The 72,089-nt window shown below is 38.0% G+C and overlaps 2 protein-coding genes across 8 annotated transcripts in view; one reads left to right on the top strand and one right to left on the bottom strand.

Annotated features, from left to right (window-relative positions):
* LOC131430646 (CCR4-NOT transcription complex subunit 3) overlaps positions 1 to 5,975 on the top strand; it is a 9,240-nt gene extending 3,265 nt beyond the window's left edge. For 2 of the 3 annotated variants that reach the window (XM_058595772.1, XM_058595771.1), the window contains exons 7-12: positions 1 to 88; positions 154 to 215; positions 288 to 853; positions 937 to 1,047; positions 3,987 to 4,196; positions 4,268 to 5,974. The exon at positions 1 to 88 is cut by the window's left edge and continues 390 nt beyond it. In XM_058595772.1, coding sequence (XP_058451755.1) covers positions 1 to 88; positions 154 to 215; positions 288 to 853; positions 937 to 1,047; positions 3,987 to 4,196; positions 4,268 to 4,366 — 1,136 coding nt within the window. In that variant the 3' untranslated portion in view covers positions 4,367 to 5,974. Of the gene's footprint in view, positions 89 to 153; positions 854 to 936; positions 1,048 to 3,986; positions 4,197 to 4,267 lie in introns of all 3 variants that reach the window. The other variant, XM_058595770.1, reaches the window with a different exon arrangement.
* Positions 5,976 to 21,057: 15,082 nt separating this feature from the next.
* On the bottom strand, positions 21,058 to 66,287 carry LOC131430645 (protein real-time). 5 transcript variants are annotated; one of them, XM_058595765.1, is made up of 9 exons: positions 65,724 to 66,287; positions 38,054 to 38,529; positions 37,484 to 37,964; positions 36,879 to 37,137; positions 36,692 to 36,813; positions 36,380 to 36,457; positions 23,286 to 23,544; positions 23,120 to 23,235; positions 21,058 to 23,047 (listed from the first exon to the last, which is right to left on the bottom strand). In XM_058595765.1, the coding sequence occupies exons 1-9, from the start codon at positions 65,784 to 65,786 to the stop codon at positions 22,871 to 22,873; spliced, it is 2,031 nt and encodes a 676-aa protein (XP_058451748.1). In that variant the 5' UTR covers positions 65,787 to 66,287; the 3' UTR covers positions 21,058 to 22,870. The 5 variants fall into 5 exon arrangements, with proteins under 5 accessions (XP_058451748.1, XP_058451750.1, XP_058451749.1 ...); XM_058595767.1 differs by having other exon boundaries at positions 23,120 to 23,220; XM_058595766.1 differs by having other exon boundaries at positions 36,380 to 36,454.
* Positions 66,288 to 72,089: the final 5,802 nt, after the last annotated feature.

Here is a 72,089-nt window from a genome sequence, read left to right as displayed (position 1 = left end):
CGACGTCATCCGCGTCAACGATTAGTAGTAGTGGAGCGAATATCGTCAACAATTGTGTATCTCCTAGTAATTCAGCGGTCAGCAGCAGGTATTTGACTGAAACGTTCAAATCACTTTCAGCTACTGATGATTTCATAATCACCTTTTCCCTAGAGCATCTCCCAGCCTAATGTCCCCGCCGCAGCAGCCAATGCTGAACGGTCCTACAACACTCGGTAAGATTGACAACACTGCCGTACCTATGCATATTGCACGCACTCATCCGATGTCTACATTGAAAACCATAGCCCAGGAAGTGATAAACCGAACCAGCGGAAGCTTGGAAGCTGGCCAATCACCTGCCGTCGGTGGTACCCTGGTACAGCAGCAACCCTCGCAAACTGGTGGACCACAGCAGTCTCCAGCGGTACAGCAGCAACAGCAGCAGCAGCAGCAACAACAACAACCACAGCCGCAGCCTGAAACAAGACAACCGAGCGGTCAGCCTGGTCAACCCGGTCAGCAACCGCCACCTGGAAGTCAACAGCAACCACAGCCACAACAACAGCAGCCACCCCAGCAACAACAGCAACCGCAGCAGCAACAGCAGCAGCAGCAGCAACAGCCTTTCTCCCTCGTGGATCCGACAAACAGTGCAAACTCTCTGATACCAACATCGTCATCTACTGCCATCAGCAATGGACCGAACACGATTATTAATACTAGCACTAGCATCGTGACGAACTCTGCGAATCCAAGCGTCACCAGTGTTGTTGGTCTGAAGGCGAGCGGTACGAACGAAGCACACATACCACCGCTATTGGGTGTCGCTCCGTTGGGACCTTCGCCGCTGCAGAAAGAACACCAGATACAAGTAATATCACATCGTACGATTGTCTTCGTATTGAGACTGGCTCACTCAGTCGGTTTTCTTTTGTCCTATTTCGTTTATTCTAGTTCCAAATGATGGAGGCTGCCTACTACCACTTGCCAACACCAAGTGATTCGGAACGGCTGAGAACATACCTTCAGAGGCAGCCCGTGCAAACACCACAACACTACCCGCAGGTATGTAGCTGGTGTTTTAAGAGTAGTCGTGTACGAATTGTTTGATGAATGCGTACGATTGTTTTATAAACCCAACGTCAAACCTGGGAACATTTTCATAATTATTTCTGAACTAAGGCGGGAATATATTTTAGCGCGCGTCGGTCATAAATAATGTTCCAGCAACAAAACGGAGCATAAAAATAGTCCACAATGGAGCTCTGTATATTTCAATAGTCATCATTATTTGTTCAAAACGAAGTTCTGTAACATTTAACAATCTAAAATTCTGCATTCCATTAGTATCTGGGAAATTCTAGATTTTGGCAACAACCTGTATTAAGTTTTGTTGACGCTACTCAAATTTTCGGTTTGGTCGGTAGAAAATGCAATTTGAAAACCTGAGAGCTTTCTGGAAGCATGTTAATAAGCAAAGAAAAGAGTTTGGTTTGTCATCGCAAATGCAATTCGGAGATTGTATTGATTCGTTTACTCCGGAAATTTACCAACTGTTCTCAGAATGGTGTTTTCTGCTGCGATGTTCTGTCCCCGCAGGAAACAGAACGCGCGACGATGAATATTGTTGTATCTAATCGATACACACGGCTATAGTTGGTATGAAGACTTCCATTTCTGCTTAAACACATATGGTACAGTGTGCTAGTATTAGAGTTTTCATGAAGCACAGAAGCCGTGAAAATAGTTTTCTCTCTCGTGGTCTGAACGTTGTCCCTCTCACAAAATATTTCACAACAAGCAACTATCTTCACGAGGCGGGATAGTGCTGAAGATTATATATTCAGTTTTCATCAACAGACTGATGACTGGCTCTTAAATGTTGAATGTTTCTACGAGCTCCGAACGCCCTCCCATGGTTGGTGGGTTTGACGGTATTGCAAACATCATCACATACAATCAGCGTTACAATTTGATAAAGATATGCGTTACAGCTTATAGCTTCATAATTGAATTAAATGAATAAGATGGAACGACTTGAACAAGATGTTGATTGCATTACGCTCCAACATCCGAGGTTGGAGAGGTCGGTATGTTTCATTTTCATACTACCGGGCCTTATTACCAGTGTGAAGTGGAAATTAAGTGGAGTGAACGTATCCCAATTTGGTGTCCCACGATGACAACAAATTAACGGTAAATCGAGTCCATCTTTGACGTTTATTGGTGGTTTGTGTACCATGGAATACTGTGGAATGAGATAGAATATTGTAGAATAGAATAAAATAATAATGACTGAACCAATGAGCAATCCACTGATAGCTGTCAAACGATGTACATCCAGTTTATATTGTGAGGATGTGTCGTTTGGGGGCCTGATGGGTGAGATGATGTGTGAGTGAAATGTAAGAGTAACTGCATTCAAGAACGGTAATAAAGGCCACCGTTTCAACTCAGGACTAACGATCGACCAACAGAAGAGATAGAAATTAGGTAACGGTACCCCCATTCATCTCAAATCCATTTGTCATTTTATATACGAAAACCATTCGTTAGAGTGAGGTCTGTTATCTCTGTTTGATAGATTAAATTTGAATTTAATCTATCAAACAGAGATAACAGACCTCACTCTAACGAATGGTTTTCGTATATAAAATGACAAATGGACGTTTGAGTAACATGAAACTTGTGACTCTACTAATGAGATAACCATTGTAACACTAATTTAAGTTAGAATCTATTAGAATAGAAATAGTAATTCAATGTTATGATGCTTGCTTGTGGAATACATGTAGATATGTATGCATGTGTATATGTAAGTGTGCCTGTGTCTATGTATGTATGTGTTTTTGTGTGTACAGTACAGGGCATTCCACGCAAAATCAGCCACCCAAAATGTTTTTTTCATCTAACTTTTTTTTTTTCGGTAATGAACTCGAAAATATTCGACACGTATTTCTTTATTTTAATATGGTACGTGAAATTTTCAAGATATGATTTTTTGAAATTTCGCGTTTTCAAAAAGAGCCTTATTTCAACAGCCTATACTGTAAAATCTAATAAAGATACAAAAATTCGCCCAAGACATGAAATGTGCGTATTTTCCGTAGCTTTCTAATAAGCGATTCCATAAAACAACCTTTAAAGTTAATATAATGAAAAAAGTTAATAATTAATAAACAAATAAAAAATTTCAAGCTTATGCTCACGACTAGTTTGTTTTCAGTAATGTCTTTTTAAAGCAAATCAATAACTGATTATGCATTCCAGTTTTGTTTTCGTTATTTGATAATAACTTCAAATTGAGTACAAGTTTTGCTATCAACAAGAAAAAAATGTATATCTTATTTAGATTTCAGTTTGCTTTCGCTGTTAGCAAAAATAGTTTTCTGTTTGATATCATCGGAATATTTTTTTGCTTTCGATTTTGATTTTTTGCCACTTAAAACGACCAAAACAACAGCAAATTGAGTAATCAATAAATGCGAACATCACAACATCAAAATGAGTTTTCTATTTGATCTCACACTCTGCTCGGGGACAGCGCATTGTTGAGTCTTCGGTAAAAAACTGTTCAAATTATAGTGGATGGGAAATCCTGCTTCATCAGCTTTATACTCCAGAACTGGCAACATCCGACTATTACAAGTTTCGATCTATGCAGAACTCATTTATCAGAATACGCTTCACTTCAGTCGTTGTAATCAAAAATGGGTTAAAACTGCCAGAAAGATGAGAGAAAAGGGCTATTGAATTAAAAATTATAAAAAAACTGTAAAATTTGTTCTGTTGTTCTATTTAAACTCGACATTGCTTCGAAATTGAACATTATCATACAGCCTTTTATTTAAAATTAAATTCAATTTTGTTTTCGTTTAGCGTGGTGTGTATTTTAACTTATATGAAACATATTACAAATTACTTCCAAATAAAAAAGTTAACTTCAAACCCAAATAACGATAGTCTTGTAGAATCTAAAGTGTTTCCTTTTTTTTCTTCCACAGCAACAACTTCCACATTCTGACACGGTAGAGTTTTTCCAGCGCCTCTCGCCGGAAACGTTGTTCTTTGTGTTTTACTACATGGAGGGCACCAAGGCGCAGTACCTGGCGGCAAAGGCTCTGAAGAAGCAGAGCTGGCGATTTCATACCAAGTACATGATGTGGTTCCAGCGCCATGAAGAGCCGAAAATCATCAACGAAGAATTTGAACAGGTAAGGCATATGAAATGGATAGTTTCACGAGTACGATTTCTTACCTGATTGTTCCGTTCTTCGCTCTCCAGGGAACCTACATCTACTTTGACTATGAGAAGTGGGGCCAGCGGAAAAAGGAAGGATTCACGTTTGAATACAAGTACTTAGAAGACAGGGACCTGAATTGATCTAGGATGATTATGGAACTCCTTTTTTAAAAAAACTATTATAAAAAATGGAAAACCGATCAATAAAAATCGCAAAATATACTGAAAGCATATTGAAAAAACAAGTTTAGCAAGTCGAACACGTACTATGAAAGTGTACCACCAGCGTTCTGTACAAGAAACTAACATTCACGAAAAAACATTCTGCGTGGTTGTGTTTGCCCTGCGCTCTCGGTGAGTTCAAAGAATTCCAAGTGCAAAGCAAGTACTGAAATGTTGCGTTTTCTGTATCAGAGAATCCTTGTGAGTGAGAGATGTCAACGAATTGCTTTCAGAGTCGTCATTTATGGTAGAAGGTCCCAATTGAAGAAAATGAATAAAATCGAAGAAAATATTAACCACTTTCATCCGAAGTTTGATGAAAGGAAATTGCTCAGAACATCGCCCAAATCGGAAAATTTTCAACCAAAATCACACAAACACAGAACACTCATTTATCCATTCGTGTTGTGAATGTGAGTTGAATTGCATGTAAAATACGCGTTTTGGTTTTGTCTGGCTATGAAAACTCATGTGCTTTATAATTTTATCGCATCTTTATACTGCCATCCATGAGATCGATGTTAGTGTCGCTAGTATTGTTTCCTTGACAAGATTGTTTTAGATATTTGATTTGTGATTCCATTGCCTGTTACTCAAAACGAATGCGCTCATTTTGTGTTGAATTTAAATTCAATAGTTGACTGTTGTTGATAGTATTATTAAACGTTTATTTCGACATTTAGAGAAACATTTCGAGCGATAAAATATATTCAACTCATTGACCAGAACCAGCATATAAGTCGAATACTTCACGCCAACAGAATCGAAAAATATGATTAACAGTTTTTCCCCATGGTAAATCAGCAGAAACTCTTAGAATGTAAAGTGTGGCATCTAGTTTTGCTTAGGATAATTCTAAAAAAACACAACAACATTGTGACAAAGGAAAGAAAACAAAGAAAATCACAAAAAGTAATCTGTTTTTTCATCCGCCAATCTATCAATTCATCTCCATTGAATAAACGTAACGCATTATCGAGAACAAATTACTCCAGAATGTGGGGGCATTCACTCAGTAAATACACTATACACTTACAGTTAAAAGCGAAAAATGAAACAACACAGAAGTAGTATCTATCGAAATAGTAAAAGTTTTGAACAATACAATAGTGATTGCAGCGTTGTTCTTTTTTATTCAGAGAAAAAAAACATTGCTACTTTCGATTCAGCAAGTAACAGGCATTCCGTAACCGAGTGTTACGTGGACAAAAGGAAAAGAATAACACATCTTAAATCGCATCTAATTAAATGAAAGTGGTTAAAACGTTGTTCTATTGAAATGAGGAGAACATTTGCCCAACCAGAAGAACAAACACGTTAAACAAGAATTAAGAAAAAAAAAAGAAACTGCATTGAAATGTGATTTATAAGTATAGATAAAATAAAACAAAATACACTTATATATTAAAAAAATCAACAACACATACTTGTTAATATTTCCGTGACCGTAACTTAAGCAGTAACGAAGAGAAACGAAAACTGAAGTCTAGTAAACGAGTAAGAGTTTTAATAAAAACGAATCATTACTACAAAAAAATACACTTAACATTATGTGGTGGACTCTGTTTTGTTCCTTTGCGCGAGTTGATCTATTGGTCATTGGTAAGTATGTTTTGTGAATTACAGGAAATCAATGATTCCTTGGAACTATAGCATGGGAGCATTTTGAGTATAATAGGACGATTTTCTGGGCAGTTTTTCATCAATATTCTACTGACCTGAAGCTCGCCAAATTATTTTCAAATCAGCGTTTTGTCTTCGATAGATCAGTATAGAAAAAATTATTTGGTCATGCGCCCTTAGCACAAAAATGAATATCATTATGGCCCTTTTTACCCTTCTCACTTCCACTTTCACATTCACTTCACTTACATGTCACTTCACTTGATTTTACCTATTACCAGTATCACGCATATTGAAGTGGTCACTGTGGTGGAAAAAACTAATTTTTTCAACAAAATTTGGTGATTTGATGTTCGTAATAACAACAAGCTCATCTAAGTTATTACTTTTTTCTCTGAAGCGACTTTCGTGAGCTAGACCTACATTCACTTCACTCGGTTTTCACCGTGTAGTGATATCCGTAATAAGGACCTTATTATAGGTATCACTTCACGGTGGAAATCGAGTGAAGTGAATTTAGGTCCTTATTACGGAAGCCGCTTCAGAGACAAAGGTAATTACTTGGATGAACTTGATGTCATTATGAACATCACGCCACCAACATTTTGTCGAAAAAATAGTTTTTTCCACTACACTGATCACTTCACTATGCGTGTTACTGGTAATAGGTAAAATCAAGTGAAGTGACATGTAAGTGTAGTGAATGTGAAAGTGGAAGTGAGAACGGTAATAAGGGCCATTATTTCACCTGTCATAAACCTAAGATCTAACACTACACGAACGATTTATGAGCCTCATACAATTTTAAAGGGTTTCATACTTAATAACCGTTAGCATGAATATCCTCCAACGTTCCAGATTCCTCGATCACAAATGAGAACAAACAGCGACTAATGTGATTAATCGGAATGATTCTCTACAGTTTCATCGGCAACAGTACATCCTCTACACCGACACCAAATAATCGATCTTTAACAGCCATCAATCACCATGAAACCACAGAAAACAGATATGGGCCCTTATTACGGGTATCACGGTGAAAACTAAGTGAAGTGAATGTAGGTCTTTGTCACGAAAGTCACTTCAGAGAAAAAAGTAATAACTTAGATGAGCTTGTTGTTATTACGAACATCAAATCACCAAAATTTTGTTGGAAAAAATGATTTTTTTTCACTAGTGATTATTTGACCGTGACACTGGTAATAGGTAAAATCAAGTGAAGTGACATGTGAGTGGAGTGAAAGTGGAAGTGGAAGTGAGAACGGTAATAAGGGCCATGAACTGTACATACAATTTAAAAAAAGCAGTGTGGGGAATACTTGCAGATGTCATCGCGATCAACACTAGTTTTTGTGGTAATTTTCACTTCATCAATATTCATATCAATCATCACTATTTTGGCTTGTTTAAAATCAGTTTATTGTTGTTTTATTCCTATTGAATTCACGCGTGTTTTAAACGGTATAGAAGCAACTTTTGTTGTTACTTTTGGGGACATCGTGTTATGTGCTCAAATCACGCGTTTTTTTTTTAAACGGTCAATAAGCCATCCATCAACATTCACTTTGAAGTGTAATTTCGAATGACTCGGCACTAGCTGAGAGTAAATCATAATAGTAAACGGCAGAGAAAAGTTTTCTCTTTCGTCTGGTGTAAAATTTAATACACTATCTTTCATAGCTCGCTTGCAATTTCTTTCAAAACTGGAAGTTGACAGGTGGCTTATTGGCCGTTCCCAAAAAATACGCGTGAAATTGTTATAACGGATGTTTTTGGGAGGTTTGTTTTTACAATAGGGTTTACTCTATTGTCTGAAAGATGTTTTGACAGTGTAACATGACGTCCCTACTCAGTATTCACCCCTATTCTGTACGTCGTTCGATTCGAAATATTCCGATCGAATGTACAATTTCCATTCTGCAGTCCGTTCGAGTTGGGTATGAACTCGAATATCATTCGTTCGATTTGTTCAATTTTCGAACACTACTCTATCGACTTGCATACGTATTACTTCTGTTCGGTTCAGAATCGTTCTAATTTGTTTATACTAGTGTGATGGTTTCGTTTACTAAGAAATTAAATATAAATAATATAGAACTTGTAAGTAGTGTTGACAGCTTTGATGGATAGTGAAGAATGCAAAATTTGAACTCGAACGAAAGTGTAGATTCGTTCGTATCAAAAATCCATCGGATTGCAGAATCGGGGTGATTGTTTGGAAAATTTTATTTTTAAAATCTATTCAAGTAAAACTGTTTATCACTTCCGGTGAAACCCTCAACGAGTGAACACGTCGTATCGTGTTAGTGCGGTGAAAATTTGAGTATTTCGCGAGAAAGAAAGGATTTTCATCCGTACTTCAGTGACTTTACATTGTCACATAGCGAGGGTTTCACTTGTAGTCCAGTGAAAAGAAAGTCCATTAGACTATAAACGAAAACTAACTGGCAATATAGCTAAATCGCTGTGCCATCAATCGTCGTCATCTCAAGTGAGGTGACGCCACCAGAAGTGAAGAAGAAGAAAACTGTTTATAGAGCACTTCGTTAATTTTATGGTGCACATAATCGTCTGTCTGCGACTACCAAATCCCAGGTTGGCGGTTCAATGCATAGGACGCTGGTCTTACAAGCCAGTTGTCGTATGTTCGAGCCCCGACCTGGAAGGATTCTTAGTGTCAGTAGGATCCATAGTACTAGCCATGCAATGATTTTGTACACTAAGAATCGGCTGCGAAGTCTGTTGAAACAGAAAGGCCAAATTCCACAAAAAGGAATGTAATGCCAAGACTTTGCTTTGCGACTACCAAATAGAATGTAATCACCACATTTGGGTCTACATTCGCTCTTTTGGATGCCAAGCCATCAAGAATTACCGATTCATCCCGATAAATGTACTGTTTGGTGTGGTCAGTAGCGACCCTTATATGATCAGCAAAAGTGTCATTAGTGGAAGGTAACGTCATTTTTAATGAACGTGTAAGGGCAGTAATGATGTATTCTCCATACAAATTTGGAATGTCATTACTTAGTAATTATTAAAAATGAGAGTAATAATTCTCGTGTAAGAGCCGCTTATGTGCTTCATCGGTTCTTATTTCTTTAAAAACAAGGAAGGACGACGCCGTCGATACCAGAAGCAATGAATTTTGGTTGCCAAATCTTCAAGATATGGATATAGACGAAATGTGGTTTAAACAGTTCGGTACTACTTGTCATAATGCGGCCAAAACAATCGACTTATTCAACGACAACTTTATTTCGAGAAATTGATCGATGAATTGGCCTTCGCGTTGGTGTGATTTGACGCCACTCGATTATTTTGTAGGGATACGGGAAGTGATTGGTTTATGTGGATAAACCAGCAACGATTGATGCTTTGGAAACCAATAGTCAACGTTGCTGAAATACGCCCTCAGGGAACTAAATTTTAGATCAAATTCAAGAGCTGTATTTTGAAACTGAACCTGGATTCTAGTTCACCTGAGTTCTGAATTTAATTTCAGGTTTAGAATTCAGTTTCAGATTACAGGTTCAGAATTAAAAACTATGACTCTGGAACTGAATCCTAATTCTGAATTCTGGAACTGGATTTTAGAATTGAATTTAGTTCCGTAAATTTATGTTTGCGGTTCGAATTCAAAATTTTTATTTGGGATTCCAGCTTCAGAATTCAAGAACAAAACCGAACCTGGGTTTTAGAACTGACTTCTGAACCAGAATTTAATCCCTAAATTCAGTTCCAGAATTTAAATCCGAAATTCAGTTTCAGAATTCATTTCCAGAATTAAGAATTCAGAAAAAGGAACTAGATTTTAGAACTGAATTCAATTCCATTCTTAACGTTTACTGTCATGACATTTCAGTCGCATATGTCTAAGACCTTCAAATTGTCTATTTCTAAAGCACTAAAAACCCCAAGACGTGGTAAACGGAATATATGTTCTAAATTTGTAGATCATATTAGCTGATGACTATACAAACTTACATTGACTATACAGGTTTCGGCATCTGGTTCCGGAAGTAGTTGTCTAAAATTTCAAAACGAAACTCACATCGATTTCTCAGAGATGACTTTAGGTTCGGGAACAGATGATAGCTCGAGGAGACCAACTCAGGTGAACAAGGTGGATGGACAAGTAATTGGAACACTAAACCGTTGATATTAATCATGGTTGCGATGCTCATGTGCTTCATGCAAGGCCTTTTAACAGTGATTCCGGTATTTAATCGCTCCATTAATGCACGCTAATACTTGCATTGAGGTAGTTTTTTAAAAGTATACTAATACAATCCCAGAAAACCGGCACCATGATCTTTCCGACCCATTGAGCCATCCTTCCAGGTGCCGTTTCGAAGCAAAATTTCAGTCCATTGTCGAGTAATCTCTCCATTCTTTTCTTGCGTATAATAAAGGATCCAGCCAAACATGTACTCGAAGTGCACTTGCGTTCGTCATTTTATCCCTAAATAAGTATGTGCGGGCTCCATCGGCAGGATCACTTTCTCATCAGCAGAATCTTGCCCAACTATGGTAAGCTCGCGCACTTTCTCTTTCTAATCATCCAGTACACTCTATTGTCTTTTTATTATTGTCGTTTATTTTGCCCCGGATGTAACAATTTTATTTAGTTTTGACACGCTCAGTATCAAAAGATGTCAAGACAAAAATTCTACGTCACTGAATTCAGCTTGGCTGTACTTGAAATTGTATGTGAGGAACATTGCAGGAATTAAATAATTGATACTGTATTAATGTACCTTTTCTCTGTCAGTTTCGACAGATTTTTTTCTAGTAGCATTATGCATTCTGGTCGTAATTTAGAAACCGGAGGATTGTCACTCACTTATACCACACAACCTATTGGGAATTTGGTTTTAATGCTCTACGCTATGCACATTATTGTTTCCAGGATAATATTTAGTCTAGTGAGTGTTGAGCAGCTATCTGTTCCAATCGCGCCTTCGTCCATGGATTCATTCATCATTCAAATTATGATAAAAAACGATATTTTATTCAAACTAAAAATTTATCCTATATTGTACGAGGTTAAACTTGAGCATAATGAAAACCGGATGAAATTTAAGTTTTCCGCAAGCCAACAGAGAGCCGACGCTAAATCCGGCCAAAACACTGGAGGAGTACTATGCTTCTTATATAAAGGCACCAATCTCTTCTAGAGAGACACTCAGATCGATAGATTTCTGCAGTTATAGTTCTGGTAGTGTAAAAAATGGTTGACTTCAAACCACATGAACAGTACCTGTCGACCGAATTTCTCCACTTGAATCGACCTGTCCGCATCGCTCACATCTTCCCCAACGACGACAGTAAAGTACTGTGGACCTGGAAGGGGCATCGTCCATCAAAACGCATGCGTCCGGACAAAAAGACGCGAATGCAATTTTTGGCTCGCTTCTTCTGTTCTACACTTCGTTTCGAGACTTTCTGCTTCTTGTAGGTCTTCAGGTTGTTTCGCCTCTTGATACGCTGGATCATTCCGACACTCGTTCCTGCTTTTTCGGCCAAATCACGTATTGACATTGATTTGTTCTTCATAATTAGAGATACCACTTTCTGGTCCAGTTTCGGGTTGGAAGAACCGAGTTTTCTACCTCTTCCTGGTAGCTACAAAGAATAGTGTTCCCCGAGCTTATTAATTATGGTTTTAACACTGCCATGATGAAGTAAATCCGCTTCGCCAATTTTCGCATAATAATACCCTTCTCACTTAGACATGTGTCCAGAACCTTAATTTTCACTTCCTTTTCAATACGCGCGACATTTTGAAAACGCATAATTTCAACCGCACAAACAAGTAAATCACATTGCTGAACGCCGCCTACAAGGTACTCTCCCAAATCCTTTGTCGTCGTCTATCACCAATAGCTAAGGAATTCGTAGGGCCGCACCAAGCGGAATTTACTGGAGCCCGCGCCATTACGGATCACATATTCGCGATCAGACAAGTACTCCAGAAGTGTCGTGAATACAACGCACCCACGCATCACCTATTTATTGATTTCAAAGCGGCATACGACACAATCGATCGAGAACAGCTATGGCAGATAATGCACGAATACGGTTTCTCGGATAAACTGACGCGATTGGTCAAAGCAACGATGAATAGAGTGATGTGCTATGTCCGAGTATCTGGGACGCTCCCGAGTCCCTTCGAATCTCGGAGAGGGCTAGTCAAGGTGATGGACTTTCTTGTATCTTGTTCAATATTGCCCTGGAAGGTGTGATTCGAGTGGCACGATCTTTGGACTCAGAAAAACCCTTCGATCGAGAAAAGTACGCCAACGCACGAAATTTTTTTTTTTTTTTCATAAATACGTTTATTTCATAGGCAATATACATAAGTTTTTCTTCGCCGTGGCATCCACAATACATAGTAGTTTAAACCTAATACATTTCGAATATCATATTAGTATGTTGGTACTCATTAGTTAATCTAAACACTGTTTTTATCAAGCGAGTTGCTATTTTAAATTACATTAAATAAAATACATTTATTTTGTACATGATCTTATAACTATTTCAGGATTGTTTGTATCAGTTCACCACTTATATTCAATATCCTATAGTTGGCTATTGGTTGAACTCATGGAAGAGAAAACAGTTTAACATAAAATAAAATTTAAATTGGAACTCCAATGGATTTAATGAAATGATAAAGAAGTTTCATGTATGGAAGGTCACGACAAGCAAGAATGTCGCGAACTGGGACATTGGATAGTCTACCTTGGGTACGCAAGGAATTTATTAGTTGAGATCTGACATCACGAAACTCCACGCATGTCCAAACAACATGGTCAATATCGCGGTAACCTTCGCCGCAAGCACAATGATTAGTCTCGGAAAGTCCAATTCGAAGGAGATGTGCATCTAACGTGTAGTGATTGGACATGAGTCTGGACATCACACGAATGAAATCTCTACTCACATCCAGTCCCCTGAACCATGCCTTTGTCGATATTTTAGGAATAATTGAGTGCATCCACCGACCCAGATCATCTTTATCCCAAGAAGCTTGCCAGCTGGCAAGTGTTCTTTGGCGAGACGCGCTATAGAATTCGTTGAAAGCAATCGGTCTCTCATAAATTTCACCCTCAATAGCACCACGTTTGGCTAAAATATCGGCTCTTTCATTGCCTGGAATGGAGCAATGAGCCGGAACCCAAACTATTGTGATTAGATAATTATTATTCAATATGTCGTTCAGACACTGTTTTATTTTACCCAAGAAAAACGGTTCATTTTTGCCAGCAGCGTTTGAGCGAATGGCTTCAATTGCACTCAGACTATCTGTGAAGAGGAAATAATGGTTTGGAGATAATGTGACGATTACATTCAAGCTATAATGAACTGCTGTTAACTCTGCTATATAAACAGATGCAGGTTCTTGAAGCTTGAATGAGGCCGAAACATTATTGTTGAACATACCAAACCCTGTCGCTTCTTCCATTCGCGATCCGTCCGTGTAAAACATTTTCTCAGAGTTAATATGCCTGAACTTACTTGAAAATATTTTTGGGATTTCCATAGAGCGTAGGTGGTCCGGGATTCCACGCACTTCGCGCTGCATGGATGTGTCGAAAAATAAAGTTGAGTCAGGTACATTTAGGAGGCTGACACGGATAGGAATATATCTTGAAAGGTTGATTTCCTGTGACATATGGTTAAAATATACTGTCATGAATTTTGTTTGAGATCGAAGCTCGACTAGTCGTTCGAAATTATTAATTACCATGGGATTCAGCACATCACATCTTATTAGCAGGCGTGATGAAAGCTCCCAAAATCGATCTTTTAATGGAAGAACTCCCGCCAGAACTTCAAGACTCATTGTATGTGTCGAATGCATGCAGCCTAAAGCAATTCGCAAACAACGGTACTGAATTCGCTCAAGTTTGATAATATGAGAATTTGCAGCGGAACGAAAACAAACGCATCCATATTCCATCACTGAAAGTATCGTTGTCTGATACAATTTTATTAGATCTTGCGGATGAGCACCCCACCAAGACCCTGTTATTGTTCGAAGAAAATTTACTCTTTGTTGGCATTTCGTTATCAGATACCTAATGTGTCCTCCCCACGTGCATTTGGAATCAAACCACACCCCGAGGTATTTGAAAGTCAAAACCTGTTCGATTATTCTTCCCATCATATGAAGCTGAAGTTGCGCGGGATCATGCTTTTTTGAAAAGACGACCAGCTCTGTTTTCTCCGCAGAGAATTCGATACCAAGATGAACAGCCCAAACGGACAATTTATCTAAGGTATCTTGCAATGGTTTTTGCAGATCAATAGCTTTGGATCCAGTAACTGAAACCACGCCATCATCTGCCAATTGTCTTAGTGTACATGGGGTTACTAGACAGCTGTCAATGTCATTCACGTAAAAATTATAGAGGAGCGGACTGAGGCATGAGCCTTGCGGGAGACCCATGTAGCTAATTCTGATTGTTGCCAAATCGCCATGTGAAAAATGCATGCGTTTCTCTGACAAAAGGTTGTGCAAATAATTATTTATAACCGCTGGGAGTCCATGTTGGTGGAGCTTGTCTGAAAGAACATCAATGGAAACTGAATCAAATGCTCCTTTAATGTCTAAAAATACAGATGCCATTTGTTGCTTTTGAGCGAAGGCAATTTGGATGTCAGACGAAAGTAATGCAAGGCAATCATTCGTCCCTTTATTTCTACGGAAGCCAAACTGAGTATCTGACAACAAACCGTTCGTCTCGACCCAAGTGTCGAGACGTCGTAGAATAATTTTTTCGAACAATTTTCTGATGCAGGACAACATCGCAATGGGTCTATATGAGTTGTGATTGGAAGCTGGTTTCCCCGGCTTTTGAATGGCGATAACTTTCACTTGTCTCCAGTCAGGTGGAACAATATTTTGCTCAAGAAACTTGTTGAACAATTCCAACAAACGTCTTTTTGCGAGGTCGGGCAGATTCTTCACCAAGTTGAATTTAATTCTGTCCAATCCAGGAGCGTTATTGTTACAAGACATGAGTGCTATGGAAAATTCCATCATTGAAAAGGGGCTATCAATGGAATCATCATTTGAAGAAGACTCCCTAACAATGCTATGCGTAGGAACGGAATCTGGACAAACTTTCCTCGCAAAATCAAATATCCATCGATTCGAGTACTCCTCACTCTCATTTCCTACGTTACGATTCCTCATTCGTCTGGCCGTATTCCAAAGAGTGCTCATTGAGGTTTCTCTTGACAAACCTTCCACAAAATGTCTCCAATAGCTGCATTTCTTAACCCGAAGTATGTTCTTGTACTTGGTTTCTAAAACCAAGAATTTTTCAAAATTCTGAGGAGTTCCTCCTCCTCGTTTTAAAAACGTCTTGAAAGCATTTTGTTTCGCGTGTTTAGCATCTGAGCACTCTTTGTCCCACCAAGGATTTGGAGGTCTTCTGTTAGACGATGGACCAAGAAATCGTTTGGTTTGGGCTTGTTCTGCGGCCTCCAGAATCGAACAAACGAGGAAGTCATATTCTTCAAGTGGGGGAAGCTCTTCCATTGAAGTTAAGACACTTGAAATATTACTTTGGTATTTAATCCAGTCAATATTTTTTGTCAAATCATATGGAATATTAACTGAATTAGCAATGCCTTTGTTACTGCTAATTGAGATGATGATTGGTAAATGATCGCTACCATGTAAATCAGGAAATACTTTCCAGGTGCAATCTAGTCGAATTGAAGTCGAACAAAGAGATAAATCTAATGCACTTGGACGTGCAGGAGGTCTTGGGATCCGTGTCATGCTACCCATATTTAGTACCGTCATGCTAAAATTGTCGCAAATATTATATATTAGAGATGATCTGCTATCATTGTAAACGGAACCCCACATCATTCCGTGCGAATTGAAATCTCCTAAAATCAAACGTGGAGCAGGAAGGGCTTCGACAATTTCATTAAGCTGTCGTTGTCCAACTTGAGCTCTTGGAGGAATATATACCGAAGCAATGCAAATGTCCTTTCCTTTAATGTTTATTTGACAAGCAACAACTTCTATACTAGAAGTCGAAGGAATGTTTAATCTATAAAAGGAATAACATTTCTTAATTCCTAAAAGCACTCCACCATACGGGGAGTCTCTGTCGAGACGTATAATGTTAAAGTCATTAAAATTTAAGGCTATGTTTGATGTAAGCCATGTTTCGCACAAAGCAAATACATCACATTTTTGACTATGCAACAAAACTTTAAATGAATCAAGTTTTGGTATGATGCTTCGACAATTCCACTGCAGGACAGTGATTGAATCATTTGCGGAGGATGATAAATTATCCATCAAATGATACAAAACCTGTAAGAGCTGGCCATTGAGCTGATAACTGTTTCAAAAAAGTTCTAGCTATTGGAAGGAATGCTGTTATGATGGTCTTTAGAGGTTCAGAAATATTGAATGCAGCGAAAATCCATTCTACAATTTCCGAAAATTTCAGTAATCCTGTTGGTGAATGTGAAATGGAGCCCACTGGATTATTGTCTTTTCTTGAGCTAGTTCCTGGATTGGTTTGTGAATTTGACAAACCAGGAGGCACAGTTTTTGGTTTTAAATTTGGCTTTTTAGCTTTAACACGGGGATCTTTTTTTGAAGGTATAATTTTAGGTGTCTTTTTTGGTATTTTGTGGTTTGTTAATCTCCTCTTAACAGACCCTTGAGGAGTGACAAACGAGGTATCTTCACTATTTCCGTCAGAGTCAGATTCCTCTGGCTCCGCAAGATTTGAAAAACCGTTTTCGGTTTCCAAAGGGGAGACATGTATGACCGTTTTGAGCATTTCTGCATATGTGCGCTTAGACCGTGCTTTTAAAGAAAGCTTCATTTTGTCTTTACGCAGCTTAAATGCAGCGCACACTGAAAGATCATCATGAGGGCTTTCCCCACAATAAACACATTTTTCAACATCTTTATCGCAAAGATTATCCTTATGAGGCCCTTGACATTTGATACATTTGGACTTATTACTACAGTAAGTAGCTGTATGTCCGAATTTTTTACAGTTCGTGCAATTCATAACATGCGGTACGAAAAGCCGAACAGGAAGACGAATTTTATCGATATAGACATGGCTAGGCAATGCAGATCCGGCAAATGTTACGCGAAACGAATCTGAGGGACGATAAGACTTTTTTCCATCGACAATAGATGCTGAGTACAATTGTTTGCACTCGAGTATCTTAACTCCCTCAAGCATGGAGTTTTTAAAACGGCCAACTCCATTTTTAAGTAAATCATCTGCTGTCAGACTTGCTTCAGTCACAACACCGTCAATTTCTACCTCCTTCGATGGAATGTAAACTCGATATTCAATAGCAAATAATTTACAGGTTACAATATCGTTTGCCTGTTTCAAGTCGTTAACTACAACTCGAATTTTATCTCTATTAACCTTACAGATTTCTTTAACTTCAGAGAAATGTGATGTCAAATCCTTTGTAATTTGCATCAAGTTTAAAATCTTTTCTTTTTTTCGAAGATAGACTATCCATGGCCCAGTGGTACCCTGTGGATAATGTTTAGCCCTCGGAGTATTTAAACTTTTACTAGTATCCGGAATCGGATTCGGATGATCTTCCATGAGATCATCCATTACATTAAATTTTTTTTGTAAATTAATAATACCAAAATAAAAACTTATGTTTAGTAAAATTTCAGATATAAGAAATAAAAAATAAATTAAATTAAATCTACCTTGTAGCTGATGTCTCTGTTCCTTTATCGTGAAGAACGACGTGAAGCTCTTCCAACGATTTCCAATTGGCAGTCTTTTGCTGTTTCCAATTGGCAGTCTTCTGTCGTTTACTGCTATCTCAGTTGCTCTGCCGTCGTTGTGAACACCACTGCACTTGCTGTACCTGACCCCAGGTACAGTGCTTTTGCTCTTGGTGGCGATCAAATGCGATGCTTGCAGTGTAGCACCTCGCGATATATGCCGTCTCTTTTGATCCTACGCAGCGTACAAATTCTGGTACCTGGTAGATCAGCACTGGGTTGCTTTAGCACCTCTGTGCCTTTGCACCCCTTCGTCTTCGCACCTTTATGCGATGGCACCTCTGTGACTCGTCACTTCTATGCTCTCGCACCTCTGTGTCTCTACACCTCTGTGCGTAAGAACGGGATGGCCTTCGTTGCTAGCTTTCCAGTCGGGAAACGCCCCGAATATTGCGTTTGCTATGGGCAGTTTAACTACCTGAAGCTTAGAATTGTCTCGGTAGCAGCCGTTAACTCACGAGCCAGTACAATCGAAACACAACCTCTTCGCTTGAATGGTTTTTACTGAATCAACGCACGAAATTGACCATCCACAAAACGCTCATTAGACCGGTTGTTCTCTATGGCCACGAGACCTGGACTATGTTGGCAGAGGACCAACGCGCCCTCAGTGTTTTCGAAAGAAAGGTACTGAGGACCATCTATGGCGGAGTGTAGATGGAAGACGGAACGTGAAGACGGCGTATGAATCACGGTTTGCAACAGCTGCTAGGAGAACTACCTATCGTACGGACAGCTAAAATCCGACATCTACGATGGGCTGGGCATGTCATAAGGATGTCGGACGACAGCCCAGTGAAAATGGTTCTTGAATCTAATCCGACTGGTAAAAGAAGAAGAGGAGCGCAGCGATCAAGGTGGATCGATCAAGTGGAGGATGATCTCAGAAGCATCCGTGCCTTGAGTGGCTGGCGACGAGCAGCCATGGACCGAGTTATGTGGAGACGTATGCTTGATACAGCAAAGGACACCCTAGGCCTATAGCTGTTAGGTAGTAGGTAGTACAAACAAGTAAACAAACGAAAGCTGACTGCCAAACGCACAGCATGCTATAATCTGAGCATAAAAAACCATCACAAATACATGCGTACAACACAAATATATGTGGATAGCTTATTTTCGATACACTCCTTCCGCAGAACTTGAAAATCCACTAAAATATAATTTAAAAATCTGCATAAGTTTACCATATAAACACAATAAAAAAGTCCGCATACAACACGTCACTTCGAGAAACCCCAGAACAACGCTGTTTTTAATACTCCGTCTTTTTCGTGGTCCTTAGTTAATTTATACTTTCTGATGTATAGGAAATGTTAGAGTAAAAATAAAATTGCTAACAATTGTGGTTTTTTAAGAAGTTAAACAGATTTCAGCGAAGACAATTTTTTTGCTTCAACGTCTTCTTGCTCGGCAAGTTTTTCCTTCTCGGTACGATTTACTCTTTTTAATTTCATTTTCAACTAGGTATTTATCACCTCCTGATTAGCTTTTGTTTTCTGAGACAGCGCCTACTTCTGATGTCGGATTTTACTCTGAATGGCTTTCTTTTCCTCTTCATTTTCTATTCTTTTGTTTGGAGCAAGGGAAAGCCCACTGGAGTTGGTTAGCATATTAGAGAGTTGAGCGAACTAAAACGCAAAACAGAGCTTACAAGCAATGTACATCAGAGAATTTTTTTAGTAACGCGGAAAATAAATCTTAATAACTTAGAGGCTTTGGAGATAGTAAACTCCTTAAAATTTAATTTGGATTACAGAGCACCCAGGTCCTTAACAAACGCAGTTTGTGAAATATTATAGTCGAACATGAATACAGACTTTTTGCGACTAAAAGAGATGACGGAGCATTTAGTGGCATTTAAAACCGTTTTGTTGATGTTACACCAATTAGTTAATTGATCCAACTGTTCTTGTAGGAACTCTGAGTCAGTTGCAGATTTGATTATATGAAATATTTTTAAGTCATTGGCGAACGATAGTTTCATACACTTGATGGAAAAATTTGGATCGTTGAGATACAATAAAATTATGAACGGTCCAAGGTGACTTCCTTGAAGATCTCCAGAGGTAACAGCAAATGGTGAAGTTATATAGTCTCCTATTTTCACTATCATTTCATGACCAGTTAGATATGGTCGAACCCATATGGACATCGTTATGTGATGAATGATTTTGTCGAACGCAGCAGCGAAATCGGTGTATATAGAATCTATTTGTAGTCGTGCTTGTAAAGAAGGTATTGATGAAGTGTAGGTTACTACATTTGTGAAAGATGAACACTTTGGCATGAATCCATGCTGAGTCTCAGATATGTAGACCGAGCAACTATGTGTTATAAAATCCAGAACTATAATTTCAAACAGCTTCGATACAGCTCACCAAACAGCAATTCCACGGTAGTTGGATACTATATTCTTGTTCACATAGGATTTCTTCCATATTTCAGGAAATATTCCAGAACGCAAAGAACAATTAAAAATGTTGGATAGTGGAACTAACAAACCATTAGAACAATTTCTTATCACCACGGATGGAATCCCGTCGGGTCCAGCACTAGATGAAGGTTTAAACTTTTTCTTATTCATGTGTGACCATATTATTGAAGAATAACATTCCATTTATTACGTTCTTTGCATTATTGAATGAATTTTCACTGAGACGATATCTTCCATCAGACATCAATATCCTTGATTGCGAAAATCTTCTTTCGATTTCCGCATTAGAATGGGAAAACGCAATCACATATATCGAAAAGTTTGTGTAATTTCTGGTAACTGTTCTATTGAAATAATCAAAATATTGTCCACTGAAGACAACATTTGCTAGAACCGCCTTCTTGGCCAGCTCGACCAATTGCTGAAACGTTCGCCCATCCTTAACTTTTTGAGGTTTCATAAAACTCACAAGCTTCAAACATTTACAAAGAACTTTTTTTTCGAACGAATGATTCACAAATGTGATATGATGTTTCTTGAAATTCGCGCCATAGCATAAAAATCTGAGCAAAAACCGTGCTTAATCCGCGAAAATCACGAAATCCCCGCGACCGTAACAATCCTGCATCTATGGCGGAGTGTGGATGGAAGCCAGACAAATTTAGTGGCAATCGAACAAGAAAAAGAAGTGAACTGAATTGTCTTTCGTTATTCGGATTGAAACAATTATTTAGACAATAATACTTGATTTTATTTATTTCATCTTTTTTTTCACTAATTTTCACAACACCATTATCCAGTTAATTTTCCACGTGTTTGATGTGTACATTAACTTAAATAAATTACCTTTGTGATTCTATGCATTCGAATTGTTTTCTGTTTGTGTTTAATCTCAATAACTTAGCTTGAAACATTAGAAACCGAATCTGATACCTACCTAGATAGACCGAGCAGTAGAAAAACTTGCATTTATTTAGATGAAGATGTCGAAAGGGTTTCTTATAAATCAGCTTTCAGCAAGCCTGTTATTTTGGATATACACTCAGGGTTCAAGCTTACTTGCATTTTGTAGCCGTGTTTTTGCTTGTATAATTTTCATTCTATTTCAAGTATCAAAGTATATTAACATGCAGTTTTCAATAGCAACAGAGTATAGAATAAATTGAATCAATAGCTGTTAAGTAACTTTTTTGTTTAGCTCGATAAAACAGCAATCGATTCTTAATGTATAGAACAGTTTCATGGCTGTTGATTAACATTGATATATCTAATAATTTTGCAAGCACTATTTTTGTTAGTTTCGACTATGACCAAAATGTGTGAATGTCTCACTTTTGTTTGTAGGTAGGTATGCTTTTATCAAGAAATTTTAGATATTTTTTTTGCATCTGATAGTTGGAATCTGGTATTCACACGACTTTCGTGATATGGGGAGAATAAGCTCAGGACTACAACTAAAAAAAATTGAACTAAATAAAATAGTGGCTCTGTTGATGAAAATAAAAGGTCCGTATACCTCTGATATTTTGCTTTTTTGCTGTCGACTTTACGATTCTGTACTTGAACGAAAAACATTTTATCACAGGAATTTATTTACAAACATTACAATAGTACTATCCAACTACCCGTGACTAAAAGTACTCTAACAAAACGCAATATTCTATTTCTAGTTGTGTTTATTTTTCTCTTTATCAATGAAGATACAGCTGAATAAATTGCATTACCATAAAAAGAGATTCTGAAACGATTCGCAAACCTCGGAACATAGAAAACACGGTGAATAACGATTGCTAGCCTCATAGATGCTACTTGGCGGTGTGGTTTATTGGTGTGAGGTACCGTTTTTTTACTTCAGTTTCATGTTAAAAGTTGTACATCAAATAATTTGGATAGATTTTCTGCTCTGCTTTTGGTTCAAATATCTAAAAAATATGGTTTTCCATCAGCAACCTATACCATCTGTAGATTTTTTACTTTAATGTTTTTTTTTCTTGTAGACAATGATTTGTTCGGTTTATCTGTTGATTCTTTTATCTGAAACACATTATGTTATATATTGCGAAATCCATATTAGTGAGTTGTATAAAAATAATTCGCATGCGTTTTTCTATTCCAGTTATAAGCTATGTTCTTGATTTGCGTGTAGAGTCATTAAAGCGCATTTGGAAACAACACTGCTATAGTAAGGATTCGATATTGTCTTACATATCAGTTTGCAAGGACATACCATCTTATGAAATACTTTCGTCCTACAGTTTTCTAAATTCCCCTTACGATAATTGATTTGAATTTGTTTACCTTACATGACTACTGAGAAATCCCTTTCCCTTTGCTAAAAGATTCTTGAATTAGATTGTTTGCTTATTGTTGCGAATTTTCAATGTTTCAATGCACAACCTGCCGTTGCTTCATGCGCTTTCTCCAGATGCGATTGTTTCGTACGTTTAACCTAAAGAGTTTTCGTTTTCAGGGAATAGGGCTATGCTGCTCCATCCCCACCCGTTACAGGATGGTGGACATCAGTCTCTTGCGTTAACACTCATCGAGATTGCAGACTGTTGGAGGAGAATCCCGACTGCAGACTAGTCATAGAGCCCTTATAATTGGCCGAACTGAGGATTTCGTGAAAGTACATTAGCTGAGCGGGACCGTCGCAGGAGGGCGGACACATCCACTGTAGTACGTAGGTACCGGCCGTGGCCATTTCGTGGGAGCCCTAGAAAGAAAGGAATATTTTCAGGTTAGGAATCGCATTGGGAAAGCAAATATCATTTTCCAAAACACTTACTTGTACGCCCTCTTTTGGATTACATTTCACTTTGTCTTCCAGCTTGAAGTAGTTGACACCTTCTTTGAACTCTTTCGAATCAAACACGGACGAAAATGAATCTGAAACGGTTAAATCTATTGTTTATTCCATTTTATGGACAGCTATATAATGGCTAGTCAATCACCGTTGAAACCCTGTTCGATCCACGAATCGGTGCGGTATGATCCGAACAGCAGGTCATTCTTGAGTACATCAAAGTCCCACGTGAGCACCGATTTCGGGTCGGTATTTTTGATGATCAGTTCGAATATCTGGCCCGGTTTGAGATCAACTGATTTATACAGTCCGTGGTGGTCATGGCCGTGGGGCACTCCGTTGTTTTCTTCGGCCGAATCCGATTTGTACAAGTGCTTCGGTATCAGTCCACCCTCGTGGATGAGAGTCTGTAAAAAGACAGAGAACGCTTGAACGGGAGGCATCTTCGGAGACTCGCAATGAATAAAATGAGTAATGAGGTACTAGTTCAAATAGAATCGTACGAAACCTAGTGAAGTTGGTGTCTGAGTGATATTTGTAATAATAGTTAATGATTGAATTGCTCATGAACTATGATAGCAAAAGTTCATTGAATGATTGAGATTGATTACGGGTGGTGAAAATGCATTTGCAGAGTCCTAGCACGTATTAAAGAGTGAAATTCAGTCAGTTGCACATGTTGATACAAAATATGGGTGCAGAAATTTGACATTGCCTTTTTCACGAATATGTTGAAGTTCCATACTATTTGAAAATTGATGAAAGAAATAGCGAGTTAGTATGTGAGTTAGATGCTATTTTTCGACTAACGGCATGGACAAGCTGAATAAATGAAATAGCACTAATAAAGCCGGTTGCATAACTTTGAGAACATTCAGGAGTAAAGAATGGTGATCGTCATCTATTTAGAACATACGTTGGCTGTTGTTTAATCCTCTCTTTGCGATGAACAGAAATATTACGGTAATTTTCATTATGAAACACAATCTTTTAATCATTTAGGTATGTTATTTATATTATACGAAAGCAAAAATGTCAGAGTGGAAGCAAGAAATTATCTCTCTTCGACTCACTCTGAAATATCTTTCATTTGGCGAGAGTTTCTTATTTATCACTGGCTAATATCGGATTTCTGCTAGTCTAAGCTTCTTGTTTTTACTTTGGTAAAGTCCTGGCAGTTAATTCTTTTTTCATAAATTGGTTTTCTACACAAACTATAATCCTAATGACAGTCATTAATGTTTTCCATTAAGATTTTGAAGTTTTACAAATACCTGCAAATTGTTTTAGCTGTAACTTATTCATTTCTAAAAACGCACATTTAAAATTAACGCAAATATTAGTTTTGATTGTACATTTTAGAAAAAAAAATATTATTTTTAGAGTTCCCAATTAATGCCACTTCTTCTTGGATACAATTATTGTATAATTATCTGTTTCTGAGCCTCAACGATTTGAAGAGAGTTCATACAAAATACATTCACACTTGTGAACATATAATTTTTGGGCAAATTGGTCTCTCCATCTGCACAAAACAAACGGTTCGCTATGTTTAAGATGTATGCAAAGTTTCATCCTTATTGGAGCAAGCCATTCTTAATATTACCTACTTTTATGTTATTAATTTCAGGAATTGCTTTAAATTAGCATTAGTTGTTTTATATAAATAACACATGGATCGATAAGACCCGAGACTAAAGCAGAGATGGCGCTCGTAGTAAACCAGTAACCACGTCTTTCTAGAGTACTAACCTTTGCTTGAAACGGGTCAAAATTTTAAGTCGATCCGACCAGAAACAGCGGAATTATCGAGGTTGGAGTAAAGTCGTTTTGTAGTTTGTTTAAAAAATCGAAAAAACCGAGTTTCGTGTTTTGATAAAACATTGTTTTTTAATGGGTAAAAAAACCGTGCAAGCGAAACAATGGATTGAAAAATGTTATCCGGACTCTTGTCCATCAAAAGCAACGATTGGTCGGTGGTTCGCCGAGTTTAAACGTGGTCGTGCCGACACAAAAGACGCGGAACGCTCGGGTAGACCTGTGGAAGCCGTTACACCGGAAAATGTGAGTGAAGTGATAAAAATTATAATGAAAGATCGTAAAGTGAATCTCCGTGAGATTGCTGAGATGACACAGATATCATATGGAAGTGTATTTACTATCCTTCATGAAAAATTGAGCATGAAAAAGGTTTTTTCCAAGTGGGTGCCGCGATTGCTGCAATGCACCCTGCCACAAGTCGATGAAAACAATGGCGAAATTGAATGAATTGGGCTTTGATCTGCTTCCCCACCCCCCATACTCGCCAGATTTAGCCCCCAGTGACTACTGGCTCTTTGCTGATCTTAAAAAAATGCTCCAGAGAAAAAGATTTGGCTCAAATGAGGAGGTCATCGCTGAAACTGAAGCTTATTTTGAAGCGAAAGATAAATTTTTTTATAAACATGGTATTGAAAAATTGGAAAAACGTTGGAACCATTCTATCACCCTAAAAGGTGATTATGTTGATGAATAAAAAAAAAATTTGCAAAAAAAACGTTGTTTCCATTGTTAGTCTCGGGACTTATTGATCCATGTGTTATACCGAAAGTTTAGCTGTTATTTACACAGCGAAAAATTATTAAGTTTTCAGGTGACGAAAATCCACTTGTGATGAAATTCTTGAAAATGTATCCCGTTAAACGACGTTAAACGAATTGTTTTACAACAATGACATAAATCTGTTCCATTTTACAACACGAAAAATATAAAATAATGTACGAGCTATGCTTTGCATCGATTGTAAAATTAAGTTATATTTGACGCTCGAATACATCAGCCTGAGAAGACGTAATATTACACCAAATTACTGTGTAGTAAACGGGTTTCACTTTGAAACAATGTAATTAAAATGGTAATTTTTTGACAGTATTCGATCCAATCAGTATGAAAATAACATATTGTTGATAACAACGCCATCACGAGAAAGGGTTGGCTTCAGGAAGTACCATCGTCATCATCATCATTAGGTTTTCTACCGTCCCTGCTAACCTCAATTTATTTGACAGTTCAACAGTACTTTTTTTGTCGTGAATACGACTTACTTTACTATGGGGCGCCTTTTCAAAATTAGCCATATGGAAGAATGGGCAGAACTTAATCGCGAATATCTCGACTTGTATTAATGGTAGCAACATAATTCTTTCACCATTTCATCAAAAATATGATCAGGAATTCAGGATAATATTTTGAACAGTGTGCGATAACCACAAACAACTCAAAAATTAAGTTTTCTTAAAATTTGAAAACAACGCGGAAAACTTTTTACTTTCGCTTGGGTTTTTCGCGCAAGGACGACGTTTTTGAGATAGTCAGGCACATATCTTCAACTGAATGCGTATAAAAGGGGAACCGTGGTCGAAAATCGATCATTTCTTTTCGTGCGTTCGATGGAAGCAGACGTCGTGGGAGTGGAATCATCAACCAGCAGCGACAGAGAATGCACCTTCTGCGTGGTTAATAAAAACCTCAAACGCTCAGGTCGCATCTCTCATTCGCTTGCTGGCCATCGAAGCGCGAGGACCAGCCAGCAGCAGCAGCGGGAGTTAACCAGCAGCGAGAGAGAATGCACCTTCTGCGTGGTTAATAAAAACCTCAAACGCTCAGGTCGCATCTCTCATTCGCTTGCTGGCCATCGAGGCGAGAGGACCAGCCAGCAGCAGCAGCGGGAGTTAACCAGCAGCGAGAGAGAATGCACCTTCTGCGTGGTTAATAAAAACCTCAAACGCTCAGGTCGCATCTCTCATTCGCTTGCTGGCCATCGAAGCGCGTGGACCAGCCAGCAGCGAGAGAGAATGCACCTTCTGCGTGGTTAATAAAAACCTCAAACGCTCAGGTCGCATCTCTCATTCGCTTGCTGGCCACCAAGGCGAGAACCAGCAGCGACTGAAACAGGATTCTGAGTCTGTTATTGGATCTAAATTTAGGTCTTGAACTCAGGGTCCAGTTCTCTATTCCAGACTTCTATTCGGTTCTTCTTAAAACCATAATAATACTCCTAAAGAATTATGCGGAATTTACTTTACTGTACCTCTATACAACCCATTTTTGTCGTGAATACGACTTACTTTACTGTGGGGTGCCTTTTCAAAATTTACCCTCTGAGAGAGTGATAAGAATCAGAACGCGTTCTAAGGAAGAGAACAAAATATCTGCTGCTGTACAACAAATCGTCCGGGAAAAATGTTCCGAAAAGTGGTGAATATCGCAGTGAGTTCCTCAATTTGGTCCTTGTGAATGCTAGAAACGAGTCCCTTCAGCATATTGATAGTTTTTTTCAATAAAATATGCAAATCCGAAATGAAATAATCGACATTTAAATTCTGTATGCGGCTATTTTTATAGCCGTTAGGACCGCCCATTAGTGAAAAAGCTACAAACGAAATCAGGTAGAAACAAGCCTCTCAACAAAACTTGAATCAGTTTGGATTGTATCGCCACTGCGAGCAGATGTGTTTTGTGTCGTCTGCACGCTTTCGACAAGAGCGATTACGTCACAGCTGCCAGTCATTAGCATTGGGATAAAAACAACGGTGGAGAGCATTGCACAATATCAGCCGTTATAATGGCTCTAAAAATTTTCTAAAGAACTATTAGGATTTGTTGTTCGCAAATCGTAGGGAAATATCCTCAGTTTACTACAATTCAAGAACAGTTTGCTTAGATTTGTGCACTTTTCGCTGTGTGAAATTCACAGTAATCGAGATCAAGTGAAGCTTTCTTTGTTTTTGCGAAAAATGTGAAAAAGGGGAATGCGTGCATAATTCATACAATTGATATTCGGAAGTGTTAAGGAACATGTCAGTTGTTTTCGTATTCACGACATCCAGTTATGTCTCTGACATTACCCACCCGCCTTTTTTTCAATTATAGAGGCTTTAACATCCTAGGTCATTCGCCTCTTCGGACCAGAAAATCTTTCTGACCCTATGTGCGGGGTTGGGAATCGAACCCAGGCGGGCTGCGTGAAAGGCATCGACTATCCCATCACGCTATACCCGTCCCCTTTCAACAGTACTGTTTACATGCTGAATTAGTATTTAACCTTGCCAGTTCAGCAGTACTGTCACCATGAATTGTGATAACAGGCGGAGAAGGAAAATTGTATATACATAAAAAGAAAAACACTAAACTCTGTAGGCCAAAACAGTCGATTTTTTTACCTTCCCGGCTAACGACCAAAACATTTAGAACCGGGGTAAAATAAATGATATAAAGAAAATGAATTGTGATATATTAAAAAAAATCTATTTTTTTCTTGAGAAATAAAACATTTTAGAATTTCCTAGACCTTTACGTTTCATGAATTTTTAAGACATCAGGAAAAAAATCTTTACTGCTTAGTTTTGCGGTTTATTTCATGTCGAATTTTGAAAGTTATGCGGTTGTTTTTATGTGAATTTTTCAAAGTTCTAAAGTTTTCTAAGACTTAGAAAATCTCGTAAAAGGGGCAATGAAGAAAATTGTTTTCGAGATAACACCAGGTTTCGACGATTCGTGAATATCTAAGACAAAATAAGACGCATTACTTATGCGAATTTTTGGAATTATGAGTTATTTTTCAATGCAAATTTTTAAAGTTATTATTTTAAATGAAAGTTTCCGAAGTTCTGCATCTTTTATTGTGTTAGATATGCACGAAACGTCGAGATCTCATGTTACTCGAATTTTGTTTAAGTGTTTTTTTGTGATGGAATTATGTCTTTCTCATATAACTCATGTTTTCATTAATATTATTAAAGTATTCTTCAAAAAACTTTTCTTTGAATATTGTTCTCACTCAAACAAGTTTAAGCATACACTAGCATAACCCTTTCAATTGTTAACAGTTTTGACCCAAGTTAATAGAAATTCTTCGTTTGCTCTAAATGACGGTTTAAAATTTTAAACACATCTCACATTGCTCCAGAACTGGAAGTCAGATCCAAACAAAAGTTAAAAGCAGTCTATTTGTCTGAGAAAATAAAGAGAGTTCCGTTTTTGAGTTTTTGATCACTATTTTCGGTACTTCCGGAACCGGGAGCTAGGAAACGGTATAGTTGAAATCGAACTGAACAACGCCTGTGTGTGTATATGTGTCAAATAATCACATTAGGTTTTCTCGGAAATGCCTTAACCGATTTTGACAAACTAGGATTCAAATGAAAGGTCTAGCGGTCTCATACGAAATTCCTCAAAGGAATTTCGTGTGTTGATGAAACACTACTTTTTGATGAAAAAAAGTGCCGCCGATACCAAAAAATGGCTTGATGAGTGTTATCCAGACTCTGCACCGGGCGAAGCAACAATTCGTAAGTGGTTTGCACAATTTCGTACTGGTCATATGAGCACCGAAGACGATGAACGCAGTGGACGTCCAAAAGAGGCTGTTACCGATGAAAACGTGAAAAAATCCACAAAATGATTTTCAATGACCGTAAAGTGAAGTTAATCGAGATAGCTGACACCCTAAAGATATCAAAGGAACGTGTTGGACATATTATTAACGAATATTTGGATATGAGAAAGCATTGTGCAAAATGGGTGCCGCGTGAGCTCACAATCGATCAAAAACAACAACGAATTGATGATTCTGAGCAGTGTTTGGAGCTGTTATATCGAAATAAAACCGATTTTTTTCATCGATATATAACAATGGACGAAACATGGCTCCATCACTTCACTCCGGAGTCCAATCGACAGTCAGCTGAGTGGACTGCACGCGATGAACCGAACCCAAAGCGTGGAAAGACTCAAAAATCGGCCGGTAAGGTTATGGCGTCTGTATTTTGGGATTCGCATGGTATAATTTTCATCGACTACCTTGAAAAGGGAAAAACCATCAACAGTGACTATTATATAGCATTATTAGAGCGTTTGAAGGACGAAATTTCAAAAAACGGTCTCATATGAAGAAGAAAAAAGTTTTGTTTCATCAAGACAATGCACCGTGTCACAAGTCGATGAAAACCATGCAGAAATTGAACGAATTGGGCTTCGAATTGCTCCCTCATCCACCGTATTCTCCAGATTTGGCCCCCAGTGACTTTTCCTGTTCTCAGACCTCAAGAGAATGCTCGCTCGTAAAAAATTTAGAAGCAATGAAGAGGTAATCGCTGGAACTGAGGCCTATTTTAAGGCAAAGGAAAAATCGTACTACAAAAATGGTATCGAAAAGTTGGAAGATCGCTATAATCGCTGTATCGCCTCTGATGGCAATTATGTTGAATAATAAAAACGAATTTTGGCAAAAAAATGTGTGTTTCTAATAAACGATACGAACTTTTCAGCCGAACTGTTAGTTAATGCACAAATAATCCCTTGTTTTCGTGCAATAATCGAAGAGAAACATTTTGAATAAAATATCACAGTATTATAGATGAGAATATGATTGATATGAGAAAGGCATCATTACACCACTAGGTGGATTAAAACAGGCTTTTTGCATTATCGCTCTATATGATAGATTGCAATTTTGTGTGCCATGTATTTCCGGAACCGGAAGCCTACATTAACTTAAGGAAACTTAACTTTATAATACTTTTTATTTAAATTTGAGTTTGCGAAGATCGGTCTAGCCGTTTCTGAGAAATTGGAGTTCCCTTGGTGAAAGACCATGCGGTTAAAGTCGAGGTGAAATAAACTTACATCAATAATAAAAATAATCATAATAATAATAATAAATTGGAGTGATTTCCGGTTTGGAGCACACGCGCACTTGTCCCGTACTTCCGGAACCAAGAACGATCATTCGGAATACCCAATACCAACGTATTTGGTCATCAAATAACCAGACCAGTCCAACTAAGGTGTTATACGGCTGTTTGAATATATTTGGCTCGATTTTCCGTGTCATGTATAAAAACACGCTCCAGAAAATGAAATTTTGATACATCAGCCTGAAATTCCGGAACTAGAAATCGTTTCCAGATGAAATTCGGTAGGGTTATATGTGATCTTAAGACCTTTCATTTGTGAAATTTGGATGAGCGGTCTCTGAGAAAATCGAATGCTGACTTGAAACTCACTGCTGACTTGAAACCGTTATTTAGTTCATTTTGCACATTTTACTCCGTAAGTCTGGAACCGGAAATCAGATCCATACAAGTTGAAGAAAATCGGTTAAGCGTTAAATCGACGACACGACCAGGCACTCCGAAGAAAAATCAGCATTAAAACTGTTCGCTAACGATTCACCGACGACACGACCTGCCACTCGTCTATCAAAACTGTATCGTAAATTTAACTACCCCTCAGTAACTGGAAATGTCAAATCGAAAACGCTAGTGATTTTTTTTTAAACTGGCAGCACAAGTTGATATATTTATTGATTTTGAATAACAGTCACCATAACCTTGGTTACTGCATATCGAAGGCGAGATGAATGTAAACAAAATAAATTTCAGATCGGTTATTATATTACGGAGCATTTTATTGGATTTACCTGCCTCGAGCGTAATGTAAAAATTGAGGAGTATGAGTTATGTCTTTTATAAAGCCAAGTTCAAAATTCAGGTCTTAGGGATATTGGGATGCATAACTCACTGCTGACTTGAAACCGTTGTGTGATAACAGCTCAGCGCAAACCAGCGAGGAAGACATGTAAATGACCGACGAGCTGAGCGAGGCTAGTGCTCTGCGGTTCCTGCATAACGTACGGTAAAATTATTTCTTTGTGGAATTCCACTAGTAATCCTCGAATAGTGGCCAACAAGGTGAAATACTGTTTCCACTGCTGCGCAATCAATCGACACAAAACAATTTGGCACCGGCATATTACACCGAATCCTACTGCCCAGAAAAGCTAGCAGTTGAAGTGTACGGATGAATCGCTGGAAGCAGATCATTGTCCTCGTTCGTTGGCTTCATCCATAGTTTCGATTAAATTCCGAAAATCGAGTTCATTTAAATGCATTTCTACTTAATTTGGACAAAGTTTAACACTAATAGAACTATTCCACCGCTTTCAAAACATGTTTATTTGTTTTGGGGTTCCTTGGTAACTAGTCCATAGCAACTTAAACAGTGTTGCTCGAGAAGATTATTTTTTTTATCATTTACAAGGGGTCGCTAGATTTGTGGTAACTGGCGGTGAATCGTCGTCGGTTAAATCGACGACACGACTTACCACTCGTCTATTAAAACTGTATCGCAAATTTAACTACCCCTCAGTAACTGGTAATGTCAAAACGGAATCACTTAAAAATTTTTTGAAACTGGCAACAAATACCTTAAATTGTTGATTTCGAATAACAGTTACCAGAACCTTAGTTACCAATATTGTTATGTTGAAGCATAAAAATAGTCGTGCATACCGGAAAAGTTATCAATAGTGGAATAAAAGGATTTTTTTAAAAAAGGAATAGTTTCACAAGTACTTGAATCAGCCAGGAAATATACCAAACATTTTCGAGGCTTCGATTGATCTAAACAACTCATGCAGGAATATATCCCTCTAATCCTCCTAATCCTTCCAGTACGATGATGTTTATGAATAGTACTCCACCTGTATCTCGCAAACTCCAACGTATTATTGATGGCCAAAACAGCACCGTATAACAAATTAAAACCCTATGTCTTAAAAACTCGTCAGTCGTGATAACATTAAACATTTACATTTTATAACAAATCGAGGCATTTGAAGTGATTTTTCGTTTTTTTACGTTTTTTCGAGGCGTTTGTAGAGGCAAAATTGAGCCCTATATATTTCATCTAGTACACAATTTTGATCAATCCTTAATTCAATACTTTTCGAATTATTAACGCCTATACATTATGCTTCCTAAAAAGATTATTGCCTCTTTAACTCCCATCTTAATCATACAAAGAAATGTAATGCATATCTAGCATCTTTAAATCAATCAAATGAGGATTGATAGCGGTAAGGCATAGTTATATAAAATGCGTAAAAACATTTTATACAAATCATAATTTTTTAACTCAATAACAGATACAATTTTACTACTTATCGTATTTTAGAATCTTTTAAGTCATTTTCCAATACTTATACTATATATGTTTGTCTGGTTCGGATCGGGTACGGGTGAAGATTTTTCCTTTTTAACGGGCACTGGTTGGGTTCCGGTTCAAAAATTTGGTCGGATTTCGAATATTCGAACCCGAATGCTCGATATTTTCTGGTTCAGGTTTGGAAGAAAAGATCGTATTCTTCGGGACGCTACGGGTGAAAGCTTTTTACTTTCGATTGGAAACGGGTCGGGTTCGAGTTCAAGAAAGTGCTTACCCGACCATCTCTAATTTGCACCTGATAAGACGTCAATATACACTTATTGGTCAACAAGAATGCAATGCTACATTGCTTTTTTGGTCTGTTTTTAGTGCAGGTCACTGACGATATAATTAATCAACTCCGCAATTTGTTTGTTTATTTATATTGCCGCTCCTTAGCAACTAGTTCGTAGCAACTAAACAGTGTTGCTCGAACAATAATGTTTTCATCATTAGCGAGGGATCACTCAATTTGTGGTAACTGATGGTAAATCGCTAAACGACATTTTTCAAACCGATTTTCCTTCAGAGTGTCTGGTCGTGTCGTCGGTTAAATGTTTCTGAGAAAATCGAGTGCACTATTTTCATTTTTTAACACATTTTACTCCGTTACTCTCGTAACGGAAGTTTGATCCGGGTGAAATTCAATAGCAGGTTATGGGACCCAAAGACCTTTCATTTGAATCAAGGTTTGTGAAAATTGGTCCAGCCATCTCCGAGAAAATCGAGTGCACATTTTTGTTACTTACACACGCGGAGGCACTTTTTTGTGTACTCGACGAACCGAGTCGAATGGTATATGACACTCGGCCCTCCGAACTCCGGATAAAATGGTTTTCACAGTGATTGCATAGCCTTACTATATGAGAAAGGCGAATTTTTTTAGGACGTTTCATACATTTCTACGATATCTGGTATTTGAAACCGTTTCGATTTCTAAAAACTCAAAAACAATGCTCTGATGAGTCGAAGCAAAACGTAAAAACATGAAACAAGTCATGTGCACTTTGAACAAACTGGTTACCCCCGATGTACCAAACCCCCAAATGACTCAAAAACAATTTTCTCACACACTCGACTGATGTTAACTCTCAGAGATTTCTCAATTTTCGTTCGAAACATTTTTTTGATTTTTTAGATCCTTAGTTATGCGCTTTTTCTGCGATTCGTATACCCCGCATAACAAAATACTTGAGTGTGTTAGTTTCCGAGTGCCGAAACAGGGAAACACAACCCAGGCACAGATTCCATTGGATCGTATTCGGATATAAAGAGCCGTTTACTGCATGCGTACGAAGCCAGTATTGGGAAAAAATCAAAATTCGCCACTGCAATTTTTCGCAAGTGATTTTCAGACTCAGAATCATCGATCAGAAAACTCACCGAAGAAAAGTTCGCTACTGATTTTTCGCAAACGCGATTCTCACTGAGACCGATATTATATAATAAAAAATAGATTCTATAACATTTCCCCGAAAACCATTTCCCAGAAACCATTTCGTCGGAAAATTTCTTGCAGAATGAACCATTCCCCAGAAAAGCACTTCCCACAGTGTACATTATTCCAGAATACTGTTTCCCGGAAAAGCATTCTCCAGAATATAAAAAGTCAAAGCTTTTATATTCTGGAGAAATTTGTTGCCCAGGAAGGGGGCGTCCACGTTTGACATAACGCCATTCGGTATAATGGTTATTTGGCATATTGATAATTTGTCATAGCAGTCATTTGGCATAACAGATCAACATGCTGCTTAATTGAATTTGTTCTAATTTACTGTGATTTTGAAAGGTCTAATGCGACTCGTTTTCAATGATCGCTGTCCAACCTCGCTGTAGCTCGTTCGGACTAAACTGAGGAATAGCCCCTAGCTTTGGGTAATAAGGGCAAATGCCCGTAACTAGACAGAGGTGATTTCTGCGGGGGCGCTGCCCTCCCGCAGTGGCCGACGATTCTGAAGGCGGGTTGCCGGCGCACTCGCAGCCTTCGGTCGTCTCGACCTGAAACCTCTATGACGAACAGAATATTGGGTTAGCACTAAATGAGATGCTTATGTAAAATGATAGTGTGATATTTACTACAGAATTAAAAAAAATAAAAAATAATGCTATTTCACCTAATATCAATAGTATATAACCTAAAAAATCACTAATGAACTTCGAGGTTCATAGCTTTGTGTATACTTGTCCCGGGTTGGCGGTTCAATGCATAGGGCACTGGTCTTACAAACCAGTTGTCGTATGTTCGAGCCCCAACCTGGAAGGATTCGTAGTGTCAGTAGAATCGTAGCACCAGCCATGTATTGGTTCTGTATACTCTGAATCGCCCGCGAAGTCTGTTGAAACAGAAGGTAAAATTCCACTACAGGAATGTTAATACCAAGGCTTTTTGTTTCATGAATGAAAATCTCGGGAGCATTTTTTACAATAATTGAGTTTTTTTTAGAAAATCTCTTGACTGTTTTTCTTTACGAGTAAAATGAACTTTATCTGATCATGATTCTCCCAACATCGACGAACAATCACTGCAATAAAATAGTGTTCAGAGCTTGGTGAGCATTTTCCAGTGCAAACATTTTATTGTTTTGTCGGTGCATCGGAAGAACATGATTTTAATTATTATATTACGCCAGCTGTAAGGGAGAGAGGAAAAATTTTTCCAATAGCACCAAACGATAGAAAAAAACCTGTCCCCAGACGAACGACCTGAAGGTTAAAAAGCGGGGTCAAATAAAACGAATATAATAATAAATAAACCTGTTCGAAATTTGATTCACTCAAAGACTAATACGATTATGTCAACTTGATTTTCTAGTTTTGTCTGTTTGGTTCATTAGTGCTGTCACAAGAAGGAACCGTTCTTTTTCTTGTCATATTTTGTATTTTTTTTTCAACTGAAACGTTTCCTGCTCAGGTGCATAGCATCATAGATCCAAAACAAAAGTTAGTTGAGATTTAGAGATAAATAACATTAAAAAAGTACACTGTAAGGCACTACATTATCGCTGATCTGCCTTATTCTGGCGATCGGTGTCACCCCTAGGTTCCCTAACAGCGACACACCTCAATAGCATCTCACTTTCCTACCAACTAAACGCTTCTATCATCGTCTTATCAACATCGCTCGACTCGCGGTCACCAATCTTTACTTCGAACAGAGTGCATTGTGTGTTGGCTTTAGCTTGCGAAATGGGTGATGACGAAAAATGGCTCTCTTACACAATGACACGCGCTGAGAAAGCAGCGGGTGTACAGTTTGGTTGGTACCGGTTCCGCCACCGTAGAAATGCTTGGCTGCTACCCAGTTATAAAATTTCGGAACAGGAAATATTCGAACGCGAAGTGGGATGAAGGGAAAGTTAGTACAGAACTGGATTAGTTACAATCGGGCAAAGGACGATTTGCAGAATGCAAAGTTTAAAATTGTTTTTAGAAAGAATAGTGAAACAACAAAATTATGTTGTTTATTGGTTGCCGAAGCATATTTCATCCATATATTGGTTGTGTTTAAGTTTGCACGTTTACACTTACGTTGCACGATCCTCCCAAGAAACTCGGGATGCTTTCCGTTGGTATGTAATGCTCTAACCCGTCTTCGGTATGTAGGCAATCCGGTCCTCCGAAGAATAGGAACTTTGGCCGAGTATTTTCGTCTGTTTATGATTAAAGAGTAACTGTTTTGGAATCATTACCAGCGGCATAACAAATTATTACTCACCAATGAAAGCGCTTACGATTGTCCACAGTACGGGGAATACACGAGGGGCGCGTACAATCAGCACACGGCCCATCGTTTCAGGATAGTTTTTCTCCACCGTTTCGATTATTCGGAGCAGTGCTTTCACACCAGGTCGCCACAAGTGCCGCATCGATAGGCCATCTAGATCGACCAGTAGACACCAGTTTCCGATGGGTTTCCCGAAAGTAGTCGTAGCCTCTTTCATCAATTTTAGACCTTCCTCACAAATGTGCAGTGTCTGAGAATGGGGAGGGGTAGAAACAAGCATAACAGGTTTAATTTGAGGCAGTTATCGTTTCGCTTGTGGAGTTGTTTTCTGTTTTCTACATCAAAACACTTCGCGACACGATTGACAAACGAAAACGAGTACGAAGCAGGAAATAACAACGGCTGATAGCTGCTTGTTGTCTGGTTTTTGCGCGATAAACGTCACACTATTAACACGCTCCAGAAACAGGCAATTATTCATACGAGTATGTGATTGACCTGGGAATTGTCTGTTGCGCGAACCGTGATTAGATAATGTCTACATGTGATGGCAAGTACGACACGATGACGATGACAAATTTGGGATAAAAACTTACCAGTTTTAGCAACTCATCCTCTCCAACGGATTTGAGCAAACCTTTCACGTCCATGTTTCCCAGTCTTAGTATGTAGAGCGGCCGACCATCTTTGTCATGATGGTGCCACCCACCGGGGAAGTACTTTTCCACCACGACCGGTGTCTTGTACTCGCTGAGAATCCTATCGATTCGGTGCTCCTCGCGCCACTGTAGCGACTCTTGCAGCATGTTGGCTGCTTTGTCGATGCTGAAGTCACGTGCCCGCAAAAATCGTAACAACGTCTGAAAGTCCGGTGCATGATGATCGGTGGACTCTTCGATCTTTTTGCGAAACTGAACTAGCTGCGATTCCTGCAACGGTGTCAGGTGGCCCAGATGTTTGGCAATGTAGTCGGCGTCCAGAATGCTATTATCACGAGACAGGGGCGGTTTCCCACTGGAATTTGATACCGCTGTGGTTGCGGTAGCGTTTGGCTCGACCGATTCATCTTCTTTCCATCTGAAACGAAAGCGTGCCCAGTTTTATTTAGTGAGTAGGTCAGTGAAACAATTGCGTCATTATGCGATTATTGTTGATAGGAGACCTACCTGTCCACATGGGTAATCCCTTCTTTTTTTAGCTCGCTGATGAAACACTCGATAATCTCCTTTCCTTTCTGAGTTGTCTGCGAGTACTGTTTCATGCCCATTTTTTCCATCGAATGCTCGAAGCCGAAAAAGTTCTTTATGTCCAGTGTTGCCGTTTGATCGAAGCAGGTCCAATCCGGATTCTCCGGATGAGCGTAGTAACGACATTTCTCGAAGATTTCGATACGCGAAGAAAATGTTTCGTTGACGGCTTCGATGTTCAGTGTGCGGGCTTTCAGATCGAGAAAATTTTTCTGAATAAAGAACACCACATCCACGCCGATGATCTTCTTGAACAGGTACGGAGCCTCGACGGCCAGCTTGCAGCGTCGTATCGTTTCCCGTTTGGCTCCGTCCTCACTGGCCGTATCCTCGATCACCTCGCAGTCCAACACAATGGGCATCTGGGGACATGTAGGAAACCGACGTTCGTAGGCCTGTTCGGGATTGGAGAGTAAGGAAAGATTTTAATCAAAAAATGTCACCAATAATCAACCCGACGATGGATGGATACTGCAATTAAGTTTGAACTATGGACTAACAGGGAACAATTAATACTGATTAGTTATAAATTGTCGGCATATTGCGCGCGGAGGCGGTCCAATCGATAGCACTCGCTAGCTAGCTGGGAAGGACATTAATGAATAATAAATGTGGATAACACAGGCGACGCTTGTTCGGCACAGCACTTCAGCCGGGGCCAACGGACCAAGAAGTTAATTGATTGGCATATCACAGGGAGGCGATGAAAAGGACATTTATCGTCACCCCGTGGCATCGAAAACTGGCTGGCTGTTTGGAACGAAAGCAGAACCTTGACACCGACTTGATGAGTTTATGTATGTATGTACGTATGCCGGCATTCGTGAATCTACTTGTCCACATACGCGTTGGCGTTGCTGGTATTCATATGCAGTGGCGAAAGCAAGCGTGGGACGATACCCGTTAAGCTTCAGTTGTTATGGAAAACCGTCTGAAGCGCGTCGCTGTACGTATAAATAAAGCACAACCCTTTGACGGCAGTGGCTCCCGGTGGGAACAGATGGTATTGTTGCGGATGAAAGCTGTGTTGATAAGGTGCGACACCCCGTGTCTTCTCAAGTGGATTGATATCTTGTTGTGTCAAGCCACAGAGAGAATACCGCCATAATAACTGTCCTGAGCATGAATTATGCTACAAATACTTCTTTCTTACTACGTTCGTCTATTGACGATGATGATGATGATGATGATGGTTGGAAGAATGTTTCGAGAGAATAGATCCTTATTCGATTGTATTTATATCAATATGCATAATATTTACGATTGTTAGGGTTACCACCTCGGATGCGTCTCTCGACTGTTAGCAATTTAATTTGGATAAAAAAGCCCATACAATTGAAGTGAGTTGCTTTCTTTGTTATGCCGCAAATATCATAAAATCGAACCAAGTATATCTGATACAAGACATACTTGGGATGGATTACTAGGGCCATAATTAAAGAGAAATCTACGATGCGAAGGAAATGCGCATGATTTTGTGTAGAAGGGGTAATTACGGTGGAAGCAACAATTTTTAATTCGATGGGTAATCTAATCTGTTAGTTAGTGAAGACATTTAGCTAACGAACTGGTCCAAGCTTTCTTTTTCATATCATTTATTTATACCCGGCTTTAACCTACTAACGGCCGTTACATTGGACGAAAGCCATACAAACTCTTTTGATCTTCAAATCAATTCGAAATGGATAATACCCTTCCAACCGTTATTTGTTTTCATCGATGTCGCACGCACTTGCTAAGTAGCACTTATTGTGAAAATGTGGAAAAATGGCTTCACACTTAGATCGCATCAAAAGATTAACAGTTCTTTCGATTTGACATTCGTAAGATGGTAAAAAAAAATGCATAGCTTTCGAAGGCTACTAATTTCAGGGTGGCAAGTGAATTGCCGATTTCAATTTCCCGGTTTTCCCGGTTTTTGAGATAAAAATTTCCGGTTTTTGGAATAGACTCAAATCGCCCTTGTTCATTTTTTTTAAAATATTTTTTAATTCAAACTTTAAACAGATATCCCATTGAGGATTCAAATAATTTCCAGGGATTTCGATGTATAAATAGAAAATATTCATTATAACATGTGCATATAAGAAAAGTATAAAGCCTTTTTCAAGTCATTCAGGGGTTTTTGTTACACGTAACCGATTTCTTTTGAGTGCACATGACTGTTTTCATTATTTTTTTGGTATACATATGATTGAAAATAAATTAATAAGGCACAACAATTACAAAAACGGATTTTTGCCACTCGGAGAAACACAAAAAACAATCTATGCTTGCAACTTCAAATCATTTTGTACAGAGCTTTCTTCGCTCCTTCTGGAAGTGAAAGTGGAAATCTCAGTTCGGCGGGAAAATTATAAACGGTAATGGCCAAGGATGGCTCCTATCGCATCAAAGAGCGCTCTCTACCAACTCTGCACACGATTCAATCAGTGCCATCAAAGAGAGATGGATATCATCTCAGCAACAAAACACCGTCATGGTTCATATAACATAGAATGGACACCAGTGCGAAAGTGAATTTCTCTCGATGACCTGTCTGAGCATCACGGGTTAGCACGCTGCTGTGGAGATTCTCTCTGAAGCAACAAACGGTCGTTTATTCTCGTTTTACGATCCGATTCTATACGGGCAGTGGATAATTGCGATAGAATCATTTTACTATTGCCGCTTATTCTAATTATGTGCATAAGTTGTTTCTATGAAAATAGCTGTGAACGCTCCAGACCAGGGTTTTGAAATATTGTATATGGTGACCTAGTATGAGAATCATTAAGTCAAATTATCTGAGATAATTATCAACTTGCGATTCTCTCTTGGTAAATGCCTCACCGCGTCGATCATTGCCGGACTGTATATATTTTGTTAAGGACTGTGAAACACTCAGAGTATGAAGTGGAGTGAAGAAATGTAGAAAAAATCATTTACGGTTCATGCATTGAGAGATAGCAAGTTCTTGTAGCATCTTCTACCAGATTGAAAATGTTGTATACAATGTAGAGAAATTTCGAGCCACTTTCTGCCAAATTATCGGCAATCACAAATACTGATGATGGCACAGCGAATCTAACATAATATCATCCTAGCAAAGGCTTCGGCCATGGTACAATAAATTGTTATATGTAATGAACTGTTTAAATTATGTCGCTTGCAAGCACATTTGTTCAATGAACAATACCCTCAGATGAATTATCATGCTGTGATTGTGATGAAAACCATGAAACCAATTATTAACAAAGTCCTGTCAGACCAAAAAATTTTAAATTTTCATGTAATAGAATTGAATTTAAAATCATTAGATGTATTAGATGTGTGTATTAGAAGATTTCGCAAAACCGTTCGGCTGCCACGACTTGCTCTTTTAACACACCAATTTCTTTCTAATGGTAGTTAATAAATAATGTTTACGATTTCAATGCGTTGATGGACAAATAAATCAAATTATAGCAGTTAAAATGCTATATATATACCGATCTGTTTTTTCCTAATAGGATTCTAAATGCTCGTAGAGTAATCAGAAAAATCATCAGAAAGTACGAGTTCTCCGCTGGTTTGAAACCAGTTTTATTCCCAATAGCTTAACTTATTTATCTGTATGATAAATTTTTCTACAATTGATCTGATTCTAGCAGATCAATCAATAACATTCAGGGTTTCAAATTAAGCCATGATTAGTACAATTAGTTATATATTCTATCAGCTTAGAACTAATCGACTAGAATACTATCGAATGTAAACCCTGAAATTGTTTTGGGTAAAATAGATATGACCGCATATAAATTAAATCATTACCTTATTGGAGTTCCAAAAGCTTAAACTAAATTCAATTCACCTTTATCTACATTAATATGTATGTAATGTTCAAAAATTTTATTAAAAATTTTTCCTATGTTACCTTGAGATTTTGCCATAAATTTTGCAGGTGTGTTGAATACTTATTTAAAAATTTAATAAAAATCCAACAGAAGCATCCAAATTATCTTTATTTTTGAAACTAAGCTTTCATTGTGCTGTTTTTGATTAACAACTAAAAAAACTCTAATGCTTCCTGTTTATTTGTCTGTTAAAACAGACTGCAAGCCTCTAAAAATCGTTGGACGAGACATGGGGTGTTGGCCCAATTTCCAAAGGGCAATAAGTTATTTCAACACTTGTACTGAACATTTTGCCTAAACGCAAAATTGGGTATTGTCTCCTACTTTTCCATTGTTGAAAAAATCATTATGCTAACAACTGTTACTCATAGGTAGCTAGTAATATTTTTCCCGGTTTTTCACTAAAATTCCCAACTTTTTCCCGGTGAAATCAAATTCCCGACTTTTTCCCGGTTTTCCCGATTTTCCCGGTCACTTGCCACCCTGTAATTTGAATAAAATATGTTATATTTACAAACAACATGTAACACATGGGCAGAAAAGTCCCAGAACTAACACATAGATGGCGCTAGTTTTATTACTGTCACCTTTTTCAGTTAATACTAACTTTTAAAAGAAAGCTGTTAAAATTTCAGTATATTCTATTCATTAGTTTGTGAGTTATTGCTCCAAGAGTGATGCTATTTATGTTATTTTCAGAACAATCGATCAAAAACAATTTCGTGTTTTAATTTTACACTGCTTCTTGATGGGAAAAAATATCGTTCAAGCGAAGCAATGGCTTGAAAAGTGTTATCGAGACTCCACTACATCAGAAACAACAATAAAACGTTGGTTTGCTGACTTCAAACGTAGTCGTAGAGTTAGCTGGCATCGTAAAGATATCAAAAGAATGTGTTGGTTTTGTTTTGCATGAGCATTTGACTATGAGAAACCACTGTTCAAAATCGGTGCCGTGTTTGCTAACTGTTGATCAAAAACCAGAACGTGTTGATGATTCTGAGCAGTGATTGGGCATGTTTAAACGTAACAAACCGGATTTTTTGCGTCGATATGTGACAATGGATGAAACATGGATTCATCACTTCACTCCGGAATCAAAACGATCGTTATCTGAGTGGACAGCAACTTATGAAATTCTCCAAAGTGCTCGAAAGTACAACAATCGGTTGGAAAGGTTATGGCCTCGGTATTTTGGAATGTGCGTGGAGTAATATTTATCGACTATCTTGAGAAAGGAAATACCATTAACAGTGAATATTATATAGCGTTATATTATACAGCGTTTGAAAGCTGAAATTGCAAAGAAACGACTGCAAATGGCAAAGAATTTTTTTTTGTTTCATTAAGACAACGCACTGCGTCACAAGTCAATCAAAACAATGGTAGAACTACATGAATTGAACTTCGAATTGCACCCATATCCACCGTATTCGACAGATTTGACTCCCAGCGACAACTTGCTGACCTGAAAAAATGCTCACCGGTGAGAAATTTCGCACGAATGAAGAGGTTATCGCGTAAACTGAGGCCTATTTTTAGGCAAAAGATAAATCGTTCTACAAAAGTGGTAAAGACTGTCCCAGAAAGTATGGACGCACTTTGATTTCGTTGTAAATAATTCACAAGTGTTAGATATTCAAATTCTATTCGATATACTGGTAATATTAAACTACAACAACAGAATATTATTCCTTTTTGCGAACGTTCCTCATTAAATTCCGTACAGACTTCTTGGCGACAAGTTTTGACACTTTTTTCCAATGTTTTTCGAACTGTTGAATGGTTTCGGCTGACGAGACATGTTTCCTAAGATGTGCCTTCGTTAATGCCCAAAATTCCTCAATTGGTCGAAGTTGTGGGCAATTTGGTGGATTCATGTCTTTTGGGATGAAAGTGACATTTTTGGTAGTATACCATTCTACCGTTGATTTCGAGTAGTGGCAAGAAGCAAGATCTGACCAGAAGACAACAGGATCCTTGTGGCTTCGAATCATGGGTAGAAGTCGTTTTTGTAAACATTCCTTGATGTATATTTCGCTGTTCATTGAAGCAGTGGTGATGAAGGGTTTCGAAATCTTACCGCAGCTACAAATTGCTTGCCAGACCATAGCTTTCTTACCAAATTTTTCGACTTCGATCGATGTCTCGGACTGGTTTAACACTTGCCCTTCTAGCACCGTATAATATTGTGGTCCCGGCAAGGATTTGGAATCGAGTTTCACGTAGGTTTCGTCGTCCATGATTATGCAGTTCAAATTTCCAGCAAGAATCAAATTGTACAGCTTTCGAACCCTCGGCCTGATCGATGCTTCTTGTTTCGGACTACATTTTGGTTGTTTCTGCTTCTTATAGGTTCGAAGATTCAAACGATCTTTAGCACGAAGAACATTTGACTTCGAAGTGCCCACTTTTTTGCCACATCCCGAACTGAAACCTCCTTCTTTTGCTCGAACGCCTTCAGTATACGTTCATCCAACTGAGGGTTAGCAGGACCTTTTTTTGACCCGTTTTCGGTTTATCCTCAAAGGTGTTACCCTCACCGAACTTCCTGATTGCATTTCGCACGGCTTTTTCATTTACTTCTTCCATTTTTGCTATCTTTCTCAGTGACAGTCCGCGTTCTGTGCACCATTTGTACACAATTTTTCGACGTTGTTCTGCTGAAAGTCCACGCATTTCGAAACAAACTGATGAAAACGAATAAACAACTGCACAAGTGGTTAGAGAAGAGTGTAGACAACAGGACGCAGCCATGAAAATTGACAGATTCTGAACCATTGCGAAATGGAAGCAGGTTTTTGATTGCGTCCATACTTTCTGGGACAGTCTTTATTGAAATGTTAGAGCGGCGTTGGAATGATTGCGTTGCTCTTGATGGAGATTACGTTGATGATCGAATTCTCTTTGTTAGGCCCGGGACTTTTCAGCCCATGTGTTATTTCCCCGGGTTGGCCTTACAAGCTACACTCAGAAAAATACTCACTTCAATGCTACGTGAAAATGTATGTGATTTTTATGCATCGAACTTGTCTTGTAATACTTATGTGAAGTATAGATAGCACATAATGAACTCATGAACTCTTAGTCCACATTTGTATCACGTAATATCTACGTCACTTTTTTCGTAGATTCTGTAGAATAATTTTGTGAAATTTAAATAAAATTCATTTAAATTATACTGTAAAATTTATATCATCAGAACTTAGATTTTACCCGAATTTTACATAATAGTAACATTATTGTCATGTAATTGTTACTATAATGTTCTATATTGAATCTTAATAATTTACTTTCAAATTAGTTTCTGTTGAATCACTGGTGAAAAATATCAGAAATACAGAATGCATTCCACGAAAGGAATGTGATACCAGGACTGTTTTTTATGCATTTCCTTTAAAAAATCTTGCATTTTTAACTGGTACAAAATGCGGATAAAAGATCGCTTAAAGGTTTGTTATGAGTTGGATAAAAAAATTCAGTATCATAAAAGTACGCAATCCGTGAGGGTTTTTGTCGTCTATTGGAACATTTTTCTTCATCAGATAACAAATATCATGCATTGCTATATGCATGCAATTATTATTTCCTCTTTCCGTTCGGCACAGAAAAAAAGACGGAATTTTTCTAACTGTAGCCCAAAATTTTCCTTGTTGATATTCCATTTTGGGCTACTTTTGTCTTTATTATTTGTGTTTCTTTTTTCGTTTCCGTTCGATGATAACCTTGCGTCACTCTGTGTGTTAGTAGTGTTCGTCCTGTACGGAAGTGGCTAAAACATTCAGCTTCTCATAACGGTATGGGAAACGGAATCGATGTAAGACCTAATTGCCCTTCCACCGATTGACTGGACCTGAACCGTACGTACACGTGTATGTAGGCCGCAATTTTCACTGTCTTTAAGAAATTATACACATTTTATAAGGACTGACTTTATCAGACTTTTTAAACCCTCACCGTTATAAACTATATAAATACAACTCTCATCGTACACTAGAACGCAATTATCGGCACCGGGGGGGGTGAAAACAGTTTACTCACGTGACGTAAACCAGAGGAATACTACGCAATCATTAGTAGTTTCGTTAATAATTGAGTGTTTTTTGTAGCAAGACAGTGAACCGAATGAACTATCCACCGGGACTATATTTACCCATCTAAAGCCTTGATAATTGAAAACACTTGTTCGAGTTCCCATTCAGATTGAATATAGCCATTTTCACGGTCGATTGTGTTGCAATAGTTCGATCCGAGCGGGTGAGTTCTGTGGGAACGTCTGTTTACGTAATTTCACAAGAAGGAGGCTCTTGTTGAGGTACACCAGTAGTCAATTAGCTTTTAATATTTAACAACTTTGGCAGTAGCAACAGTGTAGTACACGTGTAGTATTTCGTGTTATGTGTTAAAATAACTCGCATAACCACTTGATCAGGGTTCCATGAATAATTTTTAGAATATACTGTTTTTGTCAATATGATCCATAAATTAATAGCGTGCGCGACAGTAATCGGCACGAGGACATCGACTGTACAGTATGTTATCCAGTTGCTGCCATATATTTTGATTAAAATATTGAAAAAATTGAATAGTTTTCAATGACTGTCTAATTGTACGGCCGAACGTCGTATAGCCGAGGGCTGGGTCAGTCATTTCGTCGACAGTTAATTGAAAACAATTTTCATTCGGCTTATATTATCGTGACTGTGTACGTACACGTGTACAGACCCTCCACAGAAATCACATCTATCTAGATTTACACATTCTACCTGGTTTACGTTAATCTAGTTGAAATTTTACAATTTAGCAATTGTGAGCGATCGCAATAAAAATCCGGATCTATCAGTAAGAAAACTTTGCAAAAATGCTTGGTTTTCCTGCAAGCACTGTCCATAACGTTCTTAAATCTTTCGACACCCGATTGATAACAGCCAGGAAAGCTGGGAGCGGAACAAAAACGGATCTGAGGAACCACCAGAAGGATGCGAAAGTGAAGGGAATATTGCAGAAGAGACCAGATCTTTCGATACGTACTGTAGCTAGAAAATAAAAATGTCTCCAACTTTCGTGAATATTTTCAAGAACCGGTAAGGTATAAAATCGTTCAATGTGAAAACTGTACCGAACCGTAAGGATAAACAGAATAACGCTTGCTTCATTTAGAATTGGAACAAACTTTTGCTCATATTGTGGCGCTCCTGGTGGACGGATTTGGAAGTTCTTGGCGCCCACGTGTCGGGAATTTTGTCAGTTTCACGTATGATTTTTGACATCCCGCACATCGACTGCACTTTGTAAACAATCAACATGGAAACCGAAAGAAGGGAAAACATTGTGCACAGTTATTTGGAAAATCCATTGTGGTCTGCATCTAGGCTAGCTAAACAGCTGAAATTCCCCAGAAATACCGTATGGCGCGTTATCAAACGGTATAAAGAAACATTGACGACGATTCGGAAGCCTCAAGCCAATCGTCGGAGTGGAACTGTCGACCGGAAACTGCGTGGTAAGATTTTGAAGACGATTAAGAGGAATCATAATCTGTCGGACCGTGATTTGGCCAGAAAATTTGGTGCCGCCCATAGTATCGTGAGGAGAACTCGACTCCGGGAAGGAATCAAGTCGTATCGAGCTAGCAAACAGCCAAATCGGACCATAGAACAGAATAGCGTGGTCAAAATTCGTGCTCGGAAACTATATGACCAGGGTGTCTTCTGATGGACGATGAGACCTGTGTCAAGGCTGACTTCGGGCAAATCCCAGGTCAAAAATTTTATTTGGCAACGGCTCGGGGGGATGTTCCAGCCAAATTTAAATCTGTTTTTGCCGACAAATTTGCAAGAAAATTTATGATTTGGCAAGGCATTTGCAACTGTGGCAAAAAAGAACGAAAGTTTTCGTTACAAATAAGACAATGACATCGGAACTATACCTAAAAGAGTGTCTGCAAAAACGAATTTTGCCGTTCATTCGTTCCCACGACAATCCCGTAATGTTTTGGCCAGATATGACAAGCTGTCATTACAGCAAAGTCGTTCAAGAATGGTATGCAGAGAAAGGGGTCCAGTTTGTTCCGAAAAACCTTAACCCACCCAACTGCCCCCAGTTCCGCCCGATTGAGAAATACTGGGCAATCATGAAGAGGAAACTCAAGGCAAAGGGGAAGGCTGTCAAAGACATCAATCAGATGACGACCTGGTGGAATAAGACAGCTAAAACGATGGACGAATAAGATGTGCGCCGCCTAATGAGCCGTGTTACAGGAAAAATTCGAGAATTCCTTCGAAACCGTGACGAATAATTTTATCCGTATTTTAGTATGAAGAAAACGCTACATTTGAATAAAAAAAGATCTTGAATTCAATAATAAATAACTGAAATACAGGCAATTGTTTTTGTTCCAATTCTATCTGAAGCAAGCTTATTGCGCCGCGAATATTTGACGAAGTTTTCTTGAGTGAATGATGAACGATGAAACTTATGTGCTGGAAGCTTTTGAGTAGCTTCCCGAAACATCTTTTTATAAAGCTTTGTAATGGAACGGCATAGAGGAGCGTTTCAAAACGAAGAAAAAAGCCAAGTTTCAAAAAAATATTTTTTTGGTTTGGCAGGCCATATGCGGCTGTGGTCGAGTAAGCCAAAGTTTCATCACAACCGGAATGGTAAATAAGGAAATGTACCGTGAAGAATATCTAAAGAAGCGTTTGTTACTATTCCTACACAACCATGACACTCACCCGCTATGCAGGCCTGATTTGGAATCTTGTCACTGCGCCAAAGATGCTTTGGAATGATATGAAGCGAATGGAGTTCAGAGGTAACCAACTGCTCGGAGTTGCGACCTTTGGAGCGTGAAGAGAGAACTCTCTCAATAGAAACAAAAGCTGGAGCAAACTCAAAAATTCGTAGTTTATTCATGCAGCCTGATTAAGTAACTGTAATTAGTTTTAGGATGACTAATAATGCACAATTAAATTAAGAAAAATGCATCTGGGATTGAACTAACAGCAAATTTGTTTTATTCCAAATTAAATCTGTCCAGATTCTATTGTGAACGAGCCTTAAACGGAGTCGAACAAGTGATGCGAAACGCTCAAGTAGGCCATGTGAAACAGTCAATCCGGAAAATATAAGGAAAGTTTTTAAAATCATGATGATAGACTTTGAATCCAAAATCAACGTGAGATTAATTGCACATCAACTGGTAGTACTTTTACGATTTTACACGAAAATCGTGGCATGAAAAAGATCTTTTCCAAATGGGAGCCGCGCTCGCTTACGATCGAACAAAAGCATCAACGTTTCAGAGAGCCTTTTGGCACTGTTTAGTTGCAATAAACAGTATTTCTTGTGTAGGTATGTGACAGTAGACGAAACATGGATTCACCATTTTACCTCGGGGTACGTGCAGAGTGGTGTGCAACCGGTAAAAGCCAACCGAAGCGTTCGAAAACGCAGTAAGCTGCTGAAAAAGTCTAATACATATTACATTGAGTTATAGATCTTGATGCTCATAGTGTGTATTTTTGCCTTTGTAATATAGAAAGGCTATACAATCACTGTGAAAATCGACTTTTGAACCAAGGGCCGGAGTGCCGAATGTCATATACCATTCGACTCAGCTCGACGATCTGAGCGAATATCTGTGTGTGTATGTATGTATGTGTGTATGCGACAAATAATGTCACTCGATTTTCTCAGAGATGGCTGAACCGATTTTCACAAATTCAAATTCAAATGAAAGGCCTTACGGTCCCATAGGTCGCTATTGAATTTTATCTCGATCAGACTTCCGGTTCCGGAATTACAAGACAAAATGTAAAAATATATGAGAAAATGCGCACTCAATTTTCTAGGAAATATCTTTACCAATTTTTACAAACTATAATGCAAATGAAAGGTCTTGAAATTCTTTAAAAAGTCCCCTAAAAGTGGATTCAGATCCGACTTCCGGTATTACAGTGCGGTTAGCAAAAATTTTCAATTTCAAAAGTATTTTTTCACAAGCGATGGCGGAAGAAGGTGCACATTTTTATAAAAATTAGTGATAAATTCTTCTAGTTGGCAGACCTTGTTTGTTGGTGGATATATAAATCTACTTTGGGACTACTAGTGCCCGGTTACCGCATCCGAACGCACCGGTAATAGTGAAGAAAAGCTCCAAAAACGGAACTCACTTCGATTTCTCAGCATCGGTTTAACCGATTTTCACAAATCATGATTCAAATTAAAGCTCTCAGTGTCTTAAAAGATACTTTGCTATCTCATCTAGATCCGACTTTCGGTTCCGAAATTATAGGCCAATAAGAATCAACACTTTCAAACTATCATACAAAATGATGCAAAATCGGTACGCATCGGTTTGTGCTGGTACGGAAGAAGAAGAAAACGCACCCGCCTAGCACACAGCGTGCTTTGTTCAATTATGTATAGCGGCCGGGTTGCCACATTTAAATCTATATTACCTTGAGATAACTATATTCAAATTGCACAAATGATGGTAGTTTATACCAATGAAAGTTTTTGATTTTATTCAAGTTTGAAAAAAAATCTTGACAGAATGATGCTTTTGAAAACATAAGTAATATTAAAAAGGCATCATCACACCCCTAGGTAGATTAAAAAGGTTTTTTTTGTGAAACCTGAATTTGAGTTTTCTCTGGATACTAAGAATTTTATCATAAACTACTAAACAAATATTTTTTTGAACAAAGTAAATCGATTTCTTACAACTTTTTATCAGACACTATTTTGGTTCAAATTATACTTTGATCAAAGAGCATGTAAAATATTCCGCCCTTCTTAAAAATCAGTCTTAAGTCGAACTTTGCTCTCCATCCATGCAAAAGAAATGGTTTGTTATACTAAAGATTTTTGCAGAGTTTTACCTAAATCGAAGCATATTGATTCTGATTTAGACATAATTCTGCTGGTTATTTCTGGAATCTCTTGGAGGATGTTTCGAAATTTGTAATGCTAATCACTCTTCAATTCCCGGAATCTGATGTTGGATCTGGACAAAAATCAGTAGATGCTCATTTGAATCTAAGCTAACGTAAATCGATTAAACTATCTTTGAGAAATCGATTTGAGGTGATTTTTGGAATTTTTGGGCACTATTTCCGGTGTTTCTGGAACCCTTCGGAAATCACCAACTTACAAGTTCTGAATACAATTTTTTGAGCAATCCGCTTCTTTTTACATCGTTTGTTAAAACTAAATTATAAATAAACTCGACGCGTAAACGATGCAATGCACATTAAAATGCATTTGTAAAATCTCTAAATCCTTTCAAGGGCTAGAGTTTTTTAAAGTACATTTTGGAACTCGAACATCATTCAGTATCCTTTCCGATTTGCAAATCGGTTCGTTTATTTTGTCATGAATGAGATTTATTCTACTATGGGTCACCTTTTTAAAATTTACCCTGTGCAAGAATTAGTAGAACTTAATCGTGAATATCTTTTTTTGTATTTATGGCAGCAACATAATTTTAAGTACAGGAAATTATGATAAATTTTCAATGCTATTTGATATCCAAAAATAACTCAAAGTTGAAGTTTTCTAGAATGAACGAGCATGAAGGTGAAATTCAGTGCCAAAATAAGGTGCGCAAAATTCCAGACACATTATTTGAACGAATCATCGCACAAAGCGTACCGTGCAAAACCGACACAAAGAAATACGGAATATTTTCAGTGATTGAGTGCTGTGGGCTACCGACACGTTTTATTTGCTGGTAAAACAGACACTAACTATGCATGGTTATAAACCATGAGTATTTTTAATTGACTAATATGAAGGAGGCATATTTGTGCATGTTGTTTAAGACGGTTAATTTAGTCATTCAATTTATAATCACAATGCTCTTTTAATTGATTTTTTCGCATCTAGCGAAATTGGTCATTCTTTGATACAGATCAAAATCTTCGAAAAGAGCTGTGTACTGCTCATTCGAACACGATTTTTTTGGTTCTAAACTAACATCATTCAACGATGTAAGCTCCATCAAGAGCAACGCAATCATTCCAGCGCCACTATAACATTTCAATACCAATTTTGTAGAACGATTTATCTTTTGCCTCAAAATAGGCCCATTTAACCTCTTCATTCGTGGAAAATTCCTTACCGGCCAGTATTTTTCAGGTCTGCGAACAGACAGTAGTCGCTGGTAGACAAATCTGGCGAATACGTTGGATGTAGGAGCAATTCGAAGTTCAATTCATGTAGTTTTGCCATTGTTTGAATTGACTTGTGACACGGTGCGTTGTCTTGATGAAACAAAATGTTTTTCTTTGTCATACGCGGTCGTTTCTTCGCAAGTTCAGCCTTAAAACGCTCCATAAACGCTATATAATATTCACTGTTTATGGTATTTCATATCTCATAGTCGATAGTCGATAAATATTACACCACGCACATCCCAAAAAACCGAGGTCATAACCTTTCCAGCCGATTGTTGTGCTTTCGGGACGCCTTGTACGAGGTTGACCAGTTGCTGATTACTCAGATGACGATCGTTTTGATTCCAAAGTGAAGCAATGAATCCATGTTTCATCCATTGTCACATATCGACGCAAAAATTCTTGCTTGTTACGTTTAAACATGGCCAAACACGTTCTCGTTTTTGGTCAGCAGTGAGCAAACGCGACACCCACTTTGTACAGAGCTTTCTCATAGTCAAATGTTCATGCAATACAAAGCCAACACGTTTTTTTGATATCTTTACGATGTCAGCTAACTAACGCAACTTCACTTTTCGATCATTCCAAAAGGTTTTTGCTGATTTTTTTAAAATGTTTTCTGGTGTTACCACGTTCTGCATCATCGGTATCCCTACGAACACGTTGAAAGTCAGCATTTTTCAAGCCATTGCTTCGCTTGAACAAAAAAAAAAACAAAAGTAGCGTCACTCTTAGCACAATAGCTCACAAACTAACGAATAGAATATCATGAAATTTTAACAGCTGCCTTTTAAAGGCTAGTATTAAGGAGTGTATCGATAAGTAGTTAGCAACATTCAAACAGTTATTACTCTGAAATGGCTTAATTTTTTGTAGCGTGTTTTGCGGTGACATGTGTGGTTACATATCAATAACAGCTGCGCTATCGATTGGTTTCGGTACGGTTTATCGTTTCAATGATGAGTCGAATTGATCCGGAAACGCGAAAGAAAATTTTGCACATCCTGATCGACGACGAAACCTACGCCAAGGAAGAGTCTCGAGCGCTGCCCGGACCGCAATATTATACGAAATCGGTGTACCAGGACCTGGACGGTGCTGACACAACGGTAGCGATGGAAAAGTTTGGGCAGAAGGAGTTGGTCTGTCAAGCAATTTGTACCTGTGGTTTGCGGTCGTCGATTTTATTCACGAAGGGCACAATTAACGCCAAGGTGTACGAGGAAGAATGTTTGAAGAAGAGAATGCTGCCACTTTACAGAAAGCATAAGGCTCCTCCTCTCTTCTGGCCGGATTTGGCTTCAGCCCACTACGCCAACTCCGTTCTACAGTGGTTGTCAAAAAATAATGTACAATTCGTGGAAAAGGACATCAACCCACCGAACTGCCCGGATCTTCGGCCAATTGAAAGGTATTGGGCAATTGTCAAGCGGCACTTTCGGAAGGAAGGTACAGTGTCCCAAAACATGCAGGAGTTCAAAAAAAACCTGGACAGCTGCCATCAGGAAAGTCACAAAAGTAGCTGTGCAGAATTTAATGAAGAATGTCAAGTCCAAAGTGCGAGCGTTTCACAGAAACTAGGATTTTTTTCAATATAATCAGTGAAATGCATAAAAATGTAATTTTTCTACAATATATCGAAAACTGATGTCAAAATATGTTTTTTTCGCGTTTTTATTAAATAATCAATGTTGCTAACTACTTTTCGATACACTCCTTTTTACTGAAAAAGGTGACAGCAATAAAACTAACGCCATCTACGAGATGTGTTAGACCCAAGACTTTTCAGCCCATGTGTCAATTTTTCAACAACTCTTCAATACTCAGATACATGGTAGTTCTCAAAGACAATACGAGTAGCAAAAATTTGGCTATTCATAACAATATACTACCACTTTATGAGTTGACGAATCCGATTGTTATAAATTTCGAGTTTCTAAATTCAAACAGCCAGAACCGAGCAGATTTTGTTTTATTGTATCTTCTTATTGTTAATTTATGACATAGATCGCTATATGCTTCAGATACAATAATTTACCAAATGTCGGTCGTCACTATCATTTTACTTGCAGTATCATGAAAATGCAATTATTCCATATTTTTGGTAAGATTCGACCAAATGTATTTATATTATGTTTGTTTACCTTTTGTATTAGGTATAGAACTTGCTCAACCCAAAAAAATAACTTCCGAAGTATGAAATAGCATGTCAGTTCTACTCGTATTCATGCCATCCAGTTATGCCTCTGACATTATCCACCCTTTTTATTATTGTTTTGTTTTGTGCTATCTTTCCTACCTTACCGACTACTCAATTCCTCTCCCTGTTCCAACTATTCTTTACTTTACTTTACTGATTCCTGATACTGTGGTTAGCATCAATTCGCAAGTATCAAAACAACTAACAAAGCCAGAAAAATGCCGCGCAAATAGCGGCCAATAAATCTGAAGAAAAAAATCGTAGCTTGAGCAAACCTTTAATATTTTCAGATGTCATTTCACCATGAACTAATAAGTAGAGGGTCTGCACCGTTGGATGAACGAATGTCAAATCGTCTGTGAAATGAATCAAGGAACATTCGTTATCAAGGTCGTTCGTTGGGTGGATCCCCGCTGTATTGCATTATGTAACCTATAGCAATTCAAAACCCAACGTAACCGAAGGATGAGGTATTCCCGGCCATCCTCTGTACACCAGTTCATCCATCTCTGCCTTGGCCGAGCATTAACGTATTAAAATGAATGACTTTCAAATATCTAACGTTGAATTTTAAACTACCTACTTACAATATTTAATATGTAATTTTTTTTTCGTACTATTGATGTCTCCAATGGATGGGGTGATGGTTGATGGTAGTTCAGGGGGAGAAAAAAAAACAAGGTAACGCTTCCCAATGTGGAGTCAACAAACAATTCCGATGAAGAGTTAAAATCATCACTGAAAGTGGGATGTGAAGTATCATCGCTTGTTGGCATTGCGGGCTCAGCTGAATTTTTCAAGAAGGTCATTTTGAAGGGACTCAGAATAATGAGCGCAAAAAAATGTGCAATCTCGGATGATGCTGCAACAACTACGATAGCGAGACACATCAACAATCTGGACAAGTTTTGATGCGGCAGGTGAAACAATAACGATGCGAATAATTATTGCGACGCAGCGGTAAGGACGAAAGGCTCGGACAAATAACAGCTGGCAATCAAGCGCTGCATCGGGTAGCACACGTAGCAGCCTGTTTGTGTTCCGTTGTCTTCGCGCACCTGCATTAAATTGCTTGCTGGGTGATTGGCTTATTTTAACCCTAGGAGGCCAAGTTTTTCGAAGAATCAGTTCAAATTGATTGAATAGAAATTCGGTGACATTTTTTCCCAAATCACATAGGACTTTTTTTTGAAAATGACAACTAATCGACTAATAATTCAAAACAAAAAGGATTAAATGAAGACCAATACCCTACCACGGCGGCCGTGCGTAAACTGGTAATCGTTGGTAATAAATGTTTATTCAGCGGAATTGAATCATTTAGTTTGAAAGATTTTATCTTTGCGATTGTATCGAGTTTATCTAAAGACTGCGTTATGAAAGAATGCAAATGTTATCACGACACAACATGAACTGTTTTCCCAGGAAAAGGTGCATTATAATTGGCTCGATAGGTTATAAATAGTCGTTCAAACAATTTGCAATTGCAAATATTTTCAAACCGACCTCGTGGCCTTCTGTTGAGTGCAGCCGCCGCCGTCGTGGTTTAGCGCGAGGTGGCGGCTTGTGTCGTTAATAAAGTTGCCAAATATTTGCTGTTTCGTTAGTAAATAAATGAATTGCTAGCCTGCTGGCTAGCAAGTATCTAATGGATTGCAGCCGCAAACAACAAATGTACGAACGGACTGAAGAAAATGAAAAAAAAAACGAAACCCGCCGGAGGTGGTTTGATATTGCACTTGAACGTGTGACTTCTGATTTCTCAGCGTCAACAGTTTCAGTCAATAAGGAATGCCGTTACACGGTGCTCGGTCAGGAACGTACTACGAGGAAGCTTGATTTGCGACGTTGTGCCAATAGGATTGCAACATAAAGGGTGTTGATGCTGGCTTTAGACAAGGCGTGCAATCTACTGATTGGATTTCACAACGGGACTGATTCAACTTCGAGTAAAATCAGTTAGATAACAGGAAGGCACATGACAAATCAAGTACCAAGTAAGAACCAAAATTCTGGACCAGAACTCAGGAACTGAAACTGCAAAACTCTGGTTCAGAATCCAGATCTATGTAGTATTCAATTTATGAATTTAGTTCTGGAATTATGAAACTGAACTCACTTCAGAATCCAGAACTTCTAGAACAGAATTCTGAAGTTGAATTCCGAACATAAATAAAGGAACTGGATTCACTTCCCAAAACCACGTTCAAGAATCCAAGTTCCGAATTTAATTTTAGCATGCAGGTTTTCGGAATTCTGGAAATAAATTATGATACTGAATTTAGGTATTTTTTTTTTTTTTGTTTCAATTATAGAGGCTTTAACATTAATGTCATTCGCCTCTTCGGGACAGAAAAACTTTCTGACCCTATGTGCGGGGTTGGGAATCGAACCCAGGCGGGCGGCGTGAAAGGCATCGACTTACCCATCACGCTATACCCGTCCCCTGAATTTAGGTATTAAATTATACACCTGAATTCAGGAATTAAATTCTGGAACGGAAGTCAGTTCCATAATTGAAGTTCGAAGCTCAGACCTAACATTTAGTTCCAGAACCCAGATCTTAAATTCATATCCTGAATTTGGTTCCAGAAATCTGAAAATTTACGGAAATTTACGAATTCAGTTCAAAAATTCAGAAACCAGATCCAGAATTTGGAATCAGTTTCGGAGTCATTTTTAAGAGCCAACGTGTCTTCGAAGAAGTTTTACAAGATTATATTACGTTTCTTTTGAAAGTGGCACCTTAATTTTTGTTAAGGGGGTAATACCAATTTCGAATAAAAATAATTTTTTTTCACAAAAAATTTTTGTTTCCTATCTCATTTTGAAGAAAAAAACATTTGAAGTATTTTTGCTGAAGGTATAAATAATGTAAAAAAAATATTGTTTGAGATATATTCACTTTATTTTAAAAACAAATTCAAATAGCAGACGCGTGACGCCCTCCGTTTGTCAACCATTTATGGTTTAAGCATGGCCATAGTGAAAATGAGTCACACGAATAGTGGTCAGAATATTCTCATTGGAAAATAAATTGGATTAGGAATATATTTTCCTATAAGTATTATAAAAGTTTGCTGCATTAAGTGGCATATTTCGCTTCGGTACAAGGTTTCCTAGGTAAAAATAGGTAAAATGATGTATAACTTTTCCAGAAAAGAATAAACTTATGCATAACCTTCTACAAAATTATGGGATTTTATATTTTCTACAACTATTCCAAACAAAAAAAGGATTAAAAGTTTTAAGGGGGTTGTCATAAATCAATAACTAAAAATAACTTTGAAAAGGCATATAAAAAAGTTCTATCGAGTTACACTTAGATTTTTTTTATTATATCTTTTCCTATAAATTTTGTAAAAATCAGCTGCACAAAGTTGCACATTTCACTACGGTGTGAGGTTTTATCATAGGTAAAAAAAAGGTAAAATGTTGTATAACTTTGCCAGGAAACAACAAACCTATGCACTACCTTCAACAAAAATATGGGATTTTTTATTTTCTTCAATTATTCCAAAGAAAGTATGCATAAAAAAACTCGAAACAAGTTATGAATAAAAAACTGATTTTAAAGGGGTTGCCATAAAAATGCTTTGTATATCCGAAACGGTGCGACCTAGACTTTTGGTATATTTGACAAAGCAAATTATTTTCAATAGTTCTAAAACTTTGTAGAAGAAGAAAATTCTAACTCTTCAGAAAAAAACGTTATGGTTATATTTTTTGTCAAAGTAGGCCATGGACAATTAGGGATAGAATCAAATTACGCGGTATATATTTCTAAATAATTTCTTAAAAGCAACTATATGCATTAAAAGAACGGTTGGGCAGCTACTGATTTATGTCCACGTTTTTATTGATTCGAACCACTGTGCGACGTCCGAAAAGCGAATGAGAGCGCGACCTGAGCGTTTGAGGCCTTTTAACACATGGACTGAAAAGTCCCGGGCCTCACAAAGAGAACCCGATTTTTTTGGTTCAAAATTAACTTTATTCATCAACGTAATCTCTATCAAGAGCAACGCAATCATTCCAGCGCCGCTCTAACATTTCAATACCACTTTTGTAGAACGATTTATCTTTTGCCTCAAAATAGGTCTCAGTTTCAGCGATAACCTCCAATAACGCTATATAATATTCACTGTCAATGGTATTTCCTTTCTCAGGATAGTCGATAAATATTACACCAAGCACATCCCAAAATACCGAAGCTATAATCGTTCTAGGCAATTGTTGTGCTTTCAGGTGCTTTGGACGAGGTTCACCGGTTTCTGTCCACTCAGATGACGATCGTTTTGATTCCGGAGTAAAGTGATGAATCCATGTTTCATCCATTGTCACATATCGACGCAAAAATTCCGGTTTGTTACGTTTAAACATTGTCAAACACTGCTCAGAATCATAAACACGTTCTCGTTTTTGGTCAACAGTAAGCAAACGCGGCACCTACTTTGAATAGAGCTTTATCGACGATCTTTATCATAGTCAAATGCTCATGCAATATAAAGCCAACACGTTCTTTTGATATCTTTACGATGTCAGCTAACTCGCGCAACTTCATTGATTCGCCCAACGGATAGTTAACCATTTCATTAGATTCTACATTTTTGAAAATCAGTGTAGACCTCTTAGAGAAATGGTAGTGCGTTCCAAAAAAAAAAATTATTGGTATTCCGGGATCGAAAAACGAATACCAGTAAAACTGAAATAAGTTTTTTTTTTGGTTGTCGACTCTCAAAATCTGTGAACCCGATAAACTCGCTAAATTTATTTGAAATTTTTACAAATCACCAGACCAGAATACTGCAATGATGCTTGGAGAAATGCAGTAGACACTTTGACATTTTCAGATTTAAATCTGGTAGAAATGCTTTTGTCTGAGCGCAAGTTTGCAAGCTGCGCCAGTAGCTGGCATGTTTGGATGCAGCCCAAGAACGAATCATGTGCTTTATCCAACTAGTTGAAAGTAGTAAAGCTGGTTCAGGACCAACGAAATCATTCGTTGCACCAGCTCTAGCCAACTCATCAGCCCATTCATTTCCAGTAATACCAGAATGGCCGGGTACCCATAAGAAGTAAACAGCATTTGAAATGCTGAGGTCTTCAATTTGAGTTCTACATGCGATCACTAGATTCGACCGTGAGTCATTCGAACTGAGTGCTTTTAAAGCTGCCTGACTGGAACAAAAATAAATTCGTTTACCAAAGTTCCTCTGCTGAAGTGCCGATTGTATTCCACACAGAATCGCGTAGATTTCTGCTTGGAACACAGTACAGTATCTACCAAGTGTATGAGACTGCTTCAGCCTCATTTCACGACAGTAGACACCAGCACCAGCACGACCATTCAACAGAGAACCGTCCGTATAACAAACTATGTGTTCATCAAGTTTTCGTTCCAAATAACCAGTCAACCATTCCTCACGAAGAGGATAGCTCACATTGAATGTTTTGAAAGGAAAACTGCATGTGAGAGTTAGGTCACTAGGAGCGAGTAAATACTCATCCCACGTAACCATTTGAGACCACAAGCGAGTGTGGCTGGTAGCATAATCTAATGGGTTACTGTTCCAAAGCCCTGCAACCTTAAGACGGTATGCACAAGATAATGCTTCTTGTTTTAGGAACACATGTAGTGGTTTAATGCACAGTAGCGCTTCTAGAGCAGCAGTAGGAGTTGTCGTGAATGCTCCTGTCATCGCCATTAGGACCATCCTTTGGAGATGATTTAGCTTTCACTGAACTGCCGCGACTTCTCCTTTCTGCCACCGTACAAGACATCCATATGCTAAAATTGGTGTAACAATAGTTGTGTAGATCCAATGAATGTATCTGGGTTTGAGTCCCCATGATTTTCCAAAAGCTCGTCTGCATTGGCCGAAAGCCATGCAAGCTCTTTTAATCCTGAAGTCAATGTGAGCAGACCAATTCAGTTTTGAATCAAGAATAACCCCGACGTATTTAACTTGAGCGACCACAGTGACCTCTGAACCGAAGAACTGTAACGGACGAGCTCCTGTGATTATCCTACGATGAGTGAAAAGCACCATTGATGTTTTGCCCGGATTTACAGATAATCCAACCTGACAACACCATTGTTCAACAGATCGCAGGGCTTGTTGCATTAGATCGAAGAGAGTGTTAATGCTTTTACCGGTCATCAATATATGATAATCGTCGGCAAAACCATAAGTCGGAAATCCAAGGTTATTAAGTTTCCCTAACAAACCATCAGCGACTAGGTTCCATAAAAGTGGGGATAGTACACCACCTTGAGGACACCCAAAGACACTCAGCTTTCTAATCTCTGCTTGCCGAAGCGATGAACAAATAAGTCGATTGTTAAGCATTGCGTGTATTCAATTTGTGATACTTGAAGGTATGCCATGACCACGGGCTGCTTCCAGAATTGAATTGAAAGACAAGTTATCAAAGGCACCTTCAATATCTAGGAAAACTCCCAAGCAAGATTGCTTTTGTGAGAAAGCTTTTTCAATGTTGTACACAACATCATGTAACAGGGTTGTAGTGGTCTTTCCACACTGGTAAGCATGTTGCATTCCATGTAGCGGATGCACGCCCAGACTAACATTCCTGATATAGTGATCGACTATGCGTCCCACTGTTTTAAGAAGAAATGAGCTAAGACTGATAGGCCTAAAACTCTTCGATTCCTCATAAGTGTCGCGACCGCCTTTGGGAATACATTTGACAATTATTTCCTGCCAGGCTCCTGGTATATATCCTGTCGCAAGACTAAAAGTAAGTATTTTCTTCAAAACATGTTTGAAATGTTCATACCCTTTCTTCAGTAACACTGGGAAAACTCCATTCTTTCTATAACTTCATCAATAAAATCGCTTTAACGTTGCAACTGAGACAGCAATTCGTTTTTAACTGCCATAAGCATAAGCCTCTCCTGAAGGTCTGCATACAAGTTCTCACAGAGACAAAAGCGACAGAGAGAGAAACAAATCTCAGAACTGAGCTGAGTGATTTCTTTTCTTCTTGCGTCTGTACAATAACTAATGTGCATGGAAAAGATACTAACACAGCGACAAGAGATTCTTGAAATTTTATGTTGGATGCATTATAAGATGTTTGTAAATGTACGCAATTTCGATGCACAAGGCAAAGTACTCGAGTTCAGCGCACCACGGCAATGCGATATGAAAAGATTGTTTGACTGTTATTGGCTCAATATGCAATTCTCCCTAAGCTGCATGCGTTTGCTGCAGCTTAGGGAGAATTTGTGCATATTGCGCTGTGGACAAAATCACGCATTGGAGACTATAAAAATAATTGCATGCGGATGGGGGGATACAATTATTTCCTTCAATTTGACGAAATTCGTCGAGTATGCAAAATGTCTCTGTGTGTGTATGTGAGTATGTGTGTATGTAACGTGTTTTCTACTAATTGCTTCCGGAGATGGCTGAACCGATTTTCATAAACTTAGATTCAAATGAAAGGTCTTATAGTTTCCTAATAATTTTTAGAGCATTTTATCCGGTTTCGGAACTATAGCGTGATAAGTGGAAAATTATCAGTTTCATGAGTAAATGTCTGATAAATTCTTCATGAGTAATGTCTGATAAATTCTTCTAGTTTGTAGAACTTGTTATTTTGTAGGCATATAAACTTATTTCGGCACTACTTGTCTCACCTTTTTCCTGTTCCCGGAGTACCGAAACTAATATTTCGAGAATAACGAATAAGAACAAACATTTTAAAGTGAAAATGGCTTTATTGTTTTTCAAAGTATTCTCCATGATGATCGATACACTTTTTCATGATTTTTGAATGCTGCAACAGCATCTTCTGGCGTCGAAAATCTCTAGCCACGTATTTTTTTCTTGATAAGCGGGAATAAAAAGAATTGGTGTCTTTTCTTGATAAGCGGGAATAAAAAGAAATTATTGGGTGCCAAGTCAGGGCTGCACGGTGGATGACCCATCAATTTGACGTTTTGGCCAGTCAGAAAGGCACTGGTTTGAGCTGATGTGTGAGAGCTCGCATTGTCATGATGAAGGATGATTTGTCTTCTATTGTTTGTTTTGCGAATTTCTCCAAAAACTTCAGGCAAACAAACCGTTGTCTGCCATTCAGAATTGACCGTCTTACGTTGCTCCAGCGGCACAGTTGCCACATGAGCCGTTCTTCCGAGAAAACAGGCGATCATTTGCTTCGAAGTGCTTCGTGCGCCGAACAACTTTTGTTGGATTAGGCTCGTCTTGGAACACCCGCACAGTCGATTGCTGTTTTGTTTCCGGCTCATACGTATACATGCATGATTCGTCACCAAACGATCTTATATACGTCGGGTGATGCACCACGATCGTACTTTTTTAACATTTCCTTGCCACAATCGACACGAGCCTCTTTTTGGGAGATTGTCAAATTGTGCGAGATCCAGCTTGCATTATCAGTTCAAGCACAGCATCGATGGTTTCTGGCAAAACTACTGGACGACCTTCACGAAATTCGTCGGCGACCGAATTACGACCACGATTGAATTCACTATACCAGCCATGTACAGTAATTATTGGTGGTGCTTCATTGCCATACAAAGAACTAAGTTCATCGACACGCTCTTGTTGAGATAATCCACGTCGAAAATTGTGAAAAAAAAAATTCAACGAGATCCTTCTCTTGAAATTGTAGCGCTCGTACATCAAAACGTTCTTAGTAAGATTATGTAAAAGAAAGTCAAAATTTATTTTGGTGTTGCAAGATTTTAGCTATTGACATTAGTGTGGCCAGTTCCCGAAATAACAGTAGCGGCCTACGGAGGTTTAAAGGAAAAGTTTCATACGGAATTCCTAAATTTGTTGTGGATACTACTTCAGATTCCGGAACTACAGGGTAAACAGGGTTTGTAGATTTTGTTAGATCGGACTTAATCGGACAAACTTTCCTATTCAATGAACAGTTGTTTTTGCGAATTCCACAGTAAAATTTATGATGTTATGAGTAATATGAGAAAGGCATCATTACACCACTAGGTGGATTAAAACAGGTTTTTTTTGTACTATAATATTTTTTCCCGATTTTTCAAACATAATTTTAAAAGATACAATTTCACTAGGCGTCCATTCCATTAGAGTAATATTATGAGTTAAACTATTCAGATTTCTGACAAAAATTAAATACGAAACATGACTTGATGGTTGGTTCCATTTCATTTCAATGATTATTTATTGAATTTTTGAAAGAACAAGAACATATAGAATAATGAGTTGCTGACAGTGTCATGTTTTAACCGGCAACGAGATACTTCTCACATCGTTTTGCTAATTGACCGGCTTGTGATTAAGTGCACAGCTGTTGTTGTTATTATTGTCGTTCTAGATCAGTTACAACAAAACAAAATAATTAGGCGCTAAACGATGAAAAATTGAAAACTGCTGTCTACCCCTTCTAATTCCGAACCATGTGAAACTCAAAACGATTTTGTAATGGAAATTCGGTAGCGTATCTGAACATCAATATTAATCTGTTAGCTTTTTCTTATCTATGGAGCGGTTTCACCTATTAAATCACCCTCAAAGTGATTTCAAAGCGACCTAATTGAACAATGCACCGTACATATACCCTGTGTACAGTTCATCAGGTTCCATTCCAATGTTTTTATTTCTAATATTCTCTTGAACTTCGGGAAGTTAAGCTCCACTTAACGAACCGGATATTTCGAATACTTGGGACGCAAAATTGTGGTAGTCACAAAACATAAGACCTTAGAAAAATTAAGAAGTACACTGAATAAACGACCAGTACATTCATAGGAAACAATTTATTGTTTGATCCAGAGGTCCCGTCTCAAGTGTCTAACCTTGAGGATAGGCTACCACATTTATTTTACAATTTAGCTAATTTTATTGTTTTCAACAAGAGCGTCTTATTCTTATTGAGGCATTTTTCCGATGACGTCAACGCCACCCAAAGAATTGCTCCAATCACAATTTCGCTAACCCGTAAACAGACTTGTCATCGAGAGACTTCCAACGAAGCTGCCAACAATTCGATGGTAGTCCGTTCCCAAAGACGCACTGTCTAGAGATTAGTCGTATCTCGCATCTTGAAGGGGTGAACGAAAATGGAAGTGGAAGAAAAAGGAAAAAAACACGACACACGCTAACACAACATCTGATATAGAGCTCAGATTTATTGTTACGAAAAGCGAATCCACTTCGGCTGATGTGGATAGTCGTGAAAAGATTCGTACGGGCAAAGAGAATCTTTTTGATTGGAAGAACCTTGAAAGCATGTACATACAGTGTGTAGCATCAAAGAACATTCTATACTATTTACTAAAGCAAGAGCAGAAGCTGTACATCGTCGTAATGATGCATACGCACTAGTTTGTGCTCATGAGCCATATAATCTATCAATGGGATATCGAATCGAATGGGGTATACAAATCGCGAGGAGATTATAAATATGATTGTATGTAATGTTATATGTAGCTTATTGAATATCAATTGAAGTAAAGAACTGTTTCTGGAGATATTTAGACGTTTAGAAAAATGTTTTAGCCAATCAATGAAGAAGAATCCCCCCGAGGAGAGTGTCGTCGAACCCACTTTGATTAGAACGACTAAAACGATTTGAATAGGCCTAGTTGCTCTCATCTGATAACCAGCATAACATGATGATTGCACGAATAAATCATGCGGGCATCATAAATTTTAATCGCACATAGTCCCAGATGAATGCTTTTACCGAACGGAACCACTTCCACAACTAATCTCGTCATTAAAACCCCCCTTCGTTCACATTAATTGGTTGGCGCTTGCTTAGCGACTGTTTCTAATTCTATGCACTAGACTTTCGAGATAGTTGCAAAACGTGATATGCAGTGGGATTGCATGGGAACTACAAGTTAGAGAGAGGCGATGTGGCGATGAAAACTCGAGCTTCGTTGCTCGGTTAGATTACGCTGGCAGTTTAAAAAACCTCTTGGAAGCGAGAGGTAGCTCTCCAAATGTCAGGGAGTGAGTCGTTATGTGAACAAGTTATGTTTGTCCGCACCTATTACATCTCCTTTAACCATAGGTACAGCTGACAGATCCAGATACAAACATTGTCAACTGAAATCACATTTGCAAACAAACAAGCTAATCGTTATAGATTTTTCCTGTTCTACTACCTCTAAGCATTCCTGGTATGAATTTCCCAATCCTCACTCCACTGTTATGAGGAGCTGGTGCAATTTGCATACCACAGAGTCGGAGGCGTTCGCGTTTATATTGCCTCACGTTTCCGTATTGTGACATTTTTTTTTATATTGGATCAAGCTTATAGTGGTTTATTTGTATTGTTTTACTTACAGCCATGACCAGCTCGAATGGATATTTATATATTCTTACGGATGATTCGTATTTTTGCACCATTTCTAATCCTTTAGTTGCTAGCAGTCGACGAGAACACTTCTGGAACCAATGACTGATGGAGCAATTTTCACCAACCCGTTATATGAAATATTTCGATTAGCACTTAGTTTGGCTCTTCAGCTGACTTTTTTTTCTCAACAAACTTTTCACTTCTAAAATTAAACTACAACATTCCTCTTTGGTAAACAATAATACATTCCATTTTCTTTGTGATGGATGAAAAGCACAAACATAAACTGCAATACTTAATCGATGAATGAGCAAACTTCAGAGAAACAGCTTTACGACTGCTGATTTTTCAGTGGCCTTAACCTGGAGAACATTGTCACTCGCGGGTCTAATTTTTACTCGTCGTACGCAGAACCGAGAATCTGAACGAACTGGATGCACAAGAAAAGATCCTATATATCTATATCAACACAGTCACAGGACGACACAAGGTTGAATGGAATCCGACGATGCTTCCGAAAGGAAAATCCAACTCGCTCTGAGCCGAAGTTTGGCGTGTGAGTATTTTATGAATGAATGTTTGTGGTACAATGATTATTGCGTATGGGACCCTTGTGGCAAAATTGCTATGCACCCTACAGTCAAACACATGGGAACAACTCTAGCTAGCGATAGCAGCGCTTCCACGGATGTATAGTGAAGTACTAAGAGATTGGAAAGGGTTGCTAGCATCTGTTGTAATAAATAAAGCTAATAAACATAGGGCATATTCAGGAGTGTTCTAGCTCTAGATGCATAATTTATGTCACAAAATTTAAATCTGAGTTTTATAACAAGAAAAACTGTCAGCCCCAGCAGTGTTTTACTCGTGTTTCAAATATACAAAAAATAGAACGGCATCGTAGACCAGTTTTAAATTTGACAGAAATACTAGTTGAATAATTAAAACTAGAACGGCTTGCTGGGGATACGTTCACACTTAGAAAATTTCGCAGAGTTCGGTAATTTTTTTTACCGAATTTTCAATAGCTGAACGTTCGGTAATCAGTTCGGTAATTAAATTGATTACCGATCGTTCGGTAATTGCTGAACTGTCAAACAACTACCGTAAACTGTAAACCAATTGGATCTAACTGATTGATCGGTAATTTTTTGATTGTTTGTTTTCCTTTGGTTAAAATTCTGGATTTTCGGATTTCAAAAAACAACAGAAATTCACAAAAACGAATGAAGGAAATTCCAACCTGCTGTGGCCATGGTTTTATTCCACAAAAAAGGGTCAAATGTTCCGGCTAACCGCAATTATGAGCACCTTCCAAAACACTGCACAATCCGTCGACTCCACCAGAAACTACCCTCGAACGATTTGTGTAGTGAATTTAGTGGTTCTATTGTTTTAAAAACTTTTACACCTGCACCTCAATCCATTCGATGAACTCTTCAAGATTTTTTTCGTTTGGTTAATTAAAAGACACTTACTAAAAACTGTTTGACAGTTAGTTTCATGACAATCTGTTTTCACAGAAGTTCGGTTATTGGAAGATAATTTTACCATACGGACAGTATGGTTTTTACCTTACTCGGCGAATATTTAGATTTACCGTATGAATTGTATATCTATTTACAAAATTCTGTAATGAAAATTCACGTAAGACTGATCGTGCGGTAAAAATTTGCATAATTATTGTAAAAGAAAACTCATGTACTGAAATATCGGTCATTTCTATAGATTACCAAAATTTCTCGTAAAAAAGATTACCGAACAAAGGAATTAAATCTTAGTGTGTTTGTTCCAGTTTCTGCTTTATTATAGATCTTTCATATAGAATTATTATAGATCTTCCATAACTGCTAAATTTGCTCTTAGGCTGTTATAACTAAATCCTAAAGCTTCAACTATGAGATCTTTAAAAAATGTTCAAATCGACTAATGCAACAATGGGAGATTCTCTTTGTGTACTTTCTCTTTGGATTATTACGGTATTCTTAGCAATCCTTCTCTCCAATTATTTATCGATAATAATAACCAAGCTATCATCTTTTAATCTGCACAGAAAAAAATACCGAAAAATGCAGGAATATTTCGCAATAATGGAAAGAGAATGTAAACAAAGAGAATCTCTCATTGTTACATTCGTCGTTTTGAACATTTTACACTGAAATAGTTAAATTTATTTCATATATCGAGTTCAAATAGCATTGGATAACCTACAATTTGTTGGGCATTCAATGTCCGCGAATCTGTACGGTTATAAGAGCGAACCATGAGGATTAATCTAAAATAAGTTTTCGTAAAGGTACGTACATTTCAACATATAATTAATAAGGTTCAAGCAAATTTCAGAAATGCTTCAGCTACTCTTCGTGCTAATCTAAATATGTATAAAAAATGCAAGTGCAATAACAACTTTTCGAATATAACTTTGAGCATCATTGAGTTTTTATCTATCAAACCCATCCACGTTACTCATATTTCTATCTTTGTGTTTGGCAGTAGTCCACTAATGCAGTTGATTCGCCGTCACATTTATAGTTTAAATTTGACAGTCGAGCAGTTATTTGATCGTTGCCAAACATAACCCTGCTCGAAGTATAGTTATTTTCAAAAGTTCGATAGTTATTTTCCGGCACTGAATTTTTTGCAGAATATGCGTTCTCTTTATTGCACTTATTTTATCACTTGATATCTTTATTTTCAGTGTTAAATAAACCCATATATTATTTCATCCATCAAACTTTGAAAAGATCCACAGTTTTAGTTAAATTTGACCATTCGAACCACCACTTAAGTTAAAAAATCGCTGCTCGACAGTCAAATTTCAACTAAACTTGTTTGCGAGATGGTCTGTTGAAAAAACCCGCCAATTCAATTTGTTGATTTCGGTACTAGACAAAATGAAAAAAATCTTTCCTGTTCTGTTAAAAATTTCGAAGTTTTGTTTAAATGGCTAGAACTCGAACTAAAATTTATTGGAATGTTATTTATGGATTTCACATCGTTTTCGTTTACTTACAAATAGTATATAACCGAGTGTTGGCTACTGAGTTCTCAACTTGGCAATTTTTACTATTACTGGAAATCCTATCGAGCCATAATTCAGGTTACCTATATAAGTTAGGTTATTGCTAATGATAAATCTGTGCATACCTGGTGGCCTACTTTCACAGTAAACGTAGCGATAATCTATAAAATAGAAAATTCAAATGTATACAAAGATAACGGTAATAAATCTCAACGGTGAGAAATCGAATTAAATTATCCAAAAAGGTTAACTTCTCCGATGTTCGCGCGTGAATTTCTCTACGGTTTTGACGTTGAACGTACTGCTGTCAGTCTGCTAGTGTAACGGTTACTTAGACAACACTGCTAATGGCGCTCGAGGGGCTTACTCCATACATAACATCAGTTCTTACCGAGTATTAAACCAAATTTCCTTTTAAAGTGATATTTCGCAGAGTCCTACTCGACCGTGTTGTGATATGATGGGAAGAGAAGCCAACATCAGTTCAGAAAGTACATGCGCGGGCTTAAACATTGTTTTACAATTATGATATCTGTAGTGTATATCAATACCCTATTCATGGATGAAACATCTCTCCAAGTAAAAACTTTTGTTACGATACATTATTTCTACCCAGTTTTCAAAAAGCAGAACAGTTGCAAACAACGTCTAATCACTTACATGTTGATAAAGACATCATATTGCGAAGATATCCAGTTCTCACATTTTACCAACAAATTCTAATCAATATACTTTTTTACGAGCATCGCGCTCTCAGGCGAGTACACATCGAATCTCGTACACTCAAAAAGATTAAAGAATTCGTGAGTCGCTTGATATGATTCTTTTCCGTTCCGGACCTTCGAGATATATTTAAGTCCGTCGGATTCATATCGAATGCTGGTTTCACTACTTCCCTGTGGAATCGCGACACTCATTTGTTGCTCTCGTAACAAATGGTGAGTCATACTATTTAGCATTGCACTGATAATACAGATGGATTAACCGAAGAACCGTGAGCATCTGGGTGTCCAATAAAAAATGGCAGTGCTAGCGAGAATCCGGCGTCGTTTATCAACTATGTCTCGTCCGAGTTATTTACCGTTGGCATAACAATTATCAGTAGTGCAGGCAAAACGATGGAAACAGCCACTTGTCAAAAATGAGTCGCTTTGTACCACTACCTGTGCAACTGAATGAAAACGAAAGTGTCAATGTTGAGAAATACACCAATGCATTGTGTTAATGTGTGATTGGCAAATCAGTAAATCTCACTTCTTTTAGTTTGATGTTTCATTTATCGATTTCTTTAAAAAACATGAATCATACATGCCACGGAAAGTCATTAATAGTGGTTTCACAACTTCAAGATCACTTATTTTTAACTTGCAGCGTAAATCAAAGCTATGATCAATGATATATTCAAATTGAGTAATGATGCACAGTTAACTTAATTTTGATCTCGGCGAAAAAAATGCTGAAAACGAACGGCAAAGCGATATTCTATTGAAATTTCGGCTGATATAGCTTTTTCCATATAGCTTTATTATTTCCGATTTCTGGGTAATTCAAAATGTTAAACTGGTATTCGGTGGTAAATAACTCGGACGAGAAATAGTTGATGAACGACGCCGGATTCTCGCTAGCACTGCCATTTTTTAGTACACGCCCAGATGCTCACGGTTCTTTGGTTAATTTAACTGGATTATCAGTGGAATGCTAAATAGTATGAACCACTATTTGTTACGACAGCAACAAATGAGTGTCGCGATTCCACAGGGAAATAGTGAAGCCAGCATCGATATGAATCCGACGGACTTAAATATATCTCGAAGGTCCGGAACGGAAAAGAATCATATCAAGCGACTCACGAATTCTTTAATCTTTTTGAATGTACGAGATTCGATGCGTACTCGCCTGAGAGCGCCATACTCGCAAAACCGCGCTTACCAGCAATTGGTCGTTTTGCCGAAATCAGCAAATTAATGATATCAACTTACCGAAATCTCGGAAACAACTTTTAGACAACCGAAATCCGATGATTCATCAAAGTAGCCATTTTTCTTCAGTGCAAAACTGAGTGATGTAAATAAGTGCAAGTGTATGGAATTAATTGCAAACAAAAAAATTGAATCCGAATATAGCGATATGTTTCGTGATATTAAGAACAAATTTGTTCAATGTTCGACGATTATTGGAGTAAATCCCCCAGAGCATTCTAACGGGATAAATATCGTCGCAATGCTAATCTACTGCATGAACTTGAGTGGACTCCGGTATGATATATTTCTTTAAATATCCAATGTTTTATTGAGCCATTACTTTCGTTGTAGCCGGAATCTGATTTTCTACGGAGAATCGAATTGTGTTCTCTACTGTAAATAACATGGAAGGGCATCCATTCTACAGCATATATGTTTGCTAATATTTTCTTCATGGGACATATTTTTTCTTAATTTACATTTTCTAGCCTATTAGTTCAACAGCCGACATAATGTTGAAATAAATAAATCAATGATAACGAGTTTTAACTGGAATGTTGATTTAATAATTCAAATTTTATTTTAATTAATTCCTTAAAATATCGGCATTAGCACACATGTTGGAACACCTATTTCGGTCATTTGTTTCCAAAAGCGATCAAGATCTCGGTAATTTATAGTTTTCTCGAATCTCGGCAAAAGCAAATTATCTATTATTATATGAATTTCAGTTGTTTTAATATGTGCCGAACAAAAATTTTCCGAGATTCTGGAAAAAAATCTTAGTGTGTAGTTTGTGGCATATTTTCATCCTGTGATTCGAATATATCAAACACTTTGAGACAAATGTATAACTTTGGTCTCTTATTAGAGGATCCGCTTGAGCCGCAGTTTGTGATATCATTGCAAATATTGAATCTCTCTTGAAAAAGCTTATTTTGGCAGTTTCCGTAAATAAATTAGGCAATACTTGTTATTTTACCCAAGTACAGAGATGGCATTTCACCAGAGTGATACACGCTAGAGTCAGATTTTTGCCACACCGAGGATGCAAAAAACGAAGCACCGCACAAAGAGGAAAGCGCACTTCTTCTCAGTGTCGAATAGACAGCATTTGAGTGTGTGCTTGTGGTTAAAGCAGCCGGCGCGAGTGAAACACATTCTCTTCGCATGAATCGCTCACACGCGCTCTCGTCTAAATACACCCAAGTGACCACTGGCGCGTGATGGTGAGCGAACACTTCTGTGAACTTCACTTAATAGAGAGTAGACGATTTACGATAAATTGTTTTATTTTGCTGATTTTGCGTGCCCCGCGCTTCTTCTACGCAAACCATACACCAGATCGCTCATCAGCGTGTACACGTTTG

Source organism: Malaya genurostris, chromosome 2, assembly GCF_030247185.1.
Source record: "Malaya genurostris strain Urasoe2022 chromosome 2, Malgen_1.1, whole genome shotgun sequence".
Taxonomy (NCBI): domain Eukaryota; kingdom Metazoa; phylum Arthropoda; class Insecta; order Diptera; family Culicidae; genus Malaya; species Malaya genurostris.
The sequence above is the reverse complement of the archived record's forward strand: the minus strand, read 5'-3'. Positions and strand labels throughout refer to the sequence as shown.

Bases quoted from the DNA above. Each gene is read 5' to 3' on its own strand.
- LOC131430645 (XM_058595765.1), bottom strand. From the start codon at position 65,786: ATGGTGCAAAAATACGAATCATCCGTAAGAATATATAAATATCCATTC. The intron at 36,814-36,878 runs GTGAGTAATAAT...AATCATAAACAG, and splicing joins AATCGTAAGCGCTTTCATTG to ACGAAAATACTCGGCCAAAG. The intron at 23,545-36,379 runs GTAAGAGAGCCA...GTCTTTTTACAG, and splicing joins TTCTCAGCGCGTGTCATTGT to ACTCTCATCCACGAGGGTGG.